This window comes from Aricia agestis, chromosome 2 (genome assembly GCF_905147365.1).
Source record: "Aricia agestis chromosome 2, ilAriAges1.1, whole genome shotgun sequence".
In the NCBI taxonomy this organism is placed as follows: domain Eukaryota; kingdom Metazoa; phylum Arthropoda; class Insecta; order Lepidoptera; family Lycaenidae; genus Aricia; species Aricia agestis.
Genome location: NC_056407.1, coordinates 11,091,312 through 11,155,000, shown reverse-complemented (window position 1 = coordinate 11,155,000; position 63,689 = coordinate 11,091,312). Strand labels below are relative to the sequence as shown.

The following is a 63,689-nucleotide window of genomic DNA, read 5'->3' as shown; positions in this document are numbered from 1 at the left end:
GGAATTTATCAAAATCCTTTCTTAGCGGATGCCTACGTTATAACATCAACCTGCATGCCAAATTTCAGCCCGATCCGTCGAGTGGTTTGGGCTGTGCGTTGATAGATCACTATATCAATCAGTCAGTCACCTTTGAGTTTTATATATATAGATTGCTCGTTTAAAGATATGAGATAAAATTCGTGTTGTCAAGAGCCAAGAAATGGATTTAATATCTCCGTGATATACACATGACAGAAGCCGCTACAAAGACTTTAAATACCTACTTAACTCATGTATGTACTTTATCGTAAATTTTTTGAATATAATATTTGGCTATAAAATTAACCCTTGCGGAACGGTTTTGTTTTAGGGATGTCCCCACAAGATAGAAGGGGTCATAGAGTACCCGGGGACGTTATCAGGCGCACTGATTAAAAACAAACTCGCCTAACTAGGGTTATTAACTTTGGGGGAATCGCAAGGGTACTGGAATTGATCGCGCGCACTTTGCATGATTAAAGTGCTCTTGTCTACGAGTTTTAAAAGGTATTTTTATGGTTTCCTACTGAAACATAGCTAGCCCATTCGTTCAATAATAACTATTTTATGTTACATTCATGTTACTAAACTCCGTATATAGTATGAAAGGAATAGATATAGATCCAAAATTATGAAATGAATTATTATATTTATCTGAAATTCAATAACGAAATATAACAGGTACTCTATAAGTTTTTATCAAATATTACACTTGAAACAATTGATTACAATATAGTTCAGCCCCCCTATCATTAACTTTGTCAAAACCTGAGCTAATCCGTGCAGGTATGTAAACAGTTGTAAAGTGAATGGTTATGTTTCCGTATCATGTGCACTTTTACTTCTCAATGGTTTTAACCTGTTATATTTGTCTCTGAACTGGATTAAGAAATGTCAAACACGAACGTCAAATTTGACTAACGGAATTGTTTTTTTTTTAGGAATTGAAATGGCTTAGCCATAACGACTAACGGAAAAATTGTAAATCAAGATGAAAATATAGTTTAAAAAAAGATTAATATTTTTTATTATAAAATATACTATTTTCTAATATAAAACGTGGTCAATGTAGGAATAGTTACTTTTGCACCGATTTATTGTATTTAAAGGTAATTATTATAAATGTGTAAATGGTTTTATTTATATTTTTTGGTATTTTATAAGCCCTTTATGAAAACACTGAGAAAATAACACTCCTTCATGTTTATATTATCACAAGCATGGCGATCTAGAGGAGAAAGAATTCTCTGACATTGGCAACTAACTGAGTCGGCAATTAAAAAAGAGAAGAAGAAGGAGACAAAAAAAAAAGATAATTGGATATTGTTATTAAGTTTATAGAGATTATGTTTTAAGCAAGAAATTGATAAGTTTATTATATCCTATACCTACTTGATACCTACGCTAAATAATCTACCATGAAAAAGTCTTAGAAATGCATCAAACTTGTGGATTACAATTACATGCATTACAACAGAGTTGATGTCATGAGTTGAACATAGTTTGTTGAACTTGAACTCATTCTTGAACACCTACGTTTTTTTGAGCTTTCAAATAGGTATTATTGTAACATAAACAGGCAATTTATAAGTTTAATAATCCCCTTTTTGTGCCTTGTAAGGCATTTTACATTATTAGTACTGTGTACGCTGAACCAAATATTTTTCAGGATAAAGGATGATTGCTAACACTGAGATACTATAAGTACTACATTTTATAATAAAGAATAGCAAGTGTAATGATGACGAAGTCCTAGGAAGATAATATATATTCACTCAAAAGCTTTAATTAAAAGAAATTTAATAAATACTCGTTTTTAAATGTTTTTTCATTTATTTTCTCACTTAAATATACCTACCTTAGATACATATTCATACACAGCTTTCATCAATAGGTACTACATTTGTCTTACACCTTATTATCAACCTAGTATCCTAGATAGGCAAGTGTTAAATCTCTTTTATATTATACTTCTAAAAATATTTATACAGCGGAAATCTTAAACAAGGTCTTGTCACTTAAAATCAAAGAAGATGAATCAAATATCCCTTGTGTAAATATTAATTTATTATTATTAAAGGAGTTCAAATACCAACTTTTGATGAAAGATAAAAACAATATTATAATTTCAGACTTTTATTTGGCAAACCAATAACAATTAGAAACTGCATTGCAAGTTGCAACTATGGGAAATTGCCTGGGATATCTCAGACAGAGAGCGGTCAAGGGTTTTGTGTTCTTTGTGTTGTATTATGTTGTAGAATGCCTCCCGTGTGAGTATCTCTATATACTCACACAGGAGGAGTTCTGAATGTGTTAGAATTGCTCCTCAGTCACACACTGACTGCTCCAACGCAAATGCTTCAACGCGTGACCACTCTGTCTGATAGGTCCCTAAAACGACCACATCTTTTTAAAATGTATAATACATGAGGACTTACTAAAGTCCTCATGTATTTTAAATTTTAATGTAATAAGTAATATAAAACTAATATTATTATTATTGAGGTACAAAAGAATTTTTGGTAATAATAATATAAGTTCCAATGAAAATATTATGTTTTATGAACAATAAGTATGTTTGTTATGCAATTTTTGTTATGTCTTTTTGGAAAAAGTACTATAAGTAATGTAGGATTATATTTTTGAGTTTTAGTGACTATTCCCATTGTATATTATATCATATTGTAGTCAAGAGAAGTTATAAATGAAAAAGTGCATATGAGAATTTAGCTAATTTGGATTTTATATTATCAATGATTTAACTTTTCTAGTAGTTTAGGTGTATGTGTGTGTGTCAATATTTATTCGTGAATATACTTGAATCTAAAGTTTCAAAGGTTGTGTTCTCAAAATTCTTGTTATTGAGAAAGTAATACCTTTGAATTTACCTCTTTGGTGCAGCGTTTATCATGCATGGTTTACAAGGAAATAGTTTGTGAAATAACACAAAGACCTACTGCAATCAAAAGATTGTACGAAATGCTCCTAAGATAGGTTCCTAAGAAGTACATAGTAAGTTTTAATTTAATATAAAACTAATACTTATTATTATTATTGAGGTAAGTACAAAAGTATTTTTGGTAATACATAATAATATATGTTCCTATGATAATATTATGTTTTATGAACAATAAGTTCCATATGTTTGTTATGCAATTCTTATTAAGTAAGTCTTTTTTGGAAAAGCACTATAATGTAGGTTTTTGTTTTTGAGTAAAATTTAGTGATTTACACTATTCCCATCATATAATACCATATTGTCGTCAAGAGAAGAAGTTATAAATGAAAAAGTGCTCATATGAGAATTTAGCTAATTGGGTTTCTAATTGGGATTGATAATATCATATCAATTATTTAACTTTTCTAGTAGTTTAGGTGTGTCAATGTTTATCCGGAGCATGTTATACATACATCTAAAGGTTAAAAGGTTGTGTTCTGAAAATTCTTGTTAAAAGTAAGTAATATTGAATTATTTACCTCTTTGGTGCAGTGTTTATCATGCATATACCAAAATACTTCAGGTTTACAAGGAAATAGTTTGTGAAATAACACAAAAACCTACAATGCAACTATAAGATTGTACCTGTAGGTTTTTGGTGAAAATTCATACTTGTTTTACAGTAATTATACACAACACTTGTGTTCCTTATACCTTGTATGTGTTTCTTGTGTACTAAATCAATGCAGTCTTAGCTCATCGCACAAATGCAAACCTTATTGTTGACTAGACATATAGGTAAACTACACCTCACTTATGTTATTATTCTGAAACCTCACTAACACTAAATGGATTACTAAGGTCTCTACGTCTTTACTTATGTATCAGTTCGTGATTAACTTGAGAATACTTAATCGTTTTCCAAAAATTTGGACACTTCGAATGTTAAGTTTTTTGGTTTTAATAACGAATTATTTTCACTAAAATATATGCTACAGACTAAAATATAACTTATTAAGTAACTAACCAACTAAATAGCAATATAATTTAAGACTAAAAAGTATGTAATATTAATAAATAAAATTACTAAAATGTAAACTATTCAGTAAAAGCTACTCGTTGGTTGGTGTTTATTGAATTGCTGTATTTGACGTAAAAGCAAGCGAGCTTATGTCAGAAGTGTTGTCATGATTCGAAATTATTACTCAGTTAACAATGGAGAAGTGAGTTTGGTGTCACGTGACCACTGACTGGCTGGAAAATAGAGGTCATGGTACCAAAATGCGAGCCAGTCAGTATTCTGGCTGGCTTTAAGAGCTCATGATAGAGGCCCAGGGGGCCTATTATGAGCTCTTAAATCCATTCAATTTACGTCCTTATACAGTCAGTATAAGGACGTAAAGAGAATGGATTTAAGAGCTCATGATAGAAGCCCAGGTGAATTCTTGAATCTCGGTAGTACGGATTAAATCTTATTTCGATAAATCGATAGTCTTTGAAAATAATAATATTGAAAGTATAGCAGGTAGCGTAAACGAACATAACGCGGTCGCGCTAAAAACTATTTTTTGCGTATCGAAGTTGCGACTTTTAATTAATAGCAAATAGCCTCTTCGAAAATTGTTACAGCTTGACGCATTTTGTAGTACAGTAATTGGTAGTCAAACTAAATTTATTTACCTGAGATAAATTTTTGTTCACATATTTAGAGCTCGTAATAAAACGTTTATCCATAGATTTTCATTTGTTTCATTAAAAAATCCTAAAACTGAACAAAAATATTGAACGATAATTTAATACTTAATATCTTCTTTGAAGTTTTTGAAGTTCAGAGAATCCTAAAACTGAACAAAAATATTAAACGATAATTTAATAATGTCTTCTTTGAAGTTTTTGAAGTTCAGAGAAGTGAGGTGTGGAGTGTAAAATGCAGCCTATCACAACCAGGGGGAAGTTTTACCCCCCTGGCTGTCCCCACCGCGTGTGACACCCCTGAACAGGGGGTCGACATTAGAGGAAAATAAACTTTCCGTTTTAAAAATAAAATAGGTACTCATAATAATGATTATTGTAAAAACAGTTTTCCAAATATCTATATTTGAAAATTTATAATCTAGTTAAAAAAATGTATAAATTATGTAACATTTTCAAAAAATGTTCATGTACATTTTTCGATAGGCATTGCATAAAAAAATAAAACTAGAAACTGATGTTTCCTTCGTATCGCTTAGGGCACCGTAACTTTTTTGTCCTTTACTCAAAGTGTTTTCATACTATTTCCAAAGAAACAAACGGCAAGACACAATATTTTCGTATTTATAGCATCGGAATTGAGAACGGAGCAATTTAAACAAAGAACCAGCAATTTGAAGTCTGGTAAAAATTTAAACCTTTGAGAGAGCTCCCCTTTTCGTTCCCTGATTAGAAACGAGGGTGGATGCTATAGATTAAAACATCAGTCGATGCAGGAGACATTTGCATGCGAAATCTGCGTAATTCACGATCAATATATGCACAGTGTTGACGCGAGCCAAAACTTCAAAAGTTATGATCATGCAATGGAATTCCTGTCAAGCAGATCTCTTACTCAACGATATTATGTGTTTTTAATCGACTTTCAAAAAGGAGGAGGTTTTAAGTTCGTCTGTTTATATATTTTTTTTGTATGTTCAACGATCACTTCGCCGTTTGTGGACCGATTTTCAAGATTTTTTCGCTATTGTATCGGGTTTAGTCCGGTACCATGTTTATGAAAAATTTGACTTGTTAATAGGATCAATAAGTAATCGAGGGAATTCCTCGCTATTTATACCAAAAAGTAATTTAAACCCATTTATCTGGATGATATTGTGATTTCGATTCATAATCCGAAGTATTTCAAATGGAAACTTAACGGCCATTCTCAGGTTTGGCATTATTTGCCCCATTACCGTTACCATTTTTTTTTCGCTAATTTGACTTATTCTCTCTCTCTCATTGAACTCATTAAAATATGAAAGTAATGAAAGATACGAATACAATAATAAATTTGGCGTGGTACAGTTAATTATAGTTTTTTAGATAATAAGCCTTAAAATTTTTATGGGTGCGGTAATTAGACAAATGTAAAAATTTGTGTAACGGTAATTAGAAAGCATTATAATTCTATCTAAAACATCATAGAAAAACATTGATTAATAAGTTGCACATGTATAATATTGTCACAAAAGGGGTAGAATTATAAAAATCCAATTATACCCATCCAAAAAAAATTGTACATAATTTTATGAATACTCAGCATATAGATATCTAAATATTATATATACCACTAAGGGACTAACTGACGTAGTGATGTATCAACGCACAGCCCAAACCACTGGACGGATTGGGCTAAAATTTGGCATGCAGGTAGATGTTATGACGTAGGCATCCGCTAAGAAAGTTTTTTTATTAATTCTGCCCCTAAAGGGCTATGAAACTTTGTAAATTTAAATAATAATAGCCAATATCATAGTGTTAGTAGAAAGTACAGTTAAAATTTAAATTATGTTAGTACAATTCTTGCAATTCAATGCAATTCTTATAGTGTAAAATTATTTATTATGAATGGTAAGGCATTGAAACTATTAATGAAACTTAATCTCTATCTAACATGCACCTCTATCCAATGCCTTATCAAACCATCAAAACTGTAAGTTAATACCCTTAGAATGCTGTTATGACTACTTCTGACACGCTGCATCAATGACGCCCCTCGTTTCCTTAGTATGGCGTTACAGCCATCAATGCGCATTTCGGCAAACATACCTGAGGCACTACAGTACCTCGGTAGTCCTAACAGCATTCTAAAGATACTATTGTACTGAACACTAAGAGCATTTATCGCACGCTGGGTGTAGCTCGCCCATAGATTGCATGTGTAAAAGGACTGACAGTAAGTTTTAAATAAAGTCACTTTTACCTCTGTAGAGCATCTTGCAAATCTACGAGCTAACATGTTTCCACGTACGGCCAACGCTCTTCGCTCCCTCTCAATGTCTACTTCATCAGCAAGCGTGTCAGTTACCCAAAGACCCAGGTATTTGAATTTATTGACTTTAGCAAGTGGAACTTCATTTAGAAACACGGGTGGTATTGTGCTTTGTGTTCACGGGGTTGAAAAACAAGAAGTTCACTTTTCTTAGAGTTATACCTGAGTCCTTGGGCCTCGGCATACGCTTGACACTTGCCTAGCAGTTTTCTGAGGCACCTGATCGAGGGACTGAGCAACACCGTGTCATCAGCATAACTAATGTAGTTCAGCCGTACTCCGCCAATGGAACAACTGACATTAGTGCTGCTCAGCTCCTCGATCAGCTTATTTACGTAAAGGTTGAACAGACGAGGAGATGTTAATCCACCTTGTCGAACTCCACACCTTAATTTATGAATGAAACTCGCTAGAGAGAGCCCCAGACCACTTTACAACATAATTTTAAACCGATCGGGCTAATACTTTCCATGCATAAAGCTACTATGACGTAGGCATCCCCTAAGAAAGTGTTTTGATAAATTCTACCTCTAAGGGGATAAAATAGGGGATGAAAGATTGTATATAATAATACTTTTTAACGCGGGCAAAGCGCCGGCAAAAGCTAGTATTATTAAAGATTCATTTATGATTATAATAATCTATGAAAACCGCGAGAAAACTTCAATTGATAAAAAAGTACGTATCAGTTTTTCATACAACGGTAATAAGGAACATATGGAAATTAGTATACGGTAATTAGAACAAGTTAGATTTTCTTGAAAAATTAAAAAAACCGACACAGTTTGGAAAAACTTGCTTAGGGCAAAGTACGTAGGCCAAATTACTTTTTAGATTGACATGATCAACATACAATCTTATTTAAAAATCAAGTAGCAAAATAAGATTACAGTAATTAAAAAAGTTCGTTACCAAAGCTACGGTAAGTAGATACTCTCGTGCTTCATCGGCGGCACACTAACATTAACGACGTGGGACCGCTAATGGGCCGTGGAACACGCTAAGGAGAAGAGACCCATGCACTTGTAATGTGCCAAATCCTGTTATTTTTGGGTGGGCACCCGAAAACAGCATGCGTTACGGTAATAAGAACTTTTGATATGACAAGCGATTATTTCATGATAACTATTTATAGGCTGGGCCTATTGAGTCGATATTTTCCAATGCGATAACCAATGTTTATGAGCATTTAAAACGATGAATAGATCATGGTTAATATGTATGTTATAAAAATTACAAGCAAGTTTCGAGATCAAGTTGGCGTGGGGACACGTCACGGTAATGAGAAAAACATGATTTTTGAAAACGACTTAAATTAATTTAGTCTGAATTACTTAAATTAGAAGCCTGTGTTTAAGTTTGTAGCTAGTTACGGATGCTATCTACCGCTTAAAAATATTGCATACTTGAATAAGATAATATTACAGAGTATACAAGCCCGGGACACTTAAATTTTGCTCTCCTGAGAATGGTCGTTAAAGTGATTTTGGATAAATAATGAAGAACCAAGTAAATCTTTAAAAAAAGTTGCACCAAGATTTACCTCAAGACTAAGCCCGGGCGCGCACTAGCGGCCAGATCGCGGCGGCCATCGACAGTATGGTGTGGCCGCTGGTCGCGTTGCGGCCAGGTGCGCGTGGGGCGGTTTCATACTAAGGTATCTATCTCAATAGCCGCCGCCGCCGCCTGGCCGCTAGTGCGCGCCCGGGCTACCTCAACTTATTCTGTACTCAATTTTCATCCTTTTGAAGTCGGTACCGGCTAAGTTCTATGTCAAGTATATCAGTTCTAGGCTGGTACCGACTGCAAAAGAATGAAAATTGAGTGCAGAATAAGTTGCGGTTTGGTCAAATTTTGAACAAGGCACTAAAGAGTAGGAAAAGAGTAAAGTTCACAGAAAACCGGCGTGAAACAGCACTTGCGCTGTGTTTTGCCGAGTGAGTGAGTTTACCGGAGGCCCAATCCCCTACCCTTTTCCCTTCCATACCCTCTCCTATTTCCTTCCCTACCCTCCCCTATTACCCTATTCCGTCTTAAAAGACCTTGCTTTCCACCAGGTGACCCGTTTGCCCCCTTATTTCATAAAAAAAAGGGTTTCTTTATACTTTTTAAATAATTTAGAAATAATGTTTTAACCTTGGAAGTCGGGTTCAATTTTTTTGTTAAAAAATGTTAAAAACGGAGAAAGCGAAGAAAAAAGACGTGCATTTTTACGATACGTTGATACGTACGACGTCACGTCAACGTACCGTGCCACGTTACCGCACTGTTCAACGTTGACGGCGTCGTGACTTGGAGATGTGGACAGGCCCTACCTCCTGTAACATAGCAAGACACTAATAATATCCTGTTGCTAATATAAAATACATAATAAATTATGTAAGTACTAAATAGGGTTCTCCTACAACAGACGTGTAACTATTATCGGACGTTGTTTTAGGACAATTGTCTGTACGAGTCATACGCCGTTTTTTGTTACTTTAACTGAAGTAGTTAAGTTTAATACATAAGTACAATAAACGGTTTCGTTAAATACATAATACTAGATGACGCTCGCAACTCCGTTGCGCCAAAATTCGTTTATTGCAAGGGAACCGTACATTTTTCCGGGATAAAAACTATCCCATGTCCCCGGTGACACAAAGTATCTCCATGCCAAACCGCAAAATCGATTTAGTGGTTTGGGCGTGAAAAGATAACAGACAGACAGAGAGAAATACTTTCGCATTTATCTTTTTATTATTAAGTACTAGATGACGCCCGTAACTCGTTGGCGCCAAGATTCGTTTATTGCGCGGGAACCGTAAAATTTTCCGGGATAAAAAGTATCCTATGTCCTTTCCCGGGACTCAAACTATCTCTATAACAAATTTCAGCAAAATTAGTTCAGCGGTTTGGGCGTGAAGAGATAACAGACAGACAGACACTTTCGCATTACAATATTAGTATGGATGGATTATTAAGTATGGATCTTTGACGAAGGCTACAAAATCAAGGCCGCTACGTAACCGTAGCTCGTAGCGTCGTAGCGGCCTTGCTACGAGTTTCTAATTTTACGTTTCGCTTATTATTTCACGATTACGATGACTTTTGAAAGTCATTACGTAAAAAAGTTTTACGATTGTACCTTTGAAGCGATCTATTGTTGGAACGAAGTTCCTTATCGCGCATCCGGTGTAAAAGAGGCTAGACAGAACGATATTTGACCTCGACACTTTTTTATTAGTACCTGCATGGTAGGGGTAGAGGACGTTGATAGTATTCCTGTGCGTCAACTAGATGGCGTTTTTTGAGAATAAACAACGGCGCATTGTTAGGATTCCTGGGGCGTTTTTTAATATTTTTTTGAGTGTATATGTGTACAGGTTTTTTGAACATAAGATATAACTTCATTCCATTCGGGTGCCCTTGACACTTTTCAAGTTATTTTTATATTTTAAATTATCAAATTTTTCACAATTCTCTTGAAATAAGTCCGGAAACTCCTTTCTCCCTTTTTTAATCGTCTCTACCGCTAGTAATGAGTACTTAGAATAGAGTAGGCGGTATCATCATCCATCACACTGGGAAGGCAATGCAAGTGATGTTCAGGGGTAGAAGCGACCCCGGGGGTGGCGGGAGACCCCCCGCTAGGTCAGGGTTAAATGTACCCCCGAGCAGGGTGCCAACCTTCGACCTTGCTGCGTGTACTATGAAACCCTTGCATGCACTTGTAACCTTGGATACTACGTCAGGATTTTTGCACTTGCGGTTTTAGTTGCAATAATATGACACTTTAGGTGGCAGAATCGGATTCGTTATAAAAAGTATGCCGAAAGTGTTTCTCTATGTTTTACTTGTTTTGCTAGGTATAGTTTATTGTAACAATTAATATAACGTGTAATATACACAAATCTCAAGATTAATCATTAATCTCTTTTCGAAACAGAGATTTTTCCCAAAAATTTTGAAACTTGATGGATGAGAGTGAAGGTAAAGAAACTTCTAAAGAATTTCTAAGATACGTAAAATATCTCAATATTTATTTACTATTTCGAAACAAAGATGTTCAGACAGCTGTTCCAGATTTAATTTGGTCCACGAATCATGAATTTATCTCATCGATTTCAAGCAGTGGCGTCCGGCGTACGATTCCGTCCGTTTCAGCTCCGGACAAGTGACATGCGTAACCGATAGTCCACACCCAAGAGTCCTATCGTCACATTCGTCAATTAATTTACTGCCTCATACCCATCACTTTAAAGTACACTTCGCAATCGCCGAGTCCGTTCGACGGAAAATGTTTTATAATGCACGACGACTGGGTACAGATTCGCATGTTTTATGTTAAGTTCACTGTGGAGTGTGCTGAGGTAATGTAAGATTTACGCGGCAGTAATAAGGTCGAAGTTGCATTGGGGGTGGGGAAGGTGTCGGGTCGATAAGTCCGGGCGCCGGCGATCAATAGAGGGAGTCAGCCCGCCCCGCGTGCCTTCACTTACACGATACTCTTGTCTTTGTGATTTGCATTTTATTGTCTCGTTTATGATTTATTTTTGTTTTTTGTGATGTTTTATTTTAATACACAACTTAAATATGTTAGCATACTATGAGTTATACTAAATATAGATATTTGCATAATATAGAGTATGGACTCTATTGTTTTGACCATTGCAATTTTTCAAAGAAATATAATAATATAGTTTATTGCTCTTTCTTCGTTTGTAACTGCCATTACAATTTAGAACTTGAGTTAGACTCAACTCAAGTAATAATTGTACACAATAAAACGCACACAAAGGAAAAGTCATAAAGTTTTCAGTATTCTTTACGTTTTTCCAATAAAGCCGGGGAATATTTCAATAAGCGCGGGTGGAATATGATAATTCCGTCACAACAGCCGCTCACAGTTGTCATAAAACCCATTCGAATGATTCTCCTTTATCCATAAACTGTATTGTTATAATGTACTAGATAAATACGGAGTGTAACAAACAACAAAGTGAAAATACTTTAGAATGCGTATTGTGTCACTTATATTATGTCGAGTTTACTGAAAAAATAACATCGCTGAAAGAGTTACTTTTAACTTTTTTCCTATGAGAATATGATATACCGTTATATTATGTTATAACGAATTTTCCCATCAAAAAAAAAAACTATTTTAGCGCCACTACCATGATAGTGAACTCTATGAATTATTATATCAGGGATCACACTAAGATATTATCAAAAAGTTTTGTCACATCCTATATATTTAAGAGTCCGGGTGCCATCGCAATTCTCATACAAACGTAATACCAAGATCATTTCCCATACGAGAATATTTACCATATTCGAGTTATTATTCAGCTTAAGACAGAAATTACCTAGGTTCCTGTACAAAGATTCACTGCAAAATATTAACATACGCAAAAATATGAACGATTACTTAATTTAGTATGTGAATATTGTAATCGTTCATATTTTTGGTACGTATGTATGTAAATATTTTGCAGTGAATCTTTGTACAGGAACCTAGGTAATTTCTATCTTAAGCTGAATAACAACTTAAATATGGTAAATATTCTCGTATGGGAAATGATCTTGGTATTACGTTTGTATGAGAATTGCGATGGTACCCGGGCTCTTAAGTTTCTCAACATCTCGAAGTGAAACAGTCGTGTAGAAGCCATTGAAAGAATGTCCAACCTAATTTCCACGAGTTAATTTTAGCCTCGTAGGTCAAGAGACTTCTTAAACATTATTTCAGATTGTAAAGAGAAAATTATATAAAGGCATTCAGATTTCAGGGCCAAATTCTTCAGATTAAATCACAATTAAGGCTTCGAGTTAATGACTTTCGAAGCTCTACAAGGTATTATAAAATTTCGACTTAATAAAGATAAAAATAATGTTATTTTTTGCTGAAAAAGTTAAAAGTGGTCGAGTGAGGTCAAAGTTCGCTCCTAGGATTTGCCGCCGCGAAAACAAAGAATGCTTTATAACGAATGTAGGTCAGCTGGTAATTTTAAAAATGGCAATTTGAAGTAATACGCTTAGGTACCATCGAGGAAATTGATTCTTAGGCAGTTGACAGACCAACGTCATTTGGTCGGATCATGTCAATACAATGTTAATTGTGATCTGTCGACTGGGTTTGACATGTCGCGACCAAACTACGTAGGTCCCCCATCATAGGAATCAATTTCTCTGATAGTACCTACATAATAATTATTTTGGTTTTATGCACCTTAAATTATTTAAATAATTCTTACTTAATATTTTTGTGATCTAAATAAAAGTATTAATAAACAATTAATATAATTATGTAAGTCATATTAATAATATTATTTTATTTGATTATTTACCTTTTTTCAATTGGAAATATGTATAATAAGGAAAATTTAAGTGAATAAACCAATATTTGTTCAAGTAAATTTGCTACCCGCTGCGGGTACCCCGTATAATACATATGAATATTATGATGTCTAGCTTTACTAAACATACATAAATACTCGAGAGTTGGAGATGCCGTCAACTAAGTTCGATCGAAATTCGAAACGAAATCGATATCGGAATCGAGAATTAATTGAAACATAAGCCGCTGCGGTCCCGTAGTTCCGATTACTCATCCAATATGCTGTCGAATTCCTATCAGTCGTATCGATTTTACTAGCAGCCTTTATCGGAACTGCGTCCGTGTATCATAGTAATTCGAAACATCTGTATGATTCATGTCGGTTCAAAGTTATTGGAAGAAGTTAATCTGAAATGTATGCGAAAATAGAAAATTGTGAGCATACGCCATATCTAAGAGACTAGAGACTAGGAAGACTAAGGTGGGATTTCACCAAACACACATAAAACTTTGTTTTATAAAACTTAGTTCCCATTGAACGAGTTCATGCTGCGACGTAAATCTCGTTTTGTTTCTATTGGATTTCACAAACTTCTTTTGATCGCGATTATTAAATCTAAGTTTACGTGACGTCACGCGATTATTTTATATGTTTTCATCATTTTAAAGCCTTTTCACGTTAATTTAACTACAAAATAGCAAGAAGCAATACATAAACAAACAAACGCATGTGTCAAAACTGCCATCTTCACATTTCTTTTGTCTATGTTTTTCGTTCCGCCATGACAGGGCTTGAACGGGTTTTATGACGTTAAACTTCGGACTTTGGACGTTCAGAAGATAAAACTCGGATTTGCTGTGAACACGCTCTGTTTATGCTGATGAAATGCATTTCGATGTTATAATCGCGTTTATACGTTTTGAACCGGTTCAGAGTGCTTTGACGCGTTCCATTTCTTTGGTGAAATCGCCCCTAAGGGCCTGTTTCACCACTTCCTGATAAGGCTATCCACCTCTTAACTTGACAGATGAAGTATGGAGAATCTGTCAAAAAAGTTGTGAATAGCCTATCAGGCACTTTATCAGAAAGTGTTGAAACAGGCCCTAAGTATTATGCCCTCTGTGACGTATCAGATAGCTCTCTACTCAATGTAGGAGAGGTGAAGCACGATGTAATGAAACTAAAGTCCAGAAAGGTTTTAAGCACTAAAACTTCTGTCCCCAAGAAAATACGAGTTGTAATTCTCTAAGCCAGCCTTACCCAAAGTGGGCGATAATGCCCCCTTGTGGTCGCTGAAGGTCTAAAGGGGAGCGGTGTGGGATCCAGAAAAAAAATCGGGGCGTTGTGTAGAGGCTTGGAGGGTGATTTATTTAATCTTAATGCATTTTAAATTGAAACCAAATATTTTCTCAAAGTGGGCAGTAGACAAAATAAGTTTGGGAACACCTGCTCTAAACCTTAGGCATCCCATTTCGCTTCACCGTTCTATACACAACACTGACCTGGTACTTATGGGGGAGTTGCAGTGGCGAGATCGCTCTACTATCGACGGTACAGCACTTCAGTCAGCTGGGCGGCAGTCGTGCGACAGTAGCGGGCAGCAGCACTGACCTGGAAGTTGATGGTGGAGGTGACGATGCGCATGGACTCGGCGTAGTTCCGCAGCACGGAGTCAGTGCTGAGCACGCTCTGGCGCCACTCGAACAGCGCCTCCAGCCGCGTGACGCAGCGCTCGCAGATCTTCTTCGGCAAGAAGTCGTCCTTCGAGATCTGCTGGATATACACGGATACGTTAACCGGGATTATTCGCTGCAGTAAAATTCGCCTAAAAGCAGTGACGGATTAAGACTACTTAATGCCCTAAGCAATCCGTGCTTGTGGGCCCCCTATCCGTACGTCAACTAGAATCGGTCTTTGAACCTTTACTCTTCTAGTGACGTGATGCCCTATGCAATTGCTTAATTTAATTAAGGGCTAATTATTCGTCACTGCTAAAAAGTCTTCTATACCCCCGCAGCCTAGATTATGCCAGAGAAACTTGACAAGTGACAACAAACTTGTGTTTTCCCATAAAATTGTGTGAAAGTATTGGCTTTGGTGGAATTACAATAAAATTTACCTTGGCTTTGGCCTTGGCCTTGGTAAATAAAAATAATGTCGAAGAAACAATTAATATCAAGAAACGGATGCGACATTCTTCGATGGCTTTTGAAGTTTGTCGACATAGTATATAACTTTCGTACCCTGCTAAACTTTATTTCTATTTAGCTATGTGATGTTTGCATCCATGCTTGACTCGAATTGAGGATAGACCTCATTATTAGTTTAGCTCGATAGTCAATAAATATTTTACTACCCTTATTGCTAAACTATAAGTTCTATAGTAAGATTTTGCTTTTATGTATACGACTTTACTTTGACATAAGGAATCTATATATAGCTAGGTTTACAGATTTTCAAAATGTATTCACTATATTGTGGTCAATGCAAAACAGAATAATATTTGTTCAATCTTATATATATATTTATAACTGGAAACTCGGAATCGGCTCCAACGATTTTCATGAAATTTAGTATATAGGGGGTTTCGGGGGCGATAAATCGATCTAGCTAGGAATCATTTTTGGAAAATGTCATTTAATTCGTGTTTTATCGAATACCGAGGAAACCTCGGTCAAACACCTAGTAATATCTTATTCAATAATAATGCTTATTGTCAACTTTGTCCATCCTCAGATAGGTATAGTCTATTTTGGAAAGCCGTATAACTTTATGCTTTTTTGAATACCAAATCATTTCTATTTTAGTAAAAATATATTAATTCTCGACTTAATTATTATTATTGTTTGCGTCTGTAAATTGTATGAGGCGCGTTTATTTGACCTGACTTTAGTTTGTATATCTCGTAAACAAAACTAACCTTAACTCAGACTACACAATCCTTCACGTTATTGTGTTATCTCGCATAAGGCCGTTCACATACATCGGAGGGGGTAGATTAGGTTTAATGAATATAATATATCTCATGTAGACTACGAATAATAAAAACTATTTATTATTCGTAGCATGTAGACAAATATTTTTTGTAATAAAGTGAATAGGTGTTTTATTTATTAGATACGATATTAATATTCAGAGTTAGCTAAAGATACTTTCTCTTTTTACGCAATTAACTTTTTCAAACAAAAAATATATCGGCTTATTTACTTGACATTTTAAATTGAAGTGTTTAAAGGTTTATAATTATTATTATAATAATGTATTGTTATTATTTCCGGGTGTAGTATCAACAGGTATCGTGTCCGAGCGTTAGATCGTGTTAGGTCGTAGCCCGTAGCGCGCGTGCGCTACACCTCTACACCGCTACACCGTAGTCCGCGCTACGCGACACAATGCCTCCAAAGAAATCTAAGCGCCTTCGGGGAGCTACGAACTCAGTGATTTTCAGGCGACCGGGTCCGGGCGATGGTTACAAGGGAGTGAACACTCACCATAGTCGGCAGGCAGGTCCGCAGCTTGAAGAGTATCTGCCGCTGCTCCGACTCCTTGTCGAAGATGTGGAGGCGCGGGCCGCTCTTCAGCGAGCACAGGCGGCAGAGGTCCGTGAACGCTGTGAAGTTCAGGTCCTCGGGCTCGGTCATCGCGAAGCACCTGATGAGGAGGTCGAGGAGGCAGGAGTTGTCCATGTATACGGCGGTCGTGGTCGGGTGGCGGGAGACGGTCAACGCATGTCGCGGGAGCTCGGGGAGGCGTCGCGCCGCCGCTGCGACCGGGGGGCACTGGGGCCTGCGCGCCCCCGGCCCCGGCCGCCCCCCCGGGCCCCCCCGTGCCCCCTCGCGCGCCCCCTCGCCCCACCGCGGCCCCCGCGCCCTACCCCGCCACGCGCATGAGGGGTGGTTCGGACGCGCCGGAAAATGCGTACTAGTTTTCCCGTCTGCAGTTGCCGATTGTATTGATTATGATGTCTTAATTTACGTTCACGTCGAATGTCCGAGACGCCATGACGAACGTCGCTTTGCGGGTTCGGCATGCATTACAACGCATTTATTTACAATGAATTCACTTATCGTTATTTTAATTAAGTAGAGTCGCTTTCATTTTATATCGGGAACTAAAAACTTTTGCCACACAAGACGTTTTTTTACATTTTAAATTTTATTTTTTTAAATTACTCACAGAAATTATGTTTTACTTTACCATATTACTCCTAATGGATTTCTTGGTCAACTAAAAATTACTTTACATTTACTTAATACGTTTTTAATTCCAATTTTGACTAGGTTTTCTTCAGTTTACGTTCACACGTCATGTAGTAGTATAGTATATAAACCCCCTTAGCCCCTAATTAAGTTATTCTCTGTTTTTTTTGTCTGCCATGTGACTTTTTAATGTGCCAGACAAAGACTTCTGGACCTTATATAGTTTAAATATTAATTGTGTGTTATACTGATAGATTGTAAGTAATTAAAGACAATGTTGATGTACAGTAGAGATACTCAGAAACATCGTAAATTCGCGTCGGAATTTTGGGACTATGGACCGTTCAAAATTATTTTTCTCGGGGTTCGATTGGGAGTGAGCCTTATGTGGTAGACATGAAGATCCTATAAGAGGTAATACAATTTTGAATGAACCGTACAACGTACACTCACGGGGACTGTGGAGTTATTAACTTTACTTTGACGTGGATATTGCACTCTCTTGCTTTATTGAGCGCATTTATAGAGTTTGCGAAAACATTTAGTTACTTGTAGTAGTATATTAAGTTGTTTGCTTGGATATTTATGTTAAAAGTTTAATATCAAATTAAAGGAATGTCTACAGTCTAGGACTCTAGGAGGTCAAATTCTATTATTTTTTTTGGGAAAATGTGTTATCTATATATTAAAACGTGAGAGAAAAACTTTGTAACCCTTTTTACGAAAAATGGGGAAATAACACAGTTATAGTTTATATGGTGAAGGAGTGCATCGAGCTAATATTATTTTAAAATGATGCTTTTATCCACAGACGTAAAAAAAGTACGGACGTAACCTTCTCTAATCACGAGTGAAGCCTAGTTATGGCCGCCCGTGTAGGACGTGTGCGTGATATGAGGGTTGCCATATAAATCATAAATTTCCCTACTTTTAAATTTTGTAAACTCAGACAAGTTAAATGTATTTTTTATACTTAAACATATTTTTATGTTTTTTTTGCTTCAGAAATGTAAGCGGTTGTTAAAGATGTCATAATGAAAATATTATTTTTATGACACTATAGATAGAAAAAAAACACATGTTACGTACAGAGAAGTATATTATTTACATAACATTATTAGTAATAATGATTATGTACAAACATTTACAATAATAAAATTATTACTAGCTATTTGACCGAGCTTTGCTCGGTATTCGATAAAACACGAATAAAATGACATTTTCTAAAAATAATTCCTAGCTAGACAGATTTATCGCCCCCGAAACCTATATAAGAAACCTGTATACGAAAAGATATAAGATACTTAAGTCCCATTACCCGTTTCATCAAACAATCAAGTAATTTTAAATAAATAATGGCTTGTTAAATCAGTTAACGGCCTGTTAGAGCTATCGAGAGTTCTACCATGCGCTAACGTCAAATCAAATCACATAACATGGTGTTAAATTTATTCCTGGTCTAGAGGTCCATTCAATATTTTCATTCCTACTAGGTCTCAATGACGCTCGAGTGACTACACCAATAGCACCTTCCCTCCCCTACTACTGAAGGAAATCTAAGACAACAATTTTATCTATGGACGCTTCACACCACGTCAGTCTGACCCCGTGCTAAGTACCTGAAGGACTTGTGTTACGGGTACCAGACAACGGAAATATATTTAATACTGTTATACTATACATATATTTAAGATTTTTATTATATGATACACATATTTAATACACACCCATGACCCAGGAACTTTGAAAACTTTTTGTTCCGTCGGCAGGATTCGAACCCGCGACCCCCAGCTTGAAACACCGACAGCCCACCCACTGAGCCACAGAGGTCGTCAAACAACAGTTATATCCACTTTTGTAAATTAAGAAATTAATAGGGGACTATTTTTAGGAAATATATTTATTTTACAGATGTACCATCAAGGAAGTTGATTCCTATGCAACTGACAGACCAACGTTATTTGGTCGAATACTTATGTCAATTCAATGTTAATTGTGATCTGTCGGCTGGGTTTGACGTAACGCAACCAAACTACTTATGTCCCCGATTTGCATAGGAATCAACTTCTCTGATAGTACATAAGTATTTTGTTACACCTAAAAATATGTATTAAAAATAAATACACTCTTATTTCAATAAAAAAAAATCACTTATTAAATATAAAAAATATTATAAAGTTATTAAGTAAAATATGTCCATTTTCGGTAATTCTATAATACAAACTCTCAAAAAAATAATAATTTGTATTAGATTTCGTTTACTGTCTACACCCCTATTATTGTATTCCTGCCTAATTACTGGTCAATAGTATGCTAAATACTTACATGACACTAATAAAAGACAATAAAATTAATTATTTGATTATTTAAAAATAATTTAAAATTTTCCCCGGTTTGGGGAAAATTTCCCCACTTTGTTATGGACATTACTGACCTGTTGAAGTTGAATTAATATTTACATTATTTTATCAAAATACTTTAAAAATATGTTATCTTACCTATGAAATATTATTCCTTGATGTTTTTTGTGTAAGGTTGTATTGTTCTTGCACCATTTTACAACACAAGATGGCATATTTATTTTTATTTATGAATGACAAAGATGTGTCACCGCGATGCAGTCTAATTGCGTAATGGCGGTACGATCGGCTTATTACAGTGCTAGTGTTTGTGCAAGATGTGTACATATGATCGCCTGGGCTTATTAAGGGTGCTTCACTCATTTCTTAATGGCGATCCGTCCGTATTTTTTTTACGTCCGTGCTTTTATCATATATATTTTTAACAAATAAAACGTTACACACACTACGACACTACTACTAGGAAAAATGACAGATTTTTGAGTGACATGCCTATACATACGAATTATACTCTTTTATTTATGGTTGAAGTCTGTTGACAACAAGTTGACAAATTGAAAATGGATTATTGTTTTTAATTTTTTTTTTTTATTTTAGATACTGTTAGACAATGCTTAAACGGCCAGTCTGAGATCAGCTGAGTCCCAGAGACAAGAATTGAAAAAAACTATGATGAAGTCAATATTTTTTACAAAATATAGGTAAGTAGTAGTCCTAATGTCGTTGCAATTAAGGTCGAATTTCGACCATTGGGCGATCTCTAGTAATTATTGTTTGATTTAAAAAAAATAGATTTGCTTACTTACACAAATAAATACCTACCAGGCCCTGCATAAAACGTTATTATTTTTAGGGTTACGTACCCAAAGGGTTAAAACGGAACCCTATTACTGAGACTTCGATGTCTGTCCGTCTGTCTCGTCTGTCTCCATAGGCTGTAACTCAAAAACTAGCTAGACTTCTGAAATTTTCACAGATGGTGTATTTCTGTTGCCGCTATAACAACAAATACTAAAATCAAAATAAAATAAATATTTAAGAGGGGCTTCCATACAACAAACGTGATTTTTTTGGCCTTTTTTGCTCGTAATCAATAATAGTAGCAGGTAGGCACTTGAAACACTTACAATATTCTTAATTATAATTATTATTGTACTTTATTTAATTTTTAATTTTGCAGATTAGTGTACATCACTGACCTTCATTATACTTGTATAATGGAGATCAGTGGTGTACATACTTACTTAAATCAAAGACCTTTTCTTATGAATGACCTAAATAAATATTTTTATTGCTTGATAACTTTTTTAAGGGACGCTTATATGGGCAACTAAAATTGCTCCACTCTCGTCAACTTTGACGTCACGACTACAGCAAGCAATTTTCGGCAACAAGCAGCAACAATCAGCAACTAGTTACTAGGCAATACTGTCATACACGAGCCCATGGGATATTCGTCAATTCGTATCTCCGCAATTTATTAAAATTGCCCCATGTTGCTCCAGTAAGTTGCTTTAGATCGCTCCATTTGTGTCGCCGGCAATTAATTGCCCGTGTAAGCGCTTCTGTAGATATTAAAAATATTACATACTTAATTGCCATTTGTGTCAATTTTGACACATATTTAGCTGAAGTTTAAACACATGATATTAATTAATGATATTATAATTTTATATGCAACTTAAATTATTAATTGAAACAGTATGTCTGTCTGTTCGAGTGAATCGGAAGATGGGCCGTCTTCGGAGCGTACTCTGGCGATAATCAAGCCGGAGGCGTACGATAACGCCGAAGACATCGAGAATCACATACGGGACAAGGGGTTCACCATACTTGCGGTACTTTCTGTTGGTTTATTGTTAACTAGTTAACGGCTCCATTAGAATTAATGATTTTTATTATTTCTAATGGAGGTGCAAGGGCGTAGCCATGGGGGGGCGAGAGAGAGAGTATATACATTGATATCAGAAGTTAGAATATTCTTATTACAATCGTCATCGACTCGACTGTACTGTACCAGGCGTTTAGATTTTTTACTGTCCTCAATAATATTGCCCGCCTTCGTCATAAGCTAGCGACGCCCTTGTGGAGGTGTCTAAGTTTTCTTTTTGAGAAATCTGTTTGAAAATCAGTTTGCTAATAAATGGTAGCCTTTAAGGATAGAGACGGGACTCTCATTTAAAATTTTAGGATTTCCGCTCTACGCAACAAGACTGCGTTACTAGTCGGTAATACAGTAAAATAGCGTCCCGTTTCACTGAAGCTCCAAGCTACAAATATCTAGTTTAAAAGTAAGTGATACAAAAAGAATATACCTACTCAAACAGGGAGTACTCAGTACAGCGACCTTATTCAAATTTATCATACTTTAGGCATTTTTTGAATATGATTTTTGATTTGGCGATTGCATTAATAGAGTAAGAGCCCGCGAGGGCCAGACCTTCCTTCGTTTCGTAAGGGTGAAGCCAAACGAGCGTAATTTTGAGAGTCGCAGAATTTCGGCTGGCAGAAATTCTGCTGCATTCAGTTTCATACAAACGACCTGTTTGATTCACACGAGCGTAATTTTGTAAGTCATGATTTGTATGAAAATATATTTACGCGACCGAAATTCTGCAACTCACGACTCACAAAATTATCGATTTTTAAATATTATTTAAAATTCGTAAAGCTGAAAGTTTACCTGTTTGTGACCTTTACAGAGGTAAGAACGACCAGCAACTATGGAGTAACTAAAGTTACTTTAAGAGTTCTTAGTAGGTAGTAGATAGACCTTCAGAACTGGATACTAAGTAACCGCGACCGAAACTCCATAGTTGCTACTTGCTGGTCGTTCTTACCTCTGTAAAGGTAACAAACTAGTAAACTTTCAGCTTTACGAAACGAAGGGAGGTCTGGCTCTCGCGGGCTCTTGGTCCGTAAGCGCTGGTCCGAAGAGGCGGCGCGTGAGGGAAGTCGGAAGGGTTGTATGCAAAATGAATGGGCAGAGAGCAGGGCTGACGCACTTATTATTCCACGTCACAGACAGCTCTCGCCTCAGGGCTGGTACACCCTCTCGTTTATAATTAATAATAATAATTATTACATGCAAATATAATTAATAATAATAATTATTATTATGGCTGTAGTCAAAACCGTGAGATATAGCAGGGAACGTTAAACTTATTTTGTGCTTACCTAAAACTTTTTAATCGGGACTTAAAAGTCCCGATTAAAAAGTTTTAATTATAATGCAACGCGAAAGTTTAAAATTATTTGGTGTTAATATAAAGCACGTCTCGTCTCTCCAGTTCCAAGGTTTTTAGATTTTTTTTTATTAAAGACTGAATTAGTAAAATACAATTATTTTCAACTATAAAAGAATAGTGTAAATTATAAAGCTCTTAAAAACTGTTGACTTTTCTGTCACAAACCTACAATTTAATTAATAAAATGCTAAAATGTTTATGCTAAAAAAAATGCGTGGCAATTGGCAAAATGTACGGTCACTTCATTCGCTCATTAGATGTTGCGTAAAGTGTACTATCCAAAACAAAATATTATCACATTATCACATAAACCTTTATAATAGTGGACTTCTCAAATATATTTTTTTTATGAAATAAGGGGGCAAACGAGCAAACGGGTCACCTGATGGAAAGCAACTTCCGTCGCCCATGGACACTCGCAGAGCTGCAGGTGCGTTGCCGGCCTTTTAAGAGGGAAAAGGCTAATAGGGGAGTTTAGAGAAGGGAAGGGAATAGGGGAGGGTAGGGAAGGGAATAGGGTAGGGGATTGGGCCTCCGGTAAACTCACTCACTCGGCGAAACACAGCGCAAGCGCTGTTTCACGCCGGTTTTCTGTGAGAACGTGGTATTTCTCCGGTCGAGCCAGCCCATTCGTGCCGAAGCATGGCTCTTAAACGTATATTATTATAAGCAGGAGGCAGCCCTGAGTCATAATTAAATCTTGAGCGCCCCTCGACAGTCGCGTGCGGTCACTGCTGTTATCTGCGGACTCCGAAAAACTCATTTGCCTACTGCCGGCCGCCGGCGACGTTTCGAGGGCCGCTGTGCATCATTACTGTTATTGTATTATTCCTTTTTTTTATGAAATAAAGGCTGCAAACGAGCAAACGGGTCACCTGATGGAAAGCAACTTCCGTCGCCTATGGACACTCGCAGCATCAGAAGAGCTGCAAGTGCGTTGCCGGCCTTTTAAGAGGGAACAGGGTAATAGGGGAGGATAAGGAAGGAAAGGGAAGGGAATAGGGGAGAGTAGAGAAGGGAAGGGAAGGGAATAGGGTAGGGGATTGGACCTCCGGTAAACTCACTCACTCGGCGAAACACAGCGCAAGCGCTGTTTCACGCCGGTTTTCTGTGAGAACGTGGTATTTCTCCGGTCGAGCCGGCCCATTCGTGCCGAAGCATGTATTCCTGTCGCAGAGTTAGGGCGCGATCAGAGTACGTGCGCGTGTTCTGCGCGGGTTGTACTATAGCGTATGGGAAAACACGCGCGCGGGCTCTGCGCGGGTTCAGCGCGTGCTGCGCGCGTGTCTTCCCATACGCTCAGAACACACGCACGTCTTAACTCTTATCGCGCCCTTACACAGAGTAAATGTAAGGACTGCTTATTTACGATCCACCGTTTCGATATATCGCAAGTGAAAGTTCACTGTGAACTGAGAAACGCATTTGCGATGGATCGAATTCAGTGTTCGCAATGACGTGGATGATATTCCGCCCATATATTGTAGGTGCCTAAGCAAATTTTATTTTCTTCTTAGGTAGACTTTACAAACAAGTAGGTAGGTATTATACTTTAAATATTGTTAACAAACACATTGTTATAAAGATTCTGGATAGGTGCATTTTAAGATACTGCATAGCTCTTTTCCATAAGTTGATAAAAAATGTTACGCAATTTAGCTTTACCGCGGCAGTCCTCGAGTGCCACACGTATTTTTAATTATTTAATAAATTGTACAAACATAAAGTGACGTTAGGACGATATTAATTTTGTCTGTATAATAATATGTACGTTTACATTACAAAAATGAAGCGTGTGCCTTATCTACCATCTACCTTCGGTCTAGGAGGGCGATGGGATCGTAAATGACTCAGTACTCGTATCTACCGGTACTTATAAAGTGGGCTCAGTTTAATTAATAATTTCTAAAATTACTTTGTCAATAATTGATATATACTTATCATCATATTAATTTGCACAGTAGACTGTGGGCGCCGTTTACATAATTTGAGATAACACTTAAATTAAAAATTGGAAAGCAATGCTGTAAATCAGCGATTCTCAAACTTTTTTGGAGCGGAACCCTTTGACATTTGTGACGGACCCCCCAAAAAAAGAAAGTTTTGCCTTTGCATGAATGGGGATTGTCCAAAAAAAATCACATGTACTTTTTATATTTTTTTTTCGTTAAAATAGGGTATTTTAAGAATATAAATTAAATAATTTTGAAATTCATTGGCTAGTTTTTTCTCAATAATTTTTTAAAGTTTCGCTCTGACGTCATCATCGGCCGCCAATTGACCTGTGCATATGTTTTAAATTTCCTTTCAATCTTATTTATAATGGCTGGTTCGTCAAATGCAAGTTCTCATTATGTGAAAGCTGATACGAGAAGCTTACCAAAAGTTCGAAACGTAATGTTGGTCGAATTTATTGCTAATTTAACGCCATTGAAGGTCAAACAAAGGTTAAACGTATTTGTTCAAAAATATAAGTAACTAATGGATATTTTTTTCGTTTATGTACAGAAAAACTATCACTGACCTTATTCCTCGAAATGTTTTTGTAATGAGCAAAATTTAAAAAAAAATGGACAATCCCCATTATCTCCATGCTGGTATCTGATGAATGATGACTGATGAGTCATGACATTTCTAAAAACAATTTATGTATCGCTCGCGAAGTGCGAACAAACGTGCCTTTGCCCCAGGAGGCAAAGGCCCCGCGGAGAAATGTCAATGTCGCGTGCCCGTGAACTTGTCTCTATATTGAGGGAGTTCGATGTCAGACTCACTTACTCTGCTGTGTAGTGTGACAGACGTGCGAGTAAGTACGCGGACTTATGGCTCGACGATCTTAATCGCCTGTGTGTCAGCAAAGAGCCGCGAGCCGCGAGCCTGGGGGCATGGTAATCCAGTATAAGCGATTCTCGAATCTCGTGTGTCACCGACGCGAGCCGAGTAAGTTCGCGAACTTAAAACCCGCGTACTTTAAGGCCCGTATAAATAGTCGGTACTCAAGATGCATCTCGGTCTCAAGACACGGTTCACGCTCTGTGATTGGTTGGCTGTCAAAATTTGGACCAATCACAGAGCCGAACCGCGTCTTGAGACCGTGTCGCATCTTAAGTACTGACTATTTATACGGGCCTAAGTTCGTACGTCTGTCAGACACTTTATGATGTTATGCTCCTCCCACCTACGTATTGAGTTTTTGTGTAAGAGCGTGGCTACGCGTGAAATGTCTCCAACTCGAATGCCCCACTGGGTAACTTCCACTGGTTCCAGCGTCGCGAAGTTCGTCTGAGCCCCGAGGAGGCGGCGGAGCTGTACCGCGGTCACTACGGCCGCCTCCACTTCCCCCACCTCGTGGCGCAGATGTCCAGCGGCCCGATCGTCGCGCTGGTACTCGCGGCGAGCGACTGCATACAGAAGTGGAAGACGCTGATGGGGCCGGCTAAGTAATCTGTGCTAATATTATGAGTATTGTGTCATGTGTGTTATGTACTCAAAAAAGGTAGGGTGTAGGTTAGGGGTTCCCAATTTTTTTCAGCCTGCGGCGCAGTAACACAACACAATATTTTCTCACGGCGCCCTACTTTACCTAGCTAAAAAAATATACATAAATAAACATCTTTAATGATTATAGTCAGGTGAAGCAGATAAATAATAATGATTAATGAACAAATACCTATTTACTTAATCATTTAGCGGGATTCATAATATTATGTATATTTTTCCTGTATAAAAGTTTAGGTATGCATTTTAGGACTCAAAGACCAAAGTACCTATAACCTAGCAAAATAGCGTCCTCTGCTTCGGCCTATGAGTAATATTCTATTATAGCATGGTGAAATAATCTTCTTGGGTGTAGAAACCAGTAGAACCTTAACCAAAATGATCCAGAGTGATGGAAGCCCAGGCGTACTGGCCGGACAGCCTGCGCGCGTGCTACGGCCGCCGCACCAAGCACGGAGATTACTTCAACGGCCTCCATGGAAGCGAGAACTTGGCTGAGGCGTATCGCGAAATACATTTCTTCTTTCCTTCTAGTAAGATGTTTGTTAATTGAAGACGTGAGTGGATGAAGTGGCCAGTGGGTAGAGCCTAACATTTTACAACATAAGAGCAATTCTTGTACTCATAGTTTACCTTATAATTTGGCACAAATCTTGTAACTTAACTTCTTCATCATGTAGCTATTATATATCTAGCTACACATAGAATCCATTTTTTTTATTTCAAAATATCATTTTCCCGGTCATGAAGCCCCCATTTATGCAAAAAACGAACATTGTCAAATTGTTAGTTACTCACTTCTTCCACTTGTGTCTTTTATGCTAGTAATTTATTTGGTCTCTCATCCATTTCATAATGAAAACACTTACGCAACGTAAAAAAACATTTAAGGTCCGCTGCCTTTGTCTGCGACGTTTCCAATATGGCCGACAAAGACAAGGCGACGATTTTGATGAAATTTTTTCTAATGGGGGTTTCGGGGGCGATAAATCGATCTAGCTAGGAATCATTTCTAGAAAATGTCATTTTCATCGTAAATTGAGCAAAGCTCGGTCAAACAGCTAGTATACATAATATAATAAATCCAGCCTTACGAGTTAGGGCGCGATCAGACCAGACGTGCGCGTGTTCTACTATAGCGTATGGGAAAACACTCGCGCAGCACGTGCTGAACCCGCGCAGAGCCCGCGCGCGTGTTTTCCCATACGCTATAGTACAACCCGCACAGATCACGCGCACGTCTGATCGCGCCGTGTTGTTTTTAGTAAAAGTAATAAAATAGTTACACGGTGGATACCTGTACAACGTATTTAGTAACAGATTAGGACAAATCAAAGCTTTTCCATAAGTTCTTATAGGGCATTTTTTTCAGTGGTGGTCGGTCCAATACTACGTAAATGGCAGATCAGCGACTACATCCACAAGTACCTTGCGCCGACGCTAGGGCCGGCGCTGACCGAGCTAGCCCATAACAGACCCGCCGAACCCATACTGTGGCTAGCGGAGAAACTGCGCGCTAGCAACCCTAATGAACCGCGGATGGAAAAAACCAGCAATGTGAAGTGTCATACTCCTGAACCATCAGAAGGCTCCTGTGACTGTTCGCAATAGTTTGATGTGAAATAAAGCATCATAATTAGACATCGGATTATATGCATTTGCATACTTGCATATGCAAATGCATATAATGGCACTTTTTTGGCGTTAGTGCATATTTTGGCAAATTTTCGTGGATAGTGCATATTTCAGCCGCAGTCTCCAAACTAGCTATCATAATATACACACCGATGTCACGAAATAGAGTAGTACGATCGATCAAAAATCAAAATACTTCAAATATTTGGCCCCATCCTTATAATTAACTTTATTTAACAACATTACAAATAAAGTAGGTAATGAACTTCCATGGGCACTAAGATTTCAATCGGAAAATGTTGGTAGAAAATTATTGGTAAGATAAGAAACAAAAATCCTGGATTTGATGGAATGATGAATTTTGGCGCATTTATTTACAGCACCACCGAAAAACTCTTAAAAAACCGTAAATTTTAACAATAAGTCACTTTTGATTGTGCATATTTTGTGCATATTTCGGCTATTTTTTCGTGCATATTTGCATGCATATTTCGACACTTTGGTCGTGCATATAATCCGATGTCTAATCATAATATACAATGTTTTTTAAATTCTTATCTTAGGTACATGTAAATGCCACGCAAATAAAAGATCCATAGCATTTTTATCCTTAAATTCTGCCCTTTGTCAAGTGTGAAAACATAAATATAGTCTGTCAAAAAAGTGGCAACATCGTAGTGCCCTTTTTTTCTTATATTGATTTGAAAGGGATGGCACTACGATATTGCCACTTTTTAATTTCTTCACTTTTTTAACCGACTTCCAAAAAGGAGAAGGTTACTCAATTCGACCGTATATAATATGTTCTTTTTTTATGTTTGTTCGCAGATATGTTTGTGGACCGATTTTCAAAATTCTTTTGTTGTTGTGTAGGATACAGCCGTCATTTGGTACCATGGTCACCAAAGTGGTGATCTGATGATGCAATCCATGAGGAATCGAGGGGACTCCTTGAAATTTATATGAAAACATCTAGTGATTTTAACTTTTTCTGAAGGATTATGAACATACGCTTGACGCTTCCAAAAAATAACATTTTTGCACCAGTGTATACCCTGGTTCCGAGAAGCTGTACAGAACTCTTGAATCGTTATAGATACAAGTTCGGGGGGTTCGGCGTTGTTTTAAAAACGGGAATCATATACTACTATGCAAATTACTTTCATCATCATCATCGTCATCATCATCAACAGTACTATACTAAGCTATTAATTAAAAGTGAATATCATAACGAAATTATTGTAACCTAAACTAAACATACAGATTTCGAGTATCATTTAATTAATATGCGGGTGGCTTAGCCCCCGCCCCCTACCTGGGGGGCCCAGCCCCCCCAAACCCCCCCCCCTCCTATAAATGTTGTCGCATCGTTAGTGTTGAGCTTTGCCGTTATTTAGGAGCAAACTAAGTTATTAATTAAAAGTGAATTTATTGTAACCCATATCAAACATATCTATACTTTTTGAGTGTCATTTAATTACCATGTGGGGGGCTTCGCCCCCGGCCCGATCTTGGGGGCCCCCAAGTCCCCCTCTCTTGTAAATGCTGTCATGTCGCCCCAGAAGGTACTTGTGGGGGCTGCGCCACCAAAACCCCCCCCCCCCCTCATCTCACCTGTAAATGCTGTCGCGTCGTTAGTGTTGACCTTGCCCCCCCAAACCCCCCCTCCTGTAAATGTTGTCGCGTCGTTAGTGTTGACCTTGCCCCCCCCCGCAATTCTGATAGCTTAGCTATGATAGATAATGGATATAGCTAAAAAGAGAAAAATAATTATTTTTAAACAAAAAATAAGTACGAGGGTCAGTAAATAAAACCACAATTTATTCCCTTATTTTTATTTTCCAATAGCTTACAAAACATGCGTCTTATCACAGGCTTAATTAAGTGTATTGGTTGAAACGTGCTTAGGTTATATTAAGATGAGTTCAACTAACTTCCCTAAGATGAGACCATAATATACCAAATCACGGGTATGAACTAAACAAAAGAGAATGAAAATAAAAACATAAGAGATTTATTATTTAGAGATTGTTAAGTATCCAAATCTCGAAAAAGAAAAGTATGGAAATTACGTACAAATAAAATTCTTAAAGCAATTATTTACCTGGAATTATACATTATACAATATTCTATAAACAAACCTAGTATATGATGCATATTTGGCAAAAAAAACTTGACTTATTGCTAACTAGAGAGATTACGAGTAATGATAAAAAAACTGCAGTCACCCCGTTTAACTGAAATAATACAAAAATACATTGATTCCGCGATTATTATTCAAATCCAAGAGAATACAGTCGCGACAGAAGTAAACACGTACGATTACCGCAATTGTGATTAAAGAATGGTCTTGTTACCAGACGGATACTGGCTACTGGAATGTTCTTTCCAGACCATATTATCATTTAATTATTATGATTCTCATAATAATTAAATCATCAGTAGTCAAGGAAGTATGTATGTAGGTTATTGACTAAAAATTTAATTATGAGATTGTGGTTCGATTGACCTTTTTAGGTTGGGTTGCACCAACTAACTTTAACTACAATGCAAAATCAAATCAAATGTCAAATCTTTGGTTAAAGTTATAAAAATGGACGCCATCAAGACGCCATATTTAACCATAACCATAGAGCTCGACAAGGTTTTAAATGCACGTGGCGAAAAAAGGAACTAATGCTGTCATCATACAAAAACGCCATTTTTGACAGTTCTCCTTTACCAGCAGCGCCCCCGCCCACGTTCATTTATAACCTTGTTGGACCAGCTGTCATCTGTCAATTTCTCCGGTCAAAGTTAAGGTTAAAGTTAAATTAAGACTGGGTTGCACCAACTAACTTTAAATATGGCGTCTTGATGGCGTCCATTTTTAACTTTAACCAAAGATTTGACATTTTGCATTGCAGTTAAAGTTATAGTTAACCATAACCATAGAGCTCGACAAGGTTTTAAGTGCACGTGGCGAAAAAAGAAACTAACGCTGTCATCATACAAAAAACGCCATTTTTGACAGTTCTCCTTTACCAGCAGCGCCCCCGCCCACGTTCATTTATAACCTTGTTGGACCAGCTGTCATCTGTCAATTTCTCCGGGCAAAGTTAAGGTTAAAGTTAAATTTACCTTAACTATAACCATAACTTTAACTTTAACCACGCCTCTGGTGCAACCCAACCTTAGCCTTAACTTTAACATTAGCCACGCCTCTGGTGCAACCCAACCTTAGACTAGACTAGCACTGTATTCTGTTAACTCAAGAAAAAAATTGAACTCTTATACTCGTAAAGACACAGACTATTATAGATTCATCGGAAAACCTTTTGGTAACTCTCAGAATGATAATCGCCAACTATTTACGAGTTCGATGTCAATCAACAGGGGGTCGATGACCTCTACGGTCAGAATTCAGCGATTTGAGAATAGATAGCAGAATAACTCACGTTAGTTCCCGCCGTACATGCGCACATATGCGGCGCTGTCGGCGGCGCACATGCCGATCTTCTGGCAGACCCCCTTAGTGCCGTACGTCTCGATCAGGTGGATCACGCTCTCGCCGTAGATCTCCAGCATAGTGTGGCACTGGAATAGGGGTGTCGCATATTAAAATACTAGCTGTTGCCCGCGACTTCGTCCGCGTGGACTTCAGTTTATAGCGCGCGATGTCAACAAAATTGGTGTCAAAAGCTTTTATAAAATAAAACCTGGTACCCCTTAAATCTAAACACCCAATAACAGCTGTGCAGTGTGCACATAACTTATTTCATTTTTTTAAATTTAACTTTATTTATGCCAAATTTTAAAGTATATTTAGCCCCGCAATTACACAACTTTACCCATAAACTATTTATCATCGATAGGTTTAAGGTTACGTCACTGCATATATAAAGTATTGAGTTGAGTTATTTAATGACGTTTATAAGAAATAACAATCAAAAAAATCGAAAACTCAATGCAAGATGATACCACCTCTTATAGAAAGACGTTTGAATAAGCGTCAGCGCGATGCAGGAGATCGCACGGCGCCATCTATTATGAATTTTTGGAACTAACTTAATTTGAACAAATTTACGCATTTTCACCCACTTACAACCCTTTTTTCCAGTTAAAAAGTAGCCTATGTCCTTTCTCAGGCTTTAGACTATCTGTTTTTTTTTTTTATTTTTATGAAATAAGGGGGCAAACGAGCAAACGGGTCACCTGATGGAAAGCAACTTCCGTCGCCCATGGACACTCGCAGCATCAGAAAAGCTGCAAGTGCGTTGCCGGCCTTTTAAGAGGGAATAGGGTAATAGGGGAGGGTAGGAAAGGGAAGGGAAGGGAATAGTTGAGGGTAGGGAAGGGAATAGGGTAGGGGTTAGGGGATTGGGCCTCCGGTAAACTCACTCACTCGGCGAAACACAGCGCAAGCGCTGTTTCACGCCGGTTTTCTGTGAGAACGTGGTATTTATCCGGTCGAGCCGGCCCATTCGTGCCGAAGCATGGCTCTCCCACGTGCAAACACTGTGTACAAAATTTCATTACAATCGGTTCGGTAGTTTTGGCGTGAAAGTGAGACAGACAAACCGACAGAGATACTTTCGCATTTATAATATTAGTATAGATTGGAAACTTTACGAATAAATATTGGAAACTTCTAAAATGTTGGAAACCTCTGAAAATTATTGGAAAGCACAGAAATTAAACAATAAAAACCTTCAAATAGTTAAGCTGTTAGCGAACTATGTTAAGCGAGGATAAACACCAATTAATGTTAAATTAGGACGGGATTTCGTAAAAAGCGTTAAGGACATACTATATTTTTAAGCGTGGCTTCGCATTACATTAACTGCCTAAGCATCTACACTTTAAGCCGGGTCCAGACGAGTGTAACGTGTAATGTAACACGAATTCTACGTGTGGACGGCACTACGAGCATTACATGTAACGGGGTTTATCCATCGGCTGTCGGTTTTCGTGCGAGCACAAAGGTCGTTTGGACAATTCGCTTTGAGTTCGTGTGCCTTCCACACTGTTGACGCTAAATTATACGTAATCCTACATTACACGTTACACTCGTCTGGACCCGGCTTTAGCCATTGTTTCGAGAAAAACATACAGAAGCGACTATAGTAAATTTATTTAAACTGGCAGCAATTACTTATTAGTAATAAGGCCACCATTGTGGTATACTGTAGTTATAAACAACTTCTTAGCGTGTGCACAATAAAGAATATTTATTATTACTTACCCTATTGTAAAAAATATTATAATAGTAGTAAAAATTCTCCATGTCGGTAACACTCACCCTATCGTAGTACTTGGCGGGCAGCAGCGAGCAGGACTTCTCCACGATGTGTACGATGTTGCGGTCCACCTTGTCGTTGCTCAGCACCTTCTTCACCGCCATCACCACAGTCTCGCACACCGCGCAGTCCAGGATCTCGGCTGGAATATTTAGTCATTATTAATTAAATATACTAATATAGAAAGTGCGCTCATGTTTCTGTCTGTGTATCAGTTTCATTACGCTTACGCCGCTGAACCTATATGTGTCCCGGGAAACAACAATGGTTTTTATACTGGAAAAGAGTGCGGTCCCCGCAAGATAAAGAAGATACGGCGCAAATATTAGTCGCGGGAAACGCCTCACCTATTTGCTCTCATTACGGCTATTAACATAGACTATTTTCTATTATTTTTTTCAAAATTTTGTTGTATTGTAGTTCTTTAAAACTTAGGGCCTGTTTCATCAATTCTCCACAAAGTGCTGGACATGTTATCCACAACTTTTTTGACAGATTCTCCATACTTTATCTGTCAAGCTAAATGGTGAATAGCCTATCCGGCACTTGTCAGGAAGTGGTGAAATAGGCCCTTAGACTCGTTATAATGACACTCATGTTCCCACTCGATAAACGGATTTCGGTACAACGAAGTTGCAATATTTTTATGCCTAAAAACACTAATTCTAGAGGGGGTTATATACCTTTAACCCGATCGAACATCTTGCCGTCGCACAGCTTGATCTCGCGGCAAACTTCATCGGCGTCTAACTCCTGGGCGAGCAGGCTGATCACGAGGTCCGCGTACTTCTCCACGAACTTGTCACACTCGGAGCGGACAGACTTCGGCATGCGCTTGCACACACCGTGGACTACACGCTTGATCTCGTCCTGTAATTGAAATTTTTATGTTTAATACAGTACGTAAGCTCACGAATAAAATATAAAAACTAACACCCTTACTATTTAAAAATATTTACTCAAAGGATAATTATCATATATGTTGGAAAATTGACTTGACCGACCTTGAATAGTTAATATAGTTTAAAAAAAAAATAGTTCCGTCGTTGAATAGGTACAAAATCCTTAATTGCTATCTACTTTAGGAGTATTTGTAAGATATCAATAATATTATATTTGAGCTCGTTAGACATATAAGAAACGAGCAATAGTGGAGTCTCCTCCACGACTTTATTTTAGCAAACACTCACATCGTTATGCTTGTCCTTGATCTGGTCGTCGATCTCCTTGAGCACGAACTCGCACATGACGCACGCGGTGTTGGCGGATAAGGCGCGTGCCGGCTGACCGTTCACCGTGTCGTCCGGGATCTCGTTCGTTGCTGGAATATTGTTTAAAAACATTGTTTTAAACATTTTAGGATGATTTTAGTCTTGAGCCGATCGCATACGCACCGTCGGCGCTGACAGCCCAAAATGCCTGAAATTCTAGGAAGCATTTTTGAATAATGGCGGTGTACGGAGTCATTAATTCGGTATCGGCTTATTTTCATTTGATCAATGCTATACACCTTGCTCATACCTCAGTTATTTATGATTGTTTCAATGCAATATAATAAAAAAACTAGTGCCCATTTCAGTGTTTTTTGTGTCTTATTGCTGGTAGCAAGACCACCGACACGCACTATACCCATGAAAGTACTAATAAAAACAGTTATACAAAGAATTGACTTTACGATGTTTTGCCGAGCGAGTTTTCAAAATTAGCCACGAACAAAACAACAAAGAATACCATTGTGTAAATATTTATCAGTTATGCTAAGTACTGACATACGGTTTTGCTCGATAGTTTTACTCCAAATCGAGCAATAACCACCGTGTGGACCGCAAAACTGACAGCTCAAAGGCTCGCTTCGAGCCGGCTCGATGGAATTAAATATGTCAAATATGTCATTTCCTTCGATTCGGAGTAAAACTATCGAGCAAAACCGTATGTGAGTACTTAGCATTACAGAGACTACATACCAATATCGCCGCCCTCTAGCATATGAGCGGGCAGCATCGGCTTGCGTCTGTTGTTCCTGTCTCCACGCAGCTCGGGCTTCTCATGGTACTTGTCTATAGAAGTCAGCTTCAGTGGGTCGATTCTCGAGTCGTCCTTACACAGCTTGAGGTAGACGCATATCTCCTGAGCGTTCATATCCGCCACCAGCATCTCTATGAGCTGTTTCGTGTATGTGTCGACGAAGTCTACGCATTCGGTGCGCAGTTTCGCGGACAAGTGGTTGCAGAGACCGTCGAGGGCTTTGCGAATGTTGGCCTGAAAAATTGGTTAATAAAAAAATCTCCTAGTCCGTGTGTTTTTAAACTAGATTTATTTATTCGAATATTAACAAGATGAGGTACGGATATCCAGCAAAAAACACACCAATTCCATGGGATACAATACAATATAACAAATAATAACAAACCTTCAATAAGAGAGCGTATTTCCCCTACAAGGCCGCCAATGCACTTGCAGCTCTTCTAATGCTGCGAGTGTCCATGGGTGACGGTTGTTGTATTCCATCAGGTGACCCGTCTGCTCGTTTGCCCCCTTATTTTATAAAAAAAACATATAGATATCACTTACTTCACTTCTGTTGTTCTGCAGCATAGCGTCGAGCTGTTCCACGGCGAACAGGCACAGCGGGCAGTTGGACTTGTCAGAGTTGATGGCCACCCGACGGACCTCCTCCGTCTGCGCGCACAGATTCAGCGCTGGGCAAACCTGCAAAAATAGTAACATATTATTATTACTGAATATTAACTTACTAGGGGTCCGCCTGGCTCCGCCCATACATAGCCTATAGAACTCAGGGACATCTTAGCTATACATTGGTGAAATAATTTTTGATATCGCTCCAGTAGTTCTTGAGATTATCTCAGGAACTACTGGACCGATTCTTCAAACAAACAAACAATATAAGATAGCACATAATATAAGATTTCATCCTGAAAAAATGTAAGTTTCTCGCGCATTAAAAAAAGTTTTGCGCGATAAATCTGATACAAAATACACCAAAGAAAGTGACGCACGATGGTAGAGAAACACTTGAATGAATTGAAATGTCTCATGTTATGTAAATACAAAAAGAGACTTATAATAATATTATAAATCTTTAAGAAATATTTAAGAAGATATATGAAAGCTCGTTAAGGGGGAGACTAACCCTAAAGTGTCGATTTTATAATTCATTTTTATACTTGAAAATAAGCCCCGAATTGTTTCATTTTATAAAATTAGATACTACATTATATTTCCGAGAATTCGATCTGAGCAAAAACACGATATCTTAAAATTTTCTCGATAGAAAAAAATCACAAAAATGAGTCTAATTTTCACGAATTTTTAATTTATTGTCATAACCGTGCATTGAACTAAGTTGATATTTTAACACATTGTTTAAAATTCTATCATTGAGAGATCGACCTAGCGGATTTTTAAAATGTTATATATTTATCGAGTTACTGAGAAAAAACGAATTTGGCGATGAATTTTATACGTGGGAGAGCCATGCTTCTGCACGAATGGGCCGGCTCGACCGGAGAAATACCACGTTCTCACAGAAAATCGGCGTGAAACAGCGCTTGCGCTGTGTTTCGCCGAGTGAGTGAGTTTACCGGAGGCCCAATCCCCTAACCTATTCCCTTCCCTACCCTCCCCTATTCCCTCTTAAAAGGCCGGCAACGCACCTGCAGCTCTTCTGATGCTGCGAGTGTCCATGGGCGACGGAAGTTGCTTTCCATCAGGTGACCCGTTTGCTCGTTTGCCCCCTTATTTCATAAAAAAAACCGCGTCGTTCTTTTTCACCTGGCATATGAAAGACGGGCGTGCGTGTGAAGAGAGAAGGACGATGTTTGATTTTTGGGGTTAGTCGCCCTCTTAAACGTTTCACTTCCAAAGTAACAAACGATTTACATTGCCGTTTTAGAAAATGTAAAACGACTTTTTAATTATTACGTCTCGAATTTCAAAAAGTCTCATCTACTGATCACTAGATGGCGCTTATGAGACTCAGCATTAGATAAACTTGGTTTATTTGAACTTCATGTAAAATTGCTAGGCACTAGGAAAGTGTCGTAGCCACGTATAAGGGTCAATTCAGTAGCTCTAAAAAGCTATAGTATTTTTCGATAGTCGATACCGACTACCGTAAATTTTTAGTATGGAAAATTTTACAGCGCCTCTAGTGGTTATTTACGGAACTAAAATCGCCATACTAAATATTTACTTACTATACTTATTATCGAGTATCGATAAATACTATAGCTTTAAACTCATGGCAGAGCTACAGAACGCAACGCGACGTGTAGACCGTAATTGCATTTTTTAATTTGTATCCAGGATTTGACAGATTCGCAAGACGTCTCACGCAATTAAAGTCTGTCAATTCAGTACAAATTAGGGCCTAGTAATCACCGGGAAGCCAACGCGACGTAGTCTGTGATATTACCATGGCAACGTCCAAGCAACGTCTGGCGTCTCTACGTCGCCGCAAAGCGCTGTTTTTCTTAAAGTTAAGTTTGAAAACACTTCTTTGCGGCGACGTAGAGGTCACACGGTAACGTCACTATGTCGCGGTGGCGTCCCGGTGAGTTATGACCCTCAGCGTCGTCGGTCGTAGTCACGTAAAGGCTAACTCACACTAGCGGGGTCGATCTCCTGCACCAACAGCGCGATGACGGCGGGGCCGTACTCGGTGACGAACTGCCGGCACTGGTTGTTCATCTCCTGCGGGAACACGTTGCACGCGTTCTCCACTGCCTTCTTGATTGCCTCCTGAAATTGGAAAATAAAATTACTATTGATAGGCTTTTTAATAATAAATGACATAAGCAGTAGTTTATAATTTATTTACTTTGAATAGACACCAATACAAAATTTAAACAGTGGACAGATATTTAAAACACATAAGTAATGTAGAAGAGCATGAGGAGTTTTAATCGTGGAAAAATGTACAGTCCCTGCGGTGGCCTTTACAATGCCCTCCACATGTTCGTTTTCGTCTATAATGGCTGGTTTACACGTAATAAGTTGATAAAGTAGTTAACTAAATTTTAAAGTTATTAATTGCATGTAAACACAAAATTTAGCAGCAAGTAAGTTTATTATACTATATTACAAAATTAAGTAAATACTAAAGTAGATAATAATTAGAATTTAGTATTATCAACGTACGTGTAAACCGTATTTCCATCCATTCTTTCGTGATTCTGTAGTTAGTACCAAAATTAGATACTAGATGTCGCTCTCATGGCCCTACATCGCGCTATCGGTGTACTGAGACAAGAAGCAGATTATGGTCCTTGGATCACTTGAGAGTCACCCTTATTATTATTATTATTATAATTTTTGACGCCCTCAGCTATCGCTGAGAGGTAATAAAAGAGTTGATCCATTCACGAAAAGCTTGAAAAAAGTTTAAAAAAATCAAACCATTTCTAATATGATAATGGCATTTGCCCGATACACAGTATTTTTTAGGGTTTCGTAGTTATGTTGTTTGTTTTACAAAAAAAAAAAAATATTAAAAAAAAAATATATATATATATATATATATATATATATATATATATATATATATATATATATATATATATATATATATATATATATATTTTTTTTATCCACACCATTAGTGTCATAGATATTATATATATACATATATATATATATATATATATATATATATATATATATATACCAGGGTGTAACAAAAACAAGTGATAATAATTTATGGTGTGTACGTGTTCCCTGTAGAGAGTTCACTGTGAAAGTAGCAGCGCTGAAAGACCAAAAATTTTTTTCACTTTTGTATGGGGAAACTCGTGACGCTCGGGCCCTTGCCCATACAAAAGTGAAGAAAAATGTTGGTCTTTCAGCTCTGCTACTTTCACAGTGAAATCTCTACAGGGAACACGTACACACCCTAAAGTATTATCACTTGCTTTTGTTACACCCTGTATATATATATATATATAATATCTATGACACTAATGGTGACACGATTGTTATTATGATTACCAATAAACAAAGGATCCATCATTGAATTTGGTGCTATAAAAACTTGTCCTTTCCGGTCTTAAAGTAGATATCTCCCATACGTTTAATATAAATCGGCCCAGCGGTTTAGGCGTAAAAGGGAACTTTGTTGAGCTGTTATTTAAATATTCGAGATGTTATCATGATCTGTTGAAAAAAATATTGAGCAGTTATTGAATTTAATGGCGGTTGATTAATTATTGCGACAGTAAAACAGTAATAGAAATCAATTAGTCGGTTATTTTATCATAACATATTATGTCAATTCTAAAAATAAATTTAGCAGTCCAATAACTGAATGAGCGGCAAGAATGATGGAATGAGCGGTTCGATAAATAGTTAAGCAGATCACAGCGAGCGGTGACATCCGAACCCAAATTCATTGAAAAGGTAGGTAAATGTTCCAAAATAGTATATCCCACAATCTGTACATTTCGTGGTACACTTTACGGAAAAACAATCACGCCTATTGATTTGTGCTTTAACATAGTAATTTTTATTTATAATATGTAGATGTGTTATCATCAGTCAGTCAAGGTGTGATGACGAGAGCCCTCACAAAGTTCGGCTTTCAGTTAGTAAAATAAGTAAGTATTTACCTCAGTGTTATCATCGCTGAGTTCGACCTGCAGGTAGTGCAGGAAGTACTGACAGAATGAGCACACCATCTGGTTCTGCGGGCGCGACACGAACATGCGCTCGATTGGCAGCGGCTCCTGGCCTACAATCTGTACGTTGGCCTGTTTCTTGGGAATTTCCACGCGACCGACCTGCGAACAATTATTAATGGAATAAGGGCCTGTTTCACCACTTTCTGATAAAGTGCCGAATAGGCTATTCACAGCTTTTTTGACAGATTCTCCATACTTTATCTGTCAAGTTAAGTGGTGGATAGTCTATTCGGCACTTCTTCAAAATTGTACGTAATTGAGAATTAAAATTCTTTATCTCAAAAACTACTGAACCGATTTTGACGAAACTTGCAGTATTCCCTACGGACTTGTACTTCCGGAGATATGCAAACATAAACAGAAAATCATACATTTTTTTATACGTGGGAGAGCCATGCTTCGGCACGAATGGGCCGGCTCGACCGGATAAATACCACGTTCTCACAGAAAACCGGCGTGAAACAGCGCTTGCGCTGTGTTTCGCCGAGTGAGTGAGTTTACCGGAGGCCCAATCCCCTAACCCCTACCCTATTACCTTCCCTACCCTCAACTATTCCCTTCCCTTCCCATCCCTACCCTCAACTATTCCCTTCCCTTCCCATCCCTACCCTCCCCTATTACCCTATTCCCTCTTAAAAGGCCGGCAACGCACTTGCAGCTCTTCCGATGCTGCGAGTGTCCATGGGCGACGGAAGTTGCTTTCCATCAGGTGACCCGTTTGCTCGTTTGCCCCCTTATTTCATAAAAAAAAAACATTACATTTTTGAAATTTGGCACATTTGTTCGGATGCTGATATAGACTAACATAATATACGAAAACTAGGCAGTTCTAGAAATATAACATACATACGGGTCGAATTGATAACCTCCTTTTTTGGAGTCGGTTAATAATGATACTCTTAACCGTTAAAACAGTTTTGGTGTAGAATACGAATTTCTAAGATGGTTTTCTGCTTATTGACTGAACTCACTGAAGTAGTTTCTTTTATTATGTAGTTTAAACATTAACAGTAGGTAGTAAAATTCTTTATCATTAAATTTTACCTACAAGTAGGCCTCAGTTTCCATGTACTTACATTCTTATTTTCATTGCTCTTAGCTTCATCAGTGCCGATTAATTTCTCCGATAGAGGCACGGCCTTGATCGTTAGCTCAGCAGGCAGGAGCGGGGCGATTTCCACTTGAGTGTTGTTACTGCAGATACCAATGAAGCCACAGATGGTGGCCGGCTTCAGCTCAGACACGAGGTAGTAATAGATCTTATCGTGGTACTGTTCCACCAGGGACAGGCACTCGGATTTGAACTCGCCCGAGTGTTTGCAGAGGCCTATGTAAATATGGATAAATAATGTAATCTTATATATAAAAATGGACTTTCAAATGTGTTAGTCGCGCTAAAACTCTAACGGCTAAACGGATTAGGCTGATTTTAGTCTTAAAATATTCGTAGAAGTCCAGGGAAGGTTTTAAAGTGACACGAAGTTCACCGGGACAGCTAGTAAGTAATAACTATTAGAAGAAACAAAAACTGCAATATGTCCGTAGCAGTTATACATACACGGAAGTTCGGCATGATTCCGCCTACTATGTATTTTAAATTACCGATGACACACTATGCCGAAATCCCGTCACGTTATATTGTATGCTTTTGACATTGCTGACTATATCATGCCGAATTTCCACGCGGAACTCGGCATGGTGTGTTTAGACATTAAATGTACATATGAAACTCAAAGATAGAAGAAATCCAAAACAAACATTCGGTGTGATATCCCTACTGAAATAATGTCTATGTATTTTTGTCACTGCATCATTTCTTTAACAACTTGATAGTACCTATTGCGTACTATAAACAAAAACTCTGTAATCCACTACATTTCACCGACTATAAACAATTACTCACCAATCATAACTTTATGGAACTCGATCTCAGAGGTATTGGCGACCAACGTGTCCCGCATGTGCTTCACTACTTGCTCGCAGAACTCACACGGCACATCACTGAAAGGTAATAGTGAATATTAATACCGTTTAGAGACGTTGCAGAGAAACTAGACTATAAACGACGTTTTCTACGCAACAATTTTCGTACTTCAGAAAACATTTTCTGTGTCATACAAAGAAGGCAATGCACTGAGGCGAAAAATGTTAGTTTTGCTGGACTATAACGGTAAATGTATTAATTCCACATTGAAATACAACGTATATATCACGAGCCTGTAGAAATTCGTTAACAGATCCCTGGCTACTTCTAATTCGCACACAGTTGCATGTGAAAGCAGCGTGTTGTAATAGGTTAGTGTAAGTACGTTTTTCTAAGAGATCCGTAACCGTAATTTATTATACTACTAGCGACCCGCCCCGGCGTCGCACGAGTATAAAATATATATCCATTGAAAAAATGATTAAAATCGATAGCCTATGATCCTTCATGTGGTCTACTTCTTATCTGTGCCAAATAACATAAAAATTGCTCCAGTAGTTCGCGAGATAAGCCCTTTCAAATAATTTCCCCTGTTTTTTTCAACATTCTTCTATTAGTCTTAGCATGATAAAATATAGCCTATACTCTATAGCCTTCCTCAATAAATGGGCTATCTAGCACTGAAAGAATCATCAAAATCCGTTGCGTAGTTTTAAAGATTAAAGGGAACAAAGGGACATGAGGGAAAAAAAGCTACTTTGTTTTATAATATGTATAAATAAAAGCGTGGATATGATCGAAGAGATTTCAAACCACAAAAAATACTTACTCGGTAGCCTTCAACGAGTCCAAATTCTCCTCATCAGGGAAGGTGTACAGGTTGTGTGAGTGGAACTGGTAAGAGCACTGACCGTTGATGTGACAGACCGTCTTGGGTGTGAAGTCCTTGGCCATGCCGTCCAGAATGTTCTCATAGTACTTGAACACAAGCATCGAGCAGGAATCTGATAGAGAGCCCATTTGACCGCATACCTGGGATACACGGAAATAGAGTTATAATGAAATAGAAAGATGTAAGGAAGAAATAAGTTATCTTTTTAATTTTCATATCAAATGCGAAAGATGATTGGTTTATTAATTGGTGGGAATGTAAAGACACTTGAATATAACTGTAACAAGACACTGTTAGAACTCAGAGTTATATTTATGTAAACACATTTAGGCCGACCTAGACCATTAAACCTTTTGATATTAACTTAGTCATTAAAATGCACCTAACGGCTAACCTATCAAGTATCAACTAACACCTAAAGGGTGGTTTACACTGGTGACTAAAGTAGCACAACTTTGCCCGCACTAAATGGCAAAAAATTGCCACCTTTTTGCCATTTAGATGGTCGATCGCCGTGCTGCCAAAGTTATGCGGTTTAAGTCACCCGTGTAAACCCCCCTTAAGTAATCAACCTTACCTATACCCGTACTACCTAATCACTAATGTGTTAAGCAATAAAATAATTATTGTAGAAAGCAACAATGATCTTACTTGCAGCAATCCGACCAAGAAGTTTTCATAGCTGGCTGCATCGAACCTCTTGCGTAGGACGCCGACAGTACGCTTGCAGGTAGAACAGTCCTTCCTAAGCTCCAGAGTTGCGTTCTGAAATGAGAAAATAAAGGATATAAATGCAGTTACAGGGTTAAGTCCATATGTTTAAATTCAAATTAACCCTGTAATAATTAAATAAATCTAATTCACTTCGAACTTACTCCACGCGAGCCGTCGACTCAAGCCATACTATAGCGTGTGAGTTTTGCGGTCCACATGATAATTTTTACTAGATTTAGAGTAAATCTATATTATATAATGCTGAATGTGTGGACGAAAGCCCGAGCCGTGGTTTTTACTCTACGTGATTGCTCGATCGAGTTTTTGACAGATAATGTTTTGAAAATTAATGGGGTGTATGTGAAAATCTTATTCAATTACAATTAAGTAATTATTATTATTCATCTCTGAGTGCGGCAGAGCACCTCTACTCACATAATCCTCAATGAGCCTATCGATCCTGGCGCTATTACACAGGCCAGCGACGGAGCACACCGCGTCGGGGTTCATCTGCGAGGACAGCGTCTCTACGAGCTCCGGCACGAACTGGTCGGCCAGCGTCACGCACTCCTTGCGGATTATCTTGATTGGGATCAACGCGCACGAACCCTCGAACACTTCTTTCAGTTCCTCCTGAAGTATAAAATATATAGATTTTTTAAACATACCTTTATTACACAATCTTTTTTCAAACATTATTCACACACGCCTTCGAATAAGGTATATTGTATTTATAGAAAGTTAAGAATTTTTAAGGATTTGTAGGTTTACCAATCGTACAAATTTAAAACCCGAAAATAAAATATCATAAAATGTCAGAACAGATGAGTGCGAGTTGGACTCGCTTACGAAGGATTCCGTACCATTTTAGAGCAAAAATAAGTAAACCATGTTTTTTTGTATGGGAGCCCCTCTTAATCATTTATTTTATTTAAATATTATTATTAATTATTAAATTATAAATACAACTGAGTATTTTGTGAATATTTCAAGTGCCTACCTATTGCCATTATTGGTATCGAGCAAAAAATAGCAAAAAAATTATGTATGGGAGGCCCCCCCTTAAATATTTAATTTATTTTGTTTTTGGTAATTTATTGTTATAGCGGCAACAGATATACACAATCTGTGAAAATTTCAGAAATCAGACAGACGGACAGACAGACATCGAAGTCTTAGTAATAGTATCCCGTTTTTACCTTTTGTGTACAGAACCCTAAAAAGAACTTTGGAATAAGATGCATGATACATACTAGGCTGCTCTTAAAATAAGCGACTCGAAAAATTAGGTCAGGTTAAACACAAAGTTTCTCCCAAATTTAAGCTTTCTTATCTTAGTAGTTTTCCACATATTTTAGATAAAAGTGATCAACATTTAAACAAATAGATTGATAAGAATATGAAGCTTATCTGTACCACATTTTAAAGTTTCTAGTCCTCTAATATAATGCTCCAATGTATATTTTGTCGATAGTCACATATTCTAATACTCGTTATTGTTTGTATAAGACATATAATATATTCGCTTATCGGCCATTGCCATAAATAAAAGTGCGGTCATAACGAACTGTTATCAATAGAGGACTGTTTTATTCATAGTAATAATATAATATATTTTGTTATTATTTGCGACCTGATTAAAAAATACTGGGATGTATAATATTTCTGGGTGTATTATTTAAATTGGACAGTTCAATTCAGTAGTTCATTATTAAACATTTTCTGCAACAAACCCGTTGGTAGTATAGGTAATCAGATTTGTTACACTAGGTACTATAAATGAGTTGAGGTCAACTCCCATTCTCATTTGACAAAGTTTCATACAAACTTTCATCCCTTATTTTATCCTCTTGGGGGTAGAATTGATGAAAATCCTTTCTTAGCGGATGCCTACGTTATAACATCTACCTGCATGCCAAATTTCAGCCCGATCCGTCCAGTGGTTTGGGCTGTGCGTTGATAGATCACTATATCAGTCAGTCAGACACCTTTGAGTTATTATTATTAAGAATATTTTAAACAAAACATGACGGATCACAAAAAGATTATAATTAGTCAGCGATATTGATACCTGTGTCTCGTTACTCTGCAGCTGGTCTCTGGCCTGGGTGACCATGTCCTTGCAGATCTTGCAGATGCCGTCGTCATCTTGCGGGTACTTGGCGGTGGACCACACCTTCTGGACGCAGTGACGAGTCGCCTTGCACTCGCGGCCGGTACTGGAATATACCGAGAAATAATTGATCAGTTTTAAACATATTTTAAAATTAAGATAAAATATAACTACTGGTCCGCCCCGGCTCCGCCCGTGGTACATACATAGTCTATTATAGGAGTGAAATAATTTTTGAAATCGGTCCAGTAGTTCCTGAGATTATCGCGTTCAAACAAACAATCTCTTCAGCTTTATTTATAATATTAAGGCGCAGCGCATACGACAGACTATCCGTGGACCGTGACGCACTTTTTAGTCCGTGGAAATAGAACGTATGCAGTAACTAACGCGGCTGACTTTTGGAGCGTCGTGTGCGTTACTACATGTAATTTCATAGATTCTATTTCCACAGACTAAAAAGTGCGTCACGGATAGTCTGTTGTCTGCGCTGCGCCTAAGTATAGATAGATAACGGTTTCACAAACATTAAATATTGTAAAGTAGTGGTGCAATAATAAGTATGTACCATCGAGGAAATTGATTCCTAGGCAGTTGACAGACCAACGTCATTTGGTCGGATCATGTCAATTCAATGTTAATTGTGTTCTGTCGGATGTGTTTAACATAACTCGACCAAATTACTTAGGTCCGCCATCTGCCTAGGAATCAACTTCTCTGATAGATAGTACAATTGTACGACCAGAAATTTCAACTTATCAAAGCATATAACCGATTTTTTCCAAACATGAATTTAATATTGAAGTTTGAAGTAAATGAAGAATAAGGATGCATGTAGGCATTGATCGTTGCAGGGACAAAAAAAAATATTTTAGCCAATACATTTTACAGGAAGTAGCACGTCAATATTTCAGTAAGTCTTCAACAAGTGTTTTGTACAGGTATGTTTAAATTTCTTGAGGATGTTACACCACAAGCACTGGTCACTGTAAATATTATTCGTCGCGGTTGAGGTGTCACGCAACTATTGGAAGTATTGAATCATAAATCGGAAATAACAGTTCTTGTAACTGGGTACAGATCTTAAGTGATTTTTAAGTATTTTTTTAAATAAGTACAATAAAATATTATTATATTAATTTTTATAATATGTATCCAATGTCACTCTGAAAAACACGTCAATTTACCCTGGAGAGCCTGTTATATAATTAAACAAACATAACCCTCCTCAAACTCAAACTTATATTTTTTTATTCACAATAGGTATCTTTTTGCAATTATTTTTTGAAAGTCTACATGATGCCTACCACCGTTTCGGGAACTAACCCGGCGAGAAGAACCGGCCTCCTGGCGAAGTCGGAAAAAAGTATGAAAATATGTCCGGAAAACTAGATGGAGGAACTGGATGGCGTTACACATGTTCAGGAATAGTTGTTAGTAATTTAATCATTCCCTTAATGAATTAAAACATGTTTTCAGTAACTAGTAAGAACTTTTAATACACTTACTATAGTATTTTTGTATCTATCTAGTATCTATATTGTAGAATGTAGAGTAACTTGAGGCAGTAAAATTAAACTACTGTTGTTTATCTTCCTTTTAAAGGAGTTCCAGATGCACATTGCACACTACGCACAAACATAAACGTGGCTATCGGTGATGAATCACGTTGTTATTCGTAATGACATGATGATGACGACATATCGATCTGTTTGTGGAACCGCGTCAATGCCTAGCTTATACAGGTTGTTGAAAAACTAAGATTTTTTATGAAATAAAGGGGCAAACGAGAAAACGGGTCACCTGATGGAAAGCAACTTCCGTCGCCCATGGACACTCACAGCATCAGAGGAGCTGCAGGTGTGTTGCCGGCCTTTTGAGAAGGAATAGGGTAATAGGGTGGTAGGGATGGGAAGGGAAGGGAATAGGGGAGGGTAGGGACGGGAATTGGGCCTCCGGTAAACTCACTCACTCGGCGAAACACAGCGCAAGATGTGTCTTACATTATACACATACACACACACCCTAAGTATAATATTACTTAGTTTTGTTCCACCCTGTAAAACCTATAAAGGTTGACTTGAGCTGCAGCTGGACTGACAAGATTTACCCTTATAAAGTGTAGTGTAACAAAACAAAGTGATAACACTTTAGGGTGTGTTTATGTCTCCGGTATAGAGTTCATTGTGTAAGTAGCGGCGCTGAAATAGATTTTTTTTTAGTTTTGTATGGCGCAAACCCATGAGTCATGACTACTCTACCAGTGAACTCTACATGTTATTAAAATATATTATAAGGGACACATGCACACCCAAAAGTATTATCACCTAGTTTTTTTTACTCGCTCTTTATTAAAGTTAAGTAATCATTAAATGCTTTTGAGTGCGGGCGTAAAAGCCACGTTGCGCGTATAGGTTGAAGTTAACAACAGTGCATTCAAAATTTTATGCCTCTCTTAAATTTTTTTAATGAAATAGAATCCATGATATTCTGACAAACAAAGCACTTAACCTAGACCGACACAATCAGACATAGGTTTAAAATTATTGTACACAATAAAGCATGGCCGTGTTCGTCGGCGTATTTTTGGACAAACCTTTTATTGCGCATGTCTAAAAGATGTCATGGCAACGCCATAACAAGTTGCTGGTCAAGTCGTAAACAACGTCTTAATTGTTTATACATGATTAAACTAATAAAAGCTAAACGTAAATACATGACCCTAAATTATCTAACAGCCGCACAAATAATTTATTTAACACTATGATAGTGTTTGATTATTTTATTTTGGAAAATATGGATATGGATCACTTGGAAAAAATTAAAAATTTAATTGGTTTTTTTTATGAAATAAGAGGGCAAACGAGCAAACGGGTCACCTGATGGAAAGCAACTTCCGTCACCCATGGACACTCGTAGCATCAGAAGAGATGCAGGTGCGTTGCCGGCCTTTTAAGAGGGAATAGGGTAACAGGGGAGGGTAGGGCTGGGAAGGGAAGGGAATAGGGGAAGGTAGGGAAGGGAATAGGGTAGGGGATTGGGCCACCGGTAATCTTACTCACTCGGTGAAACACAGCGCAAGCGCTGTTTCACGCCGGTTTTCTGTGAGAGCGTGGTATTTCTCCGGTCGAGCCGGCCCATTCGTGCCGAAGCATGGCTCTCCCACTGGTTTGTTCATTGCAACGCCACCAACAAATTGCAATTGGGTTAAATGTCAAGTCGTAAACAGTTGTCGTTGCCATGGCATGACATGATTTGGACATGCGCAATAACTAGGTTTTGCAGCGAATGCGCTAAAAATTACGCCGACGAACACGGCCAATGATTTATATATACACTGCTACTTGACTTATGCTCTTGTCAGATAAAATTAGGAATTATTTACGCTTCAACGGGAGAAATGATACAACGACCTCAGACTTCAGAGGGGACGTAAAGTGACCCGTCAAGAACAAAGTAAAACAAATGACTTGCAAACATTACAAAATTTCTGTCATGTATTACTGCAAATACATAACAGAAAATTTGTTTATCCAGGGCCCAATTTGCATAAGTTCAATGTCCGACTGCAATGTTCGCGCGTGGTCGATAAGATTGATCGAGGATTGGACTTCGAGGTAAGTACTAGAATTGGACACTATAATTACTGTTAGAGCTTGTCTAATTTGAATTGACGCGTCCCACTACTTCACTAGTTGATATAATTAAATGAAAAATATTGCACTGTGAATACGAGGGACGGGCGCGACATTTTAAGTTAGACAAGCCCTACCTAGATACCAGTTTAATATTTCAATGATTCGACTTCGACTTTCGAGGTACAAGAATTGGGCACTGATTTCTGAATGAACTACGCTATTAGATAGCAATAGATACATATTAGTTATTACAGTGTTTCAAATTAGAGTAAATAATATTACCTGAAGTTACTGCACCAGTAAGATGGACCCCATGTGCATTTTGAAGCTCCCAACAGAGTCGCTAAAATAAAAAGAATATTATATAGCTACTGTCACATTTCAAACCTGAACTTATGTTTGACAATATTATGTTGAAGTACACGGCCCTAGAAAGATCTTGATTCGAAAAATTAGGTATAATTCTTGAAGGTTGTTGAAGATATAATATTGTAAAATCTTAAAGTGAGTTCTTAACTAAAGTGAAGTATTATTTCTATACATTTAAGGAAACACAATGGGCCATTGCAGGATGTGTAAACAGGTGGTTTTAACAGTCAACAAATACGTTCCGTACATTCTTAATACTTACTGTACATATTATCGCAAAAATAATATTTTTTTCTTATGACCAAAATAATACTTAAAGACGAAAGTGAATGAAGTCGATAACTAATGTTTTATAGCTGGGAAAGTGATTTTTTTCCTACTAAAGGTCTACCATAACCTTATGGCAAAAAGTGAGAAAATAAATTGACTCTAGCAATACCGGGGTAATTGGAATAAAACATTTAATCCTTTTTTCTTATAGCGGCTGATTATGCGTGTTAAACATGCAAATATAAAAATTTATCCAATGATCAAGGATATTTTTTGAAAATCTGCTGTCAAAATTGCCATCAGATCCTGATAGATAATGAATTTGAATTTCAACAATGTTGTAACATACCTACATCATTTTCCCGGTCGTAAAGCCTCTATTTATGCAAAAAAAAAAACTAACATTTACATTGTTAGCAACCACTTACGTCTTCATCCTAGTTAGTTTTTTTTTGTAGTTCGTTGGTAAGTATAGTAAAGCAGTAAAAGTGGTTTTAGTAATACTTACGTTTATGTTTCGGCTCCTCGTGTTTCTTCTGTAAAAAAAAAGTTAATTATTAGTTATGAAATTGTTAAGTAGCAGTTAAATTTCATTAGTGTTTACAGCCATCGTACATTGTGTTATCAGTGACCTTTGTATTATCTAGAAAAGGCCGAAAGGTCGCACTCGTAGAGCGAACGACGGACTCTTATAAATTGTATTTTTGCACATTGATACTATTTTACTTTGTTAGATTTTTTCAATCACAGACATATTTTATTTTCTGACCAATACACTGTTATGTGAATAAGTAGGCGATGCCTGCCGGTTGCCGGTAAGACAATGTTAGGTACTCCTAGAACATTTTTTTTTATTAGTATCAAGCAAATTTTTCGTAAGAATCTTCATTTTGTTAACACGAACAGTGAACACCCTCTGCGAAAATTCTCGAAAAGTGGTAACTGGTAAGCCGTGTGTCACCGTGCCGCTGCGGCACCGTGTGTAAACACCCTAACCTTTATACATATTAAGTATTAAAAAAATATTAAACTGATTCAAGGTCAGACAGGAGCGATGAATGTATAAAATATTAATAATTCTAAAACCGGTTTTATTGTCACTAAATAATCGTATGACGATATATTTGTAATTTCCTTCTAATATCATAATATGACGTAAGAATCTTAGATGGAAGGTTGAAGCTCGAATAACGTTTTAAGTACACGAGTCTATGAGTTATAACTTAGAAGTTAGATAATATTAAAATTGATGTTTAATACTTTAAACATTATAAAGTAGATATAAGTATTTAATGTACGCGACGTTAAATTAAGTTTTAAAGAATTACAACCTTTTACAACAATATGTTAACATTACGTTACGGGTTAGTATCAACGCCTAGGTCGGGTCCGCAGCGCTAATTTCCTAACAAAACATGATAACAAAACATAAATTAAGTATGTTACACCATCCTAACTACGATACACCTCAATATAAGTGTATCCACACCTTTATTTTAATATTCAGAAACCCAAGTGTGCACACAGCTTTACCGCGCTGTACCGCACACGGTGCAAGATTTCAACATCAATTCGAGGGAATATCCAAGTCAGCAGAAGCGGCCACCACCATCGTGCGACCAGCGGAGGACCTCATTCTTTTACTCCACTTCAGTAGGGAATCACTCTTAGTTTGTAATTCGTAATTAGTAATTTTAATTTTAATTAATGTAAAAGTTATAATTAATAAACTATTATTTAAAATTTGCTTTTTTTTTTGGCACCCACGGCTGCAGCTATCGTTACTGGCGCAGTCTTGTGGATCTATTCGCGGGCCGGTTCGCGAAATTCGGGATAATCATCATCGCGACGCGTACCACCCGTGTGGTAGAAGAACCTACGGTTGCAGCCTACGGGGAATCCAGACATTGATTCGGCTGAGAAAAATGCAAATGTAAGTACCTTGAATCTTTCAAGTTCCTTACCAAACCTATCCATAAGTTTCCTATTAAATATAAGTATTCCTTATACCATAAAAATTATATTGCATAATTTTTGTGTTAATTTTAGAATTAGGTAGATTTATTCTTTTGACAGAAATTAAATCGTTTAATTTTTGTGTTAATTATAGGATTAGGTAGATTTATTCGTTACATAAAAATTAAATCGCATAATTTTTGTGTGAATAATAGGATTAGATACATTTTCTTTTTAATTAAAGTTATTTTAGTTAAAAATTTAATTTAAGTAGTATTTCAAAATTTTTCATCCAAGAGAAAATAGTAATAGTAGGTTAAGTGAACGTAGTTCTAGTAGGAATAGTGCTTTTGACGAGAACAGGGATTTTTCAGAAAATATGTCTCAATACGAATTAGATAACATTTATAAATCAATGAGGATGTTACCCGAATTTGACGGGAACCCTCACGTTTTAAATCGTTTTATTAATCTTTGCGATCAAATAGTTTTAACTCACCTAGGCACCCAGCCAGAACATAATTTAGGTAATTTAGCTCTACTTAATGGTATTTTAAATAAGATCACTGGTCCCGCAGCTAGATTAATAAATGCAAGTGGCATACCAGAAACTTGGCAGGGCATAAAAAATGCTCTCATAAATAATTTTGCTGACCACCGTGACGAGACAGCACTCTATAGTGACCTTTCGATGCAGACCCAAGGTTCCAGTACACCACAGGAATTTTATGAGCGTTGCCAAAATCTTTTTAGCACGATTATGACATATATTTCTTTGCATGAAACTGTCAGTACTACTATTGCGGCTAAGCGCACATTATATCAAAAATCAACACTGCAAGCTTATTTGCGAGGCCTTAAAGACCCCTTAGGTTATAGGATTAGGTGTATGCGACCGGAATCTATGGAAAAAGCATTACAATATTTACAGGAGGAATTAAATGCATTATACATGCAACATAGGAATGATAGCAGTCATTCGAGCAAAAAGGAAATTAATAATTCAAACCATTTGCCTCTCAATAATTTTGTTCCTAAACCATTTAATTTAAATACGTCTAATTTTCCGCGACAATTTGTGAATAATTTTCAGGGTCCTTCAAAATTAAATTACCATCCCCAAATGCAACAGCAACGTGGTCCCACACGTACGCAGCAAATAATGCGTGCCGTACCCCCAAATTACAACCCCCAAAGTAATATGTTCAGAATAAATAGGCCTTTCATGCATCAAAATTATAATAATAATTTTAATCATCATAATCAGCCCCGTCCCACGAGTGGCGTTAGTCATTTTGTTCCGAGAGTTTTGCCACCAACCCTTAGTGGACACGATTGGCGTAAATCCGGCAATCCCCCACCAACTAATTATTTGAAATCGCGTGAAATGAATTATAACGAATTTGACAATGAATATAATGACTTATACGAGTATTATGACCAAGACTGTTACTATTCTGACCATGACCAAAATTATTTGACATGCGAACAAACTGACTACTATGAAAATCATGATCCTTACCCTGAAACAGTGCAAGTGACTGAAATTGAAAACCAAAATACTGCTGACGATGTAAATTTTCATCAGGCCCCGAAATTAGAAAAGCCAAAATAGAAGTTAATTTTCATATTCAGAGACAATTAGGTTATATTCAGATATCCGATCCACCCCTTAAGTTTTTAATTGACACAGGCGCTAATCAGTCTTTTATTAGCCCTGAAGCTGTACAAAAGTATTTTAGCCATATACCATTAAATTATGATCCTTTCGAAGTTACAAATGTGCACGCTACCAGTAGAAATAATTATTCTATCACTTTACCTTGTTTTCCGGAATTTCGAGATAAGGGCGATTTAACATTATTCGTATATAAATTTCATAACTACTTTGACGGTTTAATAGGCTTTGATTTATTGGATGTCTTTGGATCAAATATAGATCTGAAAAATAAAAAATTAATTACCCGTAACGCTACAATTCCAATTCATATGTATGACTCACGTAACGCAAATTTATACGAGGAGATTATTCCGGCTAACTCATCAAAATTAGTTAGATTACCTATCAACTCTTTAAATGGCGATGTTTTAATTGAAAAGCAAGTAATTTGTAACTGTTACATTACCGAATGTTTAACGAAAGTAATTAATAATCGAGGATGGGTTGAAATAACCAATCCTACGCATAATGACATTATATTTTCTATGAACAAACCAGTAGAAGCAGAACTCTATAATGTTGAGAGCCAGCCAGAAACCATATCTGAACGCGCAAAAGAAGTCATATCTCGCTTACGGACAGATCACTTAAATCCAGAGGAACGTGCAAATTTAATAAATTTATGTATTAATTATTCGGACATATTTTATCTTGAGGGCGAGTCTTTAACATTTACAAATAAAATAAAACATAAAATTCAGACTACCGATGAAATTCCAGTTCATACAAAAACTTATAGGTATCCTTATGTTCATAGGCAAGAAGTAAGAGACCAGATTAAAAAAATGCTAGAACAAAATATAATTAGGCCATCCAATTCTGCTTGGAGCTCTCCAATCTCGGTAGTGATATAGATAAGGCAGATGCTTCCGGCAAAGTTAAGTGGCGTCTTGTAATAGATTTCAGGAAGGTCAACGAAAAAACCATAAATGATAAATACCCCATTCCCAATATATCTGACAAGCTAGACAAGCTAGGAAAATGCCAATACTTCACTACTTTAGACTTAGCTAGTGGGTTCTATCAGGTTGAAATGGACCCCCAGGATATTCACAAAACCGCGTTCAATGTTGAAAACGGCCATTATGAATTTTTACGTATGCCTATGGGTTTGAAAAACTCACCTGCAACTTTCCAGCGTGTCATGGACAATGTCCTAGACGAATTGCAAAATAAAATATGTGTAGTATATCTAGATCATATTGTAGTCTTCAGTACGGGAGGTACTGAAGACTACAATATGATCTAGATATTTTCAGGCTTTCAGGAGCATATTATAAATTTAAGAAAAGTTTTTGATAAATTACGTTCATCTAATTTCAAAATTCAGCTAGATAATTCGGAATTTCTGAAACTTGAAACAGAATTTTTAGGCCATATAATAAGTAATGAGAGTGTTAAGCCAAACCCTAATAAAATTCATGCTATTCAAAATTATCCACTTCCGAAAACCACAACCGAAATTCAACGTTTCCTAGGATTAATAGGCTATTACAGAAAGTTCATTCCGGATTTTGCACGTATAACAAAACCCCTTACTCAATGTCTTAAAAAAGGTTCCAAAATTACTCTTGATAAAGCCTATACAGAATGCTTTGAACATTGCAAAACCCTCTTGACAAACGATCCCATTTTACAGTATCCAGATTTTTCCAAAGATTTTATTCTCACTACCGATGCGTCAAATGTTGCTATTGGTGCAATTTTGTCGCAAGGAACAGTAGGTTCAGAAAAACCAATAGCTTATGCCTCCAGAACCCTTAACTCCAGTGAATGTAATTATAGTACAATAGAAAAGGAATTGCTTGCAATAGTTTGGGCTACTAAATACTTCCGACCTTATTTATTCGGCCGTAAATTCAAAATCATCACTGATCACAAACCGTTACAATTCATAATGAACTTAAAGGAATCCAGCTCGCGTCTTACGAGATGGCGTCTTAAGCTTTCCGAATACGATTTTACTGTAGTATACAAGCAGGGAAAAATTAATACTAATGCCGATGCACTTTCCAGAATTGAATTGCATAATGATGAAACGAACTCTATAGTAGTAAATGTTTCAGAAGGATCTCACGATCCAGAAGATGAATCTAGGACAATAACGAATAGTGTGTCCTCTTCAAGGACCGCAACTGCCAGCATATCCTCTTCAAGGACAGCTACTGCTAGTGCAACCTCTTCAAGGACAGCTACTGTACATACTAGCCACGAGGAACCTATATTAAATATCCCAATATCTAATGACTCTCGAGAAAATATGATAGAAAACCGAAATAGAAATAGGGAACCTGACATTAATTACTTACCTATTCATATATATACGAGGAAAAAACGAAACCCAATCGCCAAAAATAGACTCAAAAGAGTACCTAAATCGGCGCAATTGTTACAGGAAACTGCTGACCCTCTTTCTTCTCCTGAGCGTCGTCCGAGCACAAGAGATAAAACTTGAAAGCCTAAACGACGGACCTGGAATTTTACCTTTTAAATTAGGATCCACTAGGATCATTTCCCATCATCATACCTTTTTAAATAAAATTAATCTTAAAGAATTAGAGTATCAAATTAAGTCTATCGATATTCAATTAGATTCCTTTACTCAAGAATTTCAGAATAAAACTAAATTTTTTCTAGAACCCCATATAGCATACCTTAAAAATAAGCTTACTGGTGTTTTAAATCAGCTAGAGACATTTGTGTCCAACCGTGCGAAAAGAGGCCTTATTGATGGTCTTGGCTCAGTAATCAAAAGTGTCACTGGTAACTTAGATTATACTGATGCTATTCATTACAATGAAGCTATTAAAAATTTGCAGGAAAACGAAAATAATTTGATAAATGAATTAAACAGTCATATTAGCTTATCTAAAAATTGGACAGTTCAGTATTCAAAAATTATAGAAATTATTAAAGAAAATCAGAATAAAATGATGAACATGGTTAATAAAATTAATGATAACAATGTAAAGCAGAATTTCAGTTTAGTGAAATATACTCGTCTCACTCAAATACTCTTAATATTGAGTGACAATGTAGATTCCATTTCACAGGAAATAATTAAGTTGCAGAATATTTTAGCATTTATTAAAACTTCCACTTTACATCATTCAGCTTTAGATCTAGCTAACATACGCTCTATTTTAAGCAAACTGTCATCATTGTACGGCAGTGAGCGTATTCTTAATTTAGATGTAAGAGAATACTATGATATAATTAGAGTAGGCTCCTTTTATGTGAGTAATAGTGGGTAGTTTTTAAATTTCCAATATTTCTAGCTAAGATATTTACTTTATATAAGTTATCTATAGTTCCTAATAAGCACCATGAGATCCTCAAACCCACCTTTCCATTCCTAGTTATCCATGAGAAAGAATTCAGGTACATAGAGGCAGAATGCCCGAAGGCCAACAAGTGGCATATATGTAAGGAACAGCCGAACCCTCTCAACCAGCCAGAGGACTGCGTGCAGCGACTAATATCAACCCAGGAGCGAAGCCCTTCGTGCAAGCCCATCACTGTTACCCTGAGCCATGCAGCATTTGAAGAATTGGATGAGAAGCACTACACTGTCAGTTTTCCTGAGCCAACAAAAATCCACATGTTCTGCGAACGTCACCAGTACGAGACTCTCCAAGGCAGCTATCTTGTCATCATCCCTAAGCAATGTTTTATGGAGGCCCCAGAATTTACCATTTCGAACTCCAAGGATCGTCTAAAAGGCCAGGCGCTCAAGCTACTGAATATGCCCAACTACACGACTACTGAAGAAGACTCACAGGCTACTCTTACACTAAACTCAGTAAGCCTGAAAAATCTACAAGAAATCAATACAAGAATCTCCATGCAGCAACCTATAAAACTGAAAAATGAAGACAACTACGGTATCTATCACACTACGATACCTATGTATGCATTGATACTATTAAGTGCATGCGCCCTCACTAGCGTGTACTTATGGAAGAGATATACCAGATCCTTGGCTGAAACATCAAAACCGAATGACAATAGCAAGATAGAGATGCCAGCTGTCTACGCTCGACCTAGAAGAATAGATCCTGATCATCCTCCAGCGCAGTTTACGACAACAGTCTTCAACAGGCGCTGTTCTACGGGGGGAGGTGTTACACCATCCTAACTACGATACACCTCAATATAAGTGTATCCACACCTTTATTTTAATATTCAGAAACCCAAGTGTGCACACAGCTTTACCGCGCTGTACCGCACACGGTGCAAGATTTCAACATCAATTCGAGGGAATATCCAAGTCAGCAGAAGCGGCCACCACCATCGTGCGACCAGCGGAGGACCTCATTCTTTTACTCCACTTCAGTAGGGAATCACTCTTAGTTTGTAATTCGTAATTAGTAATTTTAATTTTAATTAATGTAAAAGTTATAATTAATAAACTATTATTTAAAATTTGCTTTTTTTTGGCACCCACGGCTGCAGCTATCGTTACTAGTAGCAAAACATGTTTTGATAACAGGCCGTCCGGTAGATTCTGTTTTGTTCGTGTTTTTGTCGATTGCTTGAAAGAATGTCTTGCTGCAATGGGCGCGAACAGAAATTCCCCTCCCGCAGGCGAATGCGGGGTATTTGTCTCAGCTAACATGTTAAATTGTGTTTTTGCTAACAAAACTGTTAGGCCACGCCCCTATTCTGTATTGCTAACGATATGTTATGATGTTAGAAAACACGAAAATACGGCGCTGCGGACCCGGCATAAATGGTAGCTGGATCATGGATGTAACCTCAGTAACCATACGTCTTACATGATAATCATAATTCAAAAACCTTTAGCTATGAATAATATAATCGTGTTACGAACAACGGTTTGTTTATTAAATCTCATTAACCTAGAAAAATCTTACAAACGTAACAAATGACCTGAAACTATAGAATAATTATTAAAGTCTACAGTAATGAGGTCGGATTAAAACCAAAGAGTTCAATGTAATATCGCGCACAACCGACTTACACAATCTATTGCGATACGCCATAGAACAATATTGGTGTTACGATTTCTTTTCTTCACAATAGCACATATAAACTGAGTAAAATACGGCAAATAGTTTGACAATAATTATTAATTATATTATTATCTTAAAATTCTGAATTGTCTTTTGCATCTCTTGAGAGTTGAGACTTGAGTAGTCGCACCACTATGGCATGACTCATTATAAAAATTAATTAACGGTTTTACACAAAAATGTACTTAATATAAATATACTAAAGTAACTGATTAGAATCAATAATGTAAAATGTTGTACCTACTAGTTTTTAAAATTTGTCACGATTTGTTTAAATGTTTATTACCCATTGCTAAAGCTACACCTTGTACATAGTAAAAGGAGGGGAAGTAAGTTATCTTCATACAACATTGTTTAAACAAAAACAATTTTGAATAAATTAACCAAACCATAACCTTGTCAAAATGTAATTTTATTCACATGCATAATCTATTTGTTCAGGTGTCACAGGAAAGAAACTTACCGATTTCAAGGCATCAAGCTTGTCATTATCACACATGCTGATGAGTCGGCACATGGTCTCCGGAGTGGTGTCAGATGACAGAACATGAATGATGTAGTTCTCAAGATCTTTAGTGTTCTCCTTGCAGAGCTTCACAATTTCAGGGTATTGGATATCCCGGCACTCAGACTTCATGCGTGCCGCCAAGTATTCCTGCAAATAGGATTTTTGTTATAATTCATTTTTAGATACAGTTCAAAAGGATTTTAAAAAACCTTATCCTTGTGTAAAAATATTATAAAAGAATGTTATTTTAGCCCATGTAATAATATATTATAGTATACACTATACAGCTGTAATTTTTTCCTGTGAAATTCTGTTTCTCATATAAAGCCACTACCTGTACCGGAAAACATTGTTTTGCCATATAAAGTATTTCGCCCATATTATTTTATTGAAGTGACCAAATAAGTATGTCACCATGGCAATGTCCATCGCTATCCCGTCGCACTAAAAATTGTCGCAGTCAGTCTCGAATTGTAATAATTTACTATTATTTATTGAACAAATGCACTTATCAATATAAAAAGTAGCCAGTAGCCAAACCCTACGAGATTTATCAAAATAATGTACCAAGTATTGTACACATTGAAAAGGTCTACAGAAAACTCCACGATGGTATATGTCTATCTCTTATGAATATCCCACAATAACATTTTTTGTCATTGGATGGATATCCCACAATAACATTTTTTGACCAATGCGGGCCACGGGTAGTAATAATGAATACAAGTCAAAACTGCTGAATCGATTTTAATAATTTTTTCAGTGGCTATATATCTTATACCCGATGCGAAGCCGGGGCGGGTCGCTAGTTAACAATAAAGTGTTTTTATACAAACTTGATTGTAATATAGAAGTTACATACCTCATTAATAAGTTCTTTAACATCCTTCAGTTTTCTGAAGAATCTAACAAATTTATTGGACACATCATTAGGGGTGTATGATGGTTTCTCCAATTCCCACTGGGAACCGATGCAGTGGCCAACAGCTCCACATTCTGCGGCCTGCCTACATTGGAAATACACATTATTCAATAATCAGATTGGTTACATACTTGTATGTAACATAAAAAAAATTCATGAATCAAAGCAACAATTACTTTAGACTCTGGCACCAATATTCAGGTCCTTTAGAACATTGTTTTGGAACTTGCCGAGCGCTGCCCAAACCTAAGCAGAAAAAAATTTATATTATTTTTTAATAATACGAAAAACATTTTAGAATCAAGTTTTTTAAAGCCCCAAGCGGTTGAATTCGACCGCAATAACAATAGATTTCCAAGAATCCGTAATCGAGGGATTAAATAGAAGCCAACAGTAGGTAACTTTTGATAGATTATAGTAATAAGAGAGGAAACATAATACACAATCTATTGATGAGTCAGTAACACAGTTTTATGAAAACAAACACCCAGTAGTATTTATCAAATAACCAACATTATCCCATCTGTGGCTACCATACTACTGATAATTAATAAAAAGCCTGTCCGAGTCCTGTCTGAGTAGCTGATTTATTATTTTTTTGTATTTTCTTATACAAATAATTGATATTAGCAATCCATAGAATTTATTTTCTTTAACCCATCAATCCCCAAGAGGCAGTCGGCTGCCACATAACAATTGAAAATATATTGTGTCTGCGATACTCACAATGAAGGTGCTACTATTATTTCTGAATAATGCTGTATTCTTTTCAAAACATAATATACATTTGCTAAGAAACAACGGCTTATAAATAAGCCATTTTTAATTTCCAAGAAAGCAAATTCTAAGGACATCAGTCACAATGAACCTTAACTTAATTAGTAGACAATATAGACAATTGATCGAAAAAAGTTCTTAGGAAGTTTAAAGTACCTATTGTATTTTGAATATCGTAACAATACGCATAATAACATAGAACACGCAACAAAGTTACGATATACCAATGCAGAAACGTAAAAAGTGCCTTACATTCATTTTTGTTGCAATAATAATAATAAAAATAATAGGAGGTAGGTAGCTATTGTTTTTGTTAGGTGTAGGCTGTAGGTGTTAAAGATTCTAAAATTTTATAAATTTCATAACATTTTAGGCGTTGGAAGAGTTTATGGATGTGCACATAATATCACTTGTTAGATTAATGCGAGCAATTATTCTGCGAAACAATAATAACAAACACTTACTCGTACAACAAAGTACTAAAACAGCGTAGAGACAAACAGCTAATGTGTTTGTCATTTTAAAAACCAAATACCAATACTAATTGATTTAGTCTACACTCGTTCACCGTTTATAAAGAACTAATTAATCTACCAACTGAACAATTTTCACTTTGTTTGCAATATTTTATTGCGTAGCCACTGGATTGTTGCTTGAAGCCCAGAAATTTTGTGCCTGTATTCAGTGTTGCCAACTATGCAAAACGTTTTCCCCCTAAAACAACTTCAAATCCCACTAAATTTCAACAAAAACTCCCCAAAAAATCAAAATATTTAAAATTTCTTGCGGTATGTTCTACTAAGCGCTCAAAACGCTGAAATACACCTTCAACAGGCCAAACAAACAAACAGGCCGGCAGTTTTTAAATACTTCAATCTTTCTTTTTTTCATTACATACAATGACAACAAATATAATAATCTGTCAGCCTACTGTCAGCCGGTACGACTCAAAAGACTATAGCGACATGTGTTTTGTGCGGCAGTTCCATCTTAAAGGTGGCTTTCAGATCTATGCCGCGAGCGACCGCGACCGGTAAAAAATCAAATAAAATGCTACTTTTTTTTTTATGAAATAAGGGGGCAAACGAGCAAACGGGTCACCTGATGGAAAGCAACTTCCGTCGCCCATGGACACTCGCAGCATCAGAAGAGCTGCAGGTGCGTTGCCGGCCTTCTAAGGGGTAATAGAGGAGGGTAGGGAAGGGAATAGTGGAGGGTACGGAAGGAAATAGGGGAGGGTAGGGAAAGGAAAAGAGTAGGGAATTGGGCCTCCGGTAAACTCACTTACTCGGCGAAACACAGCGGAAGCGCTGTTTCACGCCGATTTTCTGTGAGGACGTGGTATTTCTCCGGTCGAGCCGGCCCATTCGTGATAGGGGAGGGTAGGGAAGGTATCATTTGGTATCATTTTCTACTGACATTTACGTGGCGACCCATGTTGCCGTAAAATGGCGGCGGCGTAAAAGCTAGTGGTTGAGTAAAATGAGACCTATAGCCTATGTCATAAAGTGGTATTTCGTTTGAATTTTCGTCCGTCGCGGTCGCTCGCGGCAAAGTTCCAAGCCACTTTAAGGTTGTTATTAAAAAAATATTCCATTCTTCAAAATTTTTATCCCCAAAAATATCCCCAAAATATTTTACCCCCTAAAAAACCCACTAAATTTATTTTTTCCCACTAAATTTAGTGGGAAATCCCCATAGTTGGCAACACTGCCTGTATTCAGTATTGCAATTTGCAACTGTCAATGTCACTTGATCACTGAAAAGTCATTGTTGCTACAGATAATAATTATATAGTCTCTCATTTTATTTTGTGATTTATTTTTACTTGTTTAACTTTTCTTATTTATTATTAAATAATATAAAATAGCGTTAACTATAGTAAAATAACTATTTAATTATAAATAAAACATTAAATTGGTTAGTTCCTTGCGAAAAAAAATCATATCCACTGTATAGCTTTGCACAAAAGATGGCGTTTTTACGAATAAAGTTTTAATAAAGCTATTCGATAGTAGATGTCACTACAGTTACGATTATTACATAAACCTATAAACAGTATATATTAAGTCTATGGATTATTAAAGGCCGAAAGTGTTATGACGCCACGACCAGCAATATAAGGAGATTCGGTCACGGTTACTTTAGGTCGGGTTGGTCGGGTCGATTAGAAGGTATCCAGTTTTGAAACTTAATTTTTTATCTTATTTTCTTCGGGGTAACTGTAAGAATCTCGTCTTCCACTGCCGGTGACTGCCGGATATTTTTGACAGTTGCTCCTCACTAATTCTTTAGAGAAAAGTTTCAAGTAGGTACTTACCTAAATTAGATAAGTCGCCTACGAATATTATTCAGACCGATTTTGATTTTTGAAGTTGGCCCCGGGGAAGGGAATAGGCTACATCTGCGGAAATAAGTAACGTAGATACTCGCGGAATTTTTCTAATCGTAGCTACTTGAACTATAATTATAATTATTTATTAAATCCGCTGGGTTAGGTATCTTGCGACAGCAATGCAACAGGAGTTTGATAGCATATTATTGCAGTCAGAAAATGATGTGTACGTTACAATTTACATAGAATTGTGTTGTAGTGTATGTCACACCTCCCTCCTATATAAGTTAGGTTAATTAATTATTAAGTT

The 63,689-nt window shown here is 37.1% G+C and overlaps 3 protein-coding genes across 5 annotated transcripts in view; 1 reads left to right on the top strand and 2 right to left on the bottom strand.

Annotated features, from left to right (window-relative positions):
* LOC121739917 (mediator of RNA polymerase II transcription subunit 15) overlaps window positions 1-17,059 on the bottom strand; it is a 25,002-nt gene extending 7,943 nt beyond the window's left edge. For all 3 annotated transcript variants that reach the window (XM_042132526.1, XM_042132528.1, XM_042132527.1), the window contains exons 1-2: window positions 16,783-17,059; window positions 14,903-15,064 (exon numbers count right to left, since the gene is read on the bottom strand). In XM_042132526.1, the coding sequence (XP_041988460.1) occupies window positions 14,903-15,064; window positions 16,783-16,977 (357 nt within the window). In that variant the 5' untranslated portion in view covers window positions 16,978-17,059. The remainder of the gene's footprint in view (window positions 1-14,902; window positions 15,065-16,782) is intronic.
* A 4,460-nt stretch (window positions 17,060-21,519) lies between these two features.
* LOC121735183 (nucleoside diphosphate kinase homolog 5-like) lies at window positions 21,520-28,231 on the top strand. The gene is made up of 4 exons (XM_042125906.1): window positions 21,520-21,688; window positions 26,366-26,538; window positions 26,984-27,129; window positions 27,969-28,231. The coding sequence occupies exons 1-4, from the start codon at window positions 21,554-21,556 to the stop codon at window positions 28,205-28,207; spliced, it is 693 nt and encodes a 230-aa protein (XP_041981840.1). The 5' UTR covers window positions 21,520-21,553; the 3' UTR covers window positions 28,208-28,231.
* A 1,819-nt stretch (window positions 28,232-30,050) lies between these two features.
* LOC121735180 lies at window positions 30,051-61,721 on the bottom strand. Its single transcript, XM_042125892.1, has 21 exons — window positions 61,509-61,721; window positions 60,444-60,513; window positions 60,208-60,352; window positions 59,301-59,492; window positions 50,634-50,661; window positions 49,769-49,829; window positions 45,807-45,954; window positions 44,171-44,368; window positions 43,673-43,786; window positions 42,959-43,161; window positions 42,109-42,206; window positions 41,282-41,532; window positions 40,134-40,304; window positions 38,137-38,271; window positions 36,082-36,219; window positions 35,475-35,769; window positions 34,701-34,831; window positions 34,194-34,380; window positions 33,513-33,652; window positions 31,669-31,807; window positions 30,051-30,468 (listed from the first exon to the last, which is right to left on the bottom strand). The coding sequence occupies exons 1-20, from the start codon at window positions 61,561-61,563 to the stop codon at window positions 31,670-31,672; spliced, it is 2,898 nt and encodes a 965-aa protein (XP_041981826.1). The 5' UTR covers window positions 61,564-61,721; the 3' UTR covers window positions 30,051-30,468; window position 31,669.
* Window positions 61,722-63,689: the final 1,968 nt, after the last annotated feature.

Excerpts from the sequence above, each read along its gene's own strand:
- LOC121735183 (XM_042125906.1), top strand. The coding sequence starts at position 21,554 with ATGTCTGTCTGTTCGAGTGAATCGGAAGATGGGCCGTCTTCGGAGCGT. Across the intron at positions 21,689-26,365 it reads AGGGGTTCACCATACTTGCG|CGTCGCGAAGTTCGTCTGAG; the intron begins GTACTTTCTGTT and ends CACTGGTTCCAG. Across the intron at positions 26,539-26,983 it reads ACGCTGATGGGGCCGGCTAA|AGTGATGGAAGCCCAGGCGT; the intron begins GTAATCTGTGCT and ends AAAATGATCCAG.
- LOC121735180 (XM_042125892.1), bottom strand. The coding sequence starts at position 61,563 with ATGACAAACACATTAGCTGTTTGTCTCTACGCTGTTTTAGTACTTTGT. Across the intron at positions 60,353-60,443 it reads TATTGGTGCCAGAGTCTAAA|GCAGGCCGCAGAATGTGGAG; the intron begins GTAATTGTTGCT and ends TTTCCAATGTAG. Across the intron at positions 59,493-60,207 it reads TTAAAGAACTTATTAATGAG|GAATACTTGGCGGCACGCAT; the intron begins GTATGTAACTTC and ends TCCTATTTGCAG.